At 34.5% G+C, this 62366-nt stretch overlaps 1 protein-coding gene and 1 long non-coding RNA gene across 2 annotated transcripts; one reads left to right on the top strand and one right to left on the bottom strand.

Moving 5' to 3' along the window:
- The first annotated feature begins 1669 nt into the window (after positions 1-1669).
- On the top strand, positions 1670-5499 carry LOC128554964 (uncharacterized). Its single transcript, XR_008369742.1, has 3 exons — positions 1670-1727; positions 2786-2934; positions 5205-5499. It is a non-coding gene; the product is annotated as an uncharacterized LOC128554964 (long non-coding RNA).
- An 18172-nt stretch (positions 5500-23671) lies between these two features.
- Positions 23672-52379, bottom strand: LOC128554965 (serine/arginine repetitive matrix protein 2-like). The gene is made up of 15 exons (XM_053536305.1): positions 52155-52379; positions 50581-50700; positions 50115-50209; positions 49455-49546; positions 48102-48202; positions 47645-47829; positions 47313-47361; positions 42952-43017; positions 41111-41218; positions 40373-40451; positions 38909-39025; positions 32319-34185; positions 32089-32123; positions 30330-30409; positions 23672-27154 (listed from the first exon to the last, which is right to left on the bottom strand). Exons 1-15 carry the CDS (start codon positions 52377-52379, stop codon positions 26921-26923), a joined length of 3453 nt encoding a protein of 1150 aa, XP_053392280.1. The 3' UTR covers positions 23672-26920.
- Positions 52380-62366: the final 9987 nt, after the last annotated feature.

The raw sequence follows: 62366 nt of genomic DNA, 5'->3' as shown, positions 1-62366 counted from the left end.
TATGCAAGAAAAATAATCTGCCGGAATAAAATGCTAACATGTAGACGATACGCAAGAAAAAATATCAGTCATGTGTTTACGAATCGGATGGAAATATCCGTCCCTCGGCCACTTGCGCATGGGCGGTAATTCGGCAAGCCTCATTACCGCCCAATGCGCAGGTGCCCTCGGGACGGATATTTCTATCCGATTCGTAAACACATGACAGATATTATTATTCTAAACCTTATATGAATATATTTTCCACATTTAATTGGTGTCTTTCATGAGGTGAAAAGAAATCAGTCTGGGCGGACATCTACTTGTTTTTGAGATCATAACTTTCTGTCCGATTGTCATAAATAATACCGTGGTAATACCGTGATGGAAAGAACAGGCCCATACCTGAATGAAATATAAGGCTGAAAACCACTAAATCCGGCAGTGTTTTTGTTTCATATAAAATCCGCTTAATTGACAACGTTTTTTTTTTCAACATTTTCTGGCATAATAGATTTTCAGAGACTTATATTTCCATAAAGGACTATATCTTTACTATAGAAAAGGAGAAAGAAAAAGTGGTGTTTATATATGAAAACTACAGTTCATTGAAAAGAACTCGCTGAATTTAATCCTTTTCGCTTCTATCAATGTCTCTTATGGAGACATAAAATTCTTACTCCGCCATGTTTTTCTTAACGTGCGATAGGATAATGCCGATTTCGATAGAATGCTGCATTGATTCTTTCTTTTGAGAAAATGCTGGAGGAAACGAAGAAAGATTAGGACTATTTTTACTTCGACTACTAACAGCGTAGACTTATTTTAATCTGCCTATAAAAAAAGATAGACACTCTGGTATTGCCAGAGAACACAGACTATATACACTCTGTAATAGACAAGAAATAGGGGATGAATCACACTATCTTTTTAAGTGTGACTATTTTGCCAGAAAAAAAAACTGACTATGTACACTCTGTAATAGACAAGAAATAGGGGATAAATTACACTATATTTTTAAGTGTGACTATTTTGTTAAAGACAGACAAACTTATATCCCGCATAATACTTTTCAGAACCCTAATTTGGCGAATTATCAAAAGCTAATGTGTAGCACTGATAAAAACAACTTAATTAAATTAGCCCAATTTGTAAAATTAATTATGCTGAAATTTTAACGGACCATCTTCCTTATATGTGTCTGTTAGCTGTAATTAAAATCTTTTTTCCATAGTTAATATATTGTATTCCATGGTTATCCTGGATTATTATTGTTAGATCTAGATGCAAATTACTGAAATTAGTGAATACAGTACACATGAATGATCCAGGATAGCATGGAATAAAATCAGTTACAAAATCTATATGTAATTTTGTTCTTGACATGTTTTGTCATATTTGTTATTTTATGTTTGTATTCTCTTCTGCCATGAAATCAAATAAATCTTGGAAATCTTTACATTCGATTTGGTAGTGATCAGCCTATATTGAGTACAGCCGCAGATTAGTGAGAGCATTCTAGTTCTATAACGACGTCTATCGTTTTTACAACTACTACTTTATCATTTGTTTATGTATCGTATGTTTTTGTACTTTCTCAGTACATTAAAATCAAGTCCTATTATTTTATTTCTAACGTTAGACAATTAGTACAATCAATATACCATTTCATTTCATTTTCTTTACAGGCATACTTGTTTTTCTTCTCGTCGCAGTTGGACTTCTTGTGTTATTAGCATTTCGCAAAGGTATTTAGCTAATGGTTCTACAAGTACTTCTAAGTAAAAATTCATTTTTAGTGAATATGTTCTGTAGTCTAAATTTGTCTCCGTGGCCAGTATCGTAGCTGCGGCAATATTATTCCAATAAATTGTCAAAATTTAAAGTTGCGTTTGACAAAAATAAAATATACTCAGCGTCACTGAAATGTTACCACCTAATATATACCTCTTTACTATTTTATACAATATCGACGTCACTTTTTCATGGCCTGTGCGCGGTCTATTACTCATAGACCCTCTCTGACTTTCAGGTGAGAATAGCATATACGACGTGCAATTTCGCGACATGAAAGTTCGGCGTCAACCATGCCAATGCCCTGATGGCGTTGATCGTGCCTTAAACGTGGCATTCTTCGCAAGGATATTCTGGGATTTTTAACGTATTCCTTTTATAGTCTGTCGACTAACTTTCAAGTGCGATGAATGATTTGCGATAGAAAATTCGTACATGTCGACATTGCTGGAAAGTCATTTTGCATGTGCAGCCCGTGACTCAAATGGAGTTAATCGAATTTGACAAATCTTTACACCAGTGACGTCTCAGCTGCGTCAAAAATGTAGTCGTGGTTTGCTTTTAACATAGTCCAGTGCGATTTTTAAAATATAAGGGTCATTAGGGTGGTAACTTTTCAGTGACGCTGAGTATAATAATAAAGTCTCGTTCCACCACTGAGACAAACTAACACCTTGATAATAATATGAAATATTACTCAGTGTCTAACATTGCTGCTTTGAATGTTTCACATTATAGAAAGAAAGCAAGATATATTCTTCACTGCCAACGTATAGAGCGATTAAAATATCTTGGGTGTTCACAAGTTAAAGATATATACATATTCATTTTCTTTTTATTTTATATTTTAAGGTATTTTGACCATAATGGATGATATCATATCCAAAGTACATTGTATTTGTAATTTGCAATTGCACATAATCATACTAATGACCTTGGTTAAATATTATGTTATTTTGATATCTTAAAGTATTTGAATACAGCTGAAACTATGTCATTTTCCTGATTTCAGAAACAGTCCGACATATCAGAAATGTTTTCAACATTGATCGATTTGAGGCGAATGTAAATAACGATATAGGTGACTTGAATATTCCTTTAGCGGATGTTGTGCGTACCGCATTGAACAACAACGACGCTGCTGATTTAGAAGATAGTTCGGTAACAAAATTCATTAATATATCTAAGTACCTATCATAAGTCAATACTGTCCTTCATAATCGGATTTTAGAGTTACTTTTGTCATTTTGCTCTTATATTTTATCTCTTTGAAAGCAGGCATACTTTCGTTTGTTTTTTTGTTGTTGTTTTTTTTTGTTTTTTTTCCTTATTAAAGCTTTCTATTTCAGAAACTATTATAGTTAACATAAGTTTAGTTTAGTTTAGTTATAATACTATACATAAAAATCTGTGTTAATATCTGGCTGAGGCATAAAACGCATCCAAGTAACATAATAGCAGACTCGGTTTGACTGACTCTGTTCATGAGAGGTAATGAAACATGCGACACCCCTCACGCCCCCTAGCACCGGCTTAATGAAAGCAGACCATATCACTGAAATACGGAAGATCTTAGGTGACAGAAGTCAATCCAGAGGTCCGGGGTTCGAATCCCGGTCCAGGCACTGGAAATTTCTGAGATACTCTTGAATGTCTCCCACCTAACTAAGAGGCCTGTACTGGTTCTTCCCAGGAATGAAGGCTTCGCGTGTATCGGTGCTATACACCGGGCACGTTAAAGAACCAGACATCGGCATGCGTCGTCCGTCGTCCATCAATATTTGCTTTGTGAACACTCTAGAGGCAACAGTTGTGACCCGGTCTTGAAACTTGGTCAGAATGTTTGTCTTGATGATCTCTAAGTCAAGTTTGAAACTGAGTCATGTGGAGTCAAAAACTAGGTCAGTAGGTCAGATCAAAGGAAAAGCTTGTGAACACTCTAACGGCCACTGTTGTGATCCAGTCTTTATAAAACTTAGTCAGAATGTTGGTATTGGTGATCTTAGGTCAAGTTTGATTCTGGGTCATGTGAGCTTAAAAACAAGGCCACAGGGCCAGATCAAAGGAAAATCTTGTTAACACTATAGAAACCACAATTTAAGTTTGAAACTCATGAGAATTAGTCAGAATGTTTATCTTGATGCCGTCGAGGTCAAGTTTAAATCTGGGTCATGTGGGGTCAAAAACTAGATCATCCGGTGAAATCAAAGGAAAAGCTTGTGAACACTCTAGAGGCCATAGTTGTGACTCAATCTTTATGAAACTTGTTCAGAATTATTGCCTTGATGGTCTCTAGGTCAAATTTGAAATGGGTTATGTGGCGGTAAAAACTAGGCCACTAGGTCAGATCAAAGGAATATATTGTTATCACTCTAGAGTTCACAGAGTAAGTTTGAAACTAAGAAAAATTGGACAGAATGTTTGTCTTCATGACCCAATCTTTATGAAACTTAGCCAGAATGTTTGTCTTGAAGATCTCTAGGTCATTTTTGAAACTGGGTCATGTGGGATCAAAAACTAGGTCATCCGGTCAAATCAAAGGAAAAGCTTTATAACACTGCAGAGGCCACATTTATGACCCTATCTTCTTGAAGCTTGGCTAAAATGTTTATCTTGATGACCTTTAGCCAAAGTTTGAATCTTGATCATCTGAGGTCAAAAAGTAGGTCACCTGTTAAAATCAAAGAAAAACCTTGTGTATGCAATAGGGGTGCATTTTTCATTTGATATGCATGAAACTTGGTCAGATTATCTGTCTGCATGAAATCTTGTATGAATTTTCACCAAAAACTAGACCATCAAGTAAAATTAAAGAACAAGCTATTTTTTTACACTCAATGGGCCACTTTTTTGCTCCAATCTTTCCGAAACATTGTCAAAATGTTTGTTTTCATGAAGTCTTGGATTAATTTAAATCTGAATCACGTGGGGCCAAAAAGAAGGTTACTAGGTTAAATCAAATAAAAAGCTTGTATACACTCTAGAGGTCACTTTTTCTTCAAATCTTCCTGAAACATTGTCAGAATGTTTGTTTTCATGAAATCTTGGACAAGTACGAAACTGGGTCACATGGGGTTAAAAACTAGGTCACTAGGTAAAATCAAAGAAAATGCTTGTTTACACTCAAGAGGTCACATTTTTGGACCAATCTTAATGAAAATTGGTCAGAATATTTGTCTCTATGAATCACTAGGTCAAACATGTTTACACTGTTATGGTGTGTTACTCAGGTTAGCGACCAAGGGCCATCTTGGCCCTCTTGTTTATTTCGTGCCACGAGATATTAAATTGTGGCCATGATAAAACTAATAGATAAAAAATCACACTTGTCACCTCGGTGTTTACGCGCTTTAAAATTATTTGTTCACCTTTTATTTAGCGCACTTAGTGTCTGCTTTAAGTTTAAGACGAATGTTTTTATTCTGTTGCAGGAATCTGGAGACAGTTAACGGAAGTCCAAGGCTTCGATCTTTAAACTGACCACATTATGATATTATAGCCTTTTGCCTAAATAAGCAATAAGTGACGTTTTGTTAACTGTTGACAAGCGCTATATGTCTTTCAATAGTTAGGATGGCGAGAATCTGCTTACCTCTTCCAAGTCATATTTGTCGATTCTGGTCACTTGTAATGGCAGTTAAAGTGTGATCAGAATTAGAGATTCCGTGAGATACAAATAATATGTCATAAGGCACTACCTCAATCGGAATCGATCAGACTTCAACTCTTCCCATAGCATTTGAAAAGAACTGTCTGTGGCAACGTTAAATGTCGCAACGCCGCTAAATGTCGCAACCACCGTTAAATGTCGCAAGGTTGACGTTAAATGTCGCAACCACCGCTAAATGTCGCAAAATCGTCTGCCGCTAAATGTCGCACCTTTACGTTAAATGTCGCAAAAATTTGCCCACCGTTATATGTCGCAACACCAACGCTAAATGTCGCACAGCAAAATAAGGTAAGTTAAACAGTCTTTATAACTTAGAGATAAGACTGGGTAATGCATGCTTGATTTGGGAAGGGCTGAATTGACCTTTCACTCTAATTTGCACGTTTGCTTTTCAGTGGTCCCGCACCATACATACGTTATATATTTAATATCTATAGGTTTGAACACTAACGTGGTACTCGCCACAGTACTAGATTTACTTCAGTTCTGAACTAAGTAATTCTATGGAGTCCTGTTTAGAGTCCTGTTTAGCTGATGAGACATTAAGCTCGCTCGCGCTCCTTATTGTCGCGCGTTGTATCGCATGTCTTTAGTCGACCTGAATTTCGTTCCACAACAAGCCGGGGGCCAGACTTTTTGAATGAGGATGGGTGGGCGGGGGGGGGGAGCACAAGTTTAAAACTAAAGCGTCACCGGCGACGTGCGGTGGGTACGGGGTTCCTCTGTCCGTATCTGTGGGAAAGTTTTTTATATGCAGGTATGAAATTTTGGCCTGTGGTTCATGCATTTTTGTCTATTTTTTAGGTACGTACTAGTGGGGCACTCCCCTTATTTTAGGTAGTTAGGGTATTTTCCCATTGGCAATTTTGAAATACAGGTATGGAATGCTGGACTTTTATTGCATTTTTGTTCAAAATTTCGGTGTATGGGAGGGGTTATCCCTGTCATTTTAGAGGGCTCAGGGTCTCTCCCCGGGAAAGTTTGAAAAACAGGTATAAACTGATTGCCTCTGGTGCATTTTTTCTTAATTTTAAGGTACTGGAGGGGTACTCCTCCCATTTTAAGGGGTCAAGGATTCTTCCCCTGGGGAATTTTGAAATATAAGTATAAAATGCTCGCCTCTGGGGCGTTTTGGGTCTACATTTTGAGAAGATATTATTTCCAAAATAGTTGGGTGCAACTTTGATGAGTATAAGTCACTAGTAAGTCAACAAAGGTGGGCTTTGGGGTGGAGGAATCGGCTCGGGCAACAATCCAGGCCTGTTACACAATAGGATGTTCAACTACGCGACACGAAGACTGTGTTTTTGTACCAGCTGTAGAAAACGAAGATTTTCTATTAATCTGCCATATGGGTTCTATTTCTTTGTTTGGAGGTTTACATTTAAAGCCATAAGGTGACTATCAAGCTTCAATGGCGGAGAAAGATCCTATGTGGCCCTCTGTACATTCTTTCAGATAAAGCGGGAATTTTGATATATTTTACTTTTAATCTCCTTAGTCTCATTCCCCTCATTATCCTACTTTTCCGCCTACCCACACATAACCCCCTCACCCTCCGCCCCCACTCCTTCAACCATGTAAATATTTATATGTTCCATTAATTGTCTTGGTGCTGTGTGTTTGCATCTTAGATTTCTGTGTCGTTATTCACCCAGTTCCCCACCCATACCGAACCCCAACAAACATACAACACTATTACCAGATCGTATTTAGTTAGAAGAAACTTCAGAATATTTCTGTCCTAAAATACTGGCCCTATAACAAAATATTTTCACAAATATTTTTCTTGCGTGACTGTTCAAGCAAGGTGTGGAACTCAGGTGAGCGATCTAGGGCCAACAAGACCCTCTTGTTGCTATACGTAACAGCACTTATCATTAAGATAATTATTTGTATTACATAAACCTGCTAATTCTTTTTCCCTCAAAAAAGTAAATATACACAAGGAAATGATAGTTTTAGTGTCAAATAGGAATTGCGACATTTAGCGTTGGTGTTGCTACATATAACGGTGGGCAAATTTTTGCGACATTTAACGTTAAAGGTGCGACATTTAGCGGCAGACGATTTTGCGACATTTAGCGGTGGTTGCGACATTTAACGTCAACCTTGCGACATTTAACGGTGGTTGCGACATTTAGCGGGGTTGCGACATTTAACGTTGCCACACTGTCTAGTGACAGCGCGGAGATAGTAAATATCTCTTTCGGCATATCGAATGTTACCGTAGAGGGACCGATCCCGAATTTCGTCGCTACGTGTAGGATTCCCTATCAATTTAAGGACGCTTCACGGCTGAGATAGTTTAGCATTAATGCAGTACACAATCGGTATTAAATTTGTATTCCAATGCATGTGCTTATTAGATAAATCCTCAATATCTGTGGGAAAATAAGGGATGTGTTTTGTATGATTTCATCACTATGAGTTGCTCTAATTAGTGACTCCGTCTGAATCATGCATTCAATATTTTTCACGATAAATGCCCAAACTATTTGAAACAAAACTTTACTAAAGTATCTGAGATACATACAAAGACAAGATTTAGTAAAAACAATTTTGTAGTTCATAAAATTTCATCCTTTGAGTCAAGGACATTCTTTTGTCAGGCAATTTCAGATTGGAATGCTCTGCCAAGCAGCATAAAAGATATAAATCAAAGCATTGTAAATACTGGAGGACGGATTGTCTTGAAATGAATTGACTCTGTCAGGTCCGAGAACAATCATGTCCCTTTTCTGTTGGGACTGTTAAACTAGTAAATGTCTTTTTCGTTTTTATACCATTTCCTTGCCAAATTTCTGTTCATTGTGAATTTATTGACTGATTATGAACAATTCAGACTATCATGATCAGACTGCACAGATGTGCATGTAGACACATACACATTATTACAAAACGATCATACATTTTGTAATAACTATTGGGCAAATACATGTATACATCAAACTATAATAACATAAGGAAAAATTCTGAAACACATCTTAAGGTCACTAATTATGGGAGGGACAATCAGACTTTGGAATACACATATAATGATTACCGTATTGCAAATTTATAATAAATTCCTTTCTTGAAAAGTTAAAGTCTTTTACTTATTTTGATTATCAAAAGCATCTATCTAAGTTCTATTATTCTATTTCACTTTTTTGTGGTGAATAAAAATAACAAATTTCCCAACCTTTACTTCCCCCTAAATTCTGATTTTTTAGTACAGCTACATGTAATTTATTTGTGAATTCCATCGATGTAAAATCTTCAATGAAATGTCCGTCTTCCAGCGATAAGAACACTGCCTCGTATATAAAGCGTGCTTAGTTTATTCGTCTGCTACACTAATCGTCTGCATCACTGAAAGCGCGCAGTGAAGCGTAGTAATTTCAATTGTTCTATATGTTGCCATTTGAGAACTATTTTCTCTTGGCGGAGTGTGAAATATATGGTGGTTATCAAAAAATCGATTAAGCCGAAATTCGTATATGTATTACTGTGGTTCCACTGGACGGTTAATCCCGTCCAAAAATAAGTCAAGTTTTAAATCGGCTTTAAAAGCACATCTGTTTAAAGAAGGTAAATTACTTGAGGAAAGCCAAGCTATAAGATATTAATATTTAGTTTTTCAGTTCAGTTGTTATTTAAACTTTAGTTGTTATTACTGAGGTACTCACTAAAATAATTGTCTTTAGTACTTCCTTTTTATTTTATTCTTTCGCGTATTAGTTTTTCACTGATGGTTTTGTTTTTTTTTTACTTAACATATAACTAATCCTTGGTATAAGATCAGCGGAGAATAATTTAGGAAGCATGACTAAACTCGAAATAACTTTTTATGATTTTTATTATTATTAAATCATTGTCTTTTTTATAACTTTTATAAAACTATCTATTCGTATTTTTTTATCTATGTTTAAGCAATATTATGTGAATGTAAGTCACATGTTAGTTTTAGAATTTGTTCGCTTAGTTTTAAATATTTCACAAAACTTATCTTACTTAATGCGATATTTGTAATTTTAAATTGTATATATGATCTTATACCTGAATAAATCTATCTATCTATCTAAATGACTGAAACAATAGGAATTCGTACGTGACCTGGATAAACAAAACGACAGTAAGGTAACAATATATGCTTATATTGTTTTTATTCACGAGTTATAAGCTACAGTATAGAATACCCATTTTTAAGAAAATCAAACTAGAAGTTAGAAATAACAGAAAAAAAATAATTAGGTCATAATCATCATATACCTGTCAAAATTTGTCATTGGTTTTCACGAGCTGTCAAAATTATTTTTATCTCTCTATTCTGCAAAAGCATTGTTTTTGCAAGAATCTTGGTTGGATATTGTGGTGTGCAATTTACTTTACATTCCACATTAATATTTGTGCTTGAAATTGCTTCGTTGAGCTCACCGAAGTCACGTATGAATTTCTATTGTTTTAGTTTATTGTCTGTTATAAAGGTACCAAACCTCAGTATTAAGATATAAGAATTGTTCCTTTCTGGTAGACAAAGGAAACTATTTGGTTGAATCATAACATAACGGTTTTTGGAAAGAACTGAATATTCTTTCTTCTTTTTTTTTGTTATTCACCGGAAATTAAAACGTGACAACACCTTAAAGGTAAATTTTGGAATAGAAACGGGACTGTCCGTATAGTATTTTATTTTATACTAACTGATGAAATACTGTTTAATTAGTGAGATATAATCCATATCACTCACTGCATATCACTCACTGTAGGCCTAAATGCCGATCTACTTGTAGATATAAATCTACATTGTGCATGAGTTTTAAAATATTTGCGTAAAACAGGATGAAAATTATAGTCGCACTTAGTTCTTTATAGTTTATTGCTCGATTCAAATTATTTTACTTAATGAGAATTTCATAACGTTATGCAGCAAAAAAAAATAATAAAAAAATAAAATGGAACTTTATGTCGTGTGCGTCTTTCTAACGTCACACCACGTCTGACGTTATGTCTGTTTACGCGCGTCTGTTTCCCGCGCTGAGATTAATTTTTTTTTTTTTGCAAAATGCACATCTCAACGTATTTAAGCATCAAATAAAAAAAGAAAATTTGTTTGTTTCTCGTGAATATGGAATATATCTCACCTCGAAGTGAGAAAATTTTCACATTTTCTCACTTCTCAGTGAGATATATTCCATATTCACTCAAAACAAACAAATATCCTATGTAATACAGGTAATTTCCGCCTCTTGGATAGGCACACCCTCCGGAGATGTATATTTATTTATATGAACTGTGCTCACTAGACCTGTGCTTTATTTACAAGTGCACACTACGTGTATATATACCATATATCCATAGTTACACTGATGTGCAAGACGTTGCGGTTCGAACAAGTTATGTGGACGCCTGTTACGCGCAAGGAAAACGCGTATTCTTCCAAAACATCCGAAAGTCAAACGCTCTGTGCACCTGCCGGAAGTACATATTTTTAATTTGATAGTAGAGCAAGTTTTAATCTTCATTTAGTTACTGCCGGTCTGATGGAATCTGGTATAAAATGTGACCGACAGATTCACGCGTACCCTAAAAGTTTTTTTTTTTTAATTAGACTTTACATTCGTTCAGGAGAATAAAAATCAAATGGCATGTGTGGTTTGTTTATAACTATTATGAGGATAAGTACAAGTGGAATGATGACTTTAAGCAACAATTTCGTTCAGGGATTATTGCTAATCTGCCTTTATTGAATAATATTGTTAATACATTAGATTGTAGAAGTAGACAGTCTGTCAATAATGGACTCAATAGTTTTGCAGATGTAATACGCAGTGTCGCTGATCCCTTATTTTCAAAAAAATGTAAATTTAAGAATGGTCATTATTTTGAAGCAGAAACATTGATAAATCATGCCGATTGGTTTGATAAGGATTGTGTTGAAGCAAGAAATGTATATTTAGAGTCACTGAGATTGTTTAATTGCAGTAAAACTGATGAAAATAGAATACAATTGTGTGATCATAAATCTTATTATAAAAATGTCTTACGTAAAAAGAAAAATATTCATTATAGAAAGAAAATGTCTGAAATAGAAAATTTAAAGAAAAGTAAACCAAGAGATTTTTGGAAATTGTTTAAAAAGGGTTCGGTCAAGCTCGGAAATAAAATACCATTAGAACAATTCAGAGAATATTTTTCTAACATAAGCAATGAACTGTTTGATTGTTACAATGATGAGACTGAAGATTTTTGTGAGAATAATGATTTTAGTAATCCAAATGTATCATTCCCTGAATTAGACCAGCCAATTACTGTTGGCGAGATTTTATCAGCTGCGAAGTTATTGAAGCGTAGTAAAGCTTAAGGTAGTGACTGTCTTTTAAATGAATATTTCATTGAAAGTGTAGATATTTTACTCTCACATTTAAGTGATTTATTTAATTGTATTTTGAATTCGGGATATTTTCCCGATAAGTGGACTGAAGGCATTATAATTCCTCTGCATAAGAAAGGTAGTCAGTCAGATGTTAATAATTATAGAGTAGAGATGGTACCTAAAAAATTCAAATTCATCTTTCAAGTTTTTTTCAGAGTAAAATGATAGCTAAGTGCACCAATTTTCTAAATATATTTATGGTTTTCCTCTTCTCCATTTCAAAAATAGAAATATTTGATATCTAAAAAAATGACTTTCTCAAAATACCTGAAGCAAAATGGACAACTCTTGCATTGACCGTTTTTTTAATGATTTTAGGATTTCCCCAATTATAGTCTATATCAAAAGTTCCCACAGCTAAATAAATTCAATAGATTATAATGTAAGTTTACTCTACTTTCAACATTTTGAAAGAGCCTATACTGAACTTCCTTTTGTCTTTTAATAAAGTCAAATTCCAAGGCTAGCCAAGAGTCTAAAACGCTTGAAAAAATTTTGAGTGAAAGAGAATGACATGCTCTTTATTATAAGCTTACCAAAACCATACCAAAAATGTACCTTAAAGAAGTTATTAAAGATTTTATATTGTAAACAAACCCCTACATTATTTTACCATCAATATTTTCCACTCATGAATGCACTCAATTCAGGTGATAATTGTTGATATATTTGTAAATGAGAGGCCCCAACAAAAACTTTTTCAAGTTGTGTAAACAGTTTAAGTTGTAAATTTATGTTGATATCTGAAGTTACCCAATTACTTTGTTTTCAACAATAAATAAAACAACTTATAGTTTGTTTAGGGTAGTTGACCTGTAATGAAAATCATCAAATAAAGTAATCTCTATATGCTTTTTCAGCATTAAATTGTTGTTCAAGGAAAGCAAATGATTGTGCTAGTTCCCTTCAGAGAAATTTAAATTGAGAATTGCTTCAAAATAAAATACATTACATAGAGTCATTACCTATCAGCTACCTTAAAATGTTGTAATTACAACCACTACCTTAAAACACTGTAATTGTATTTGATGACAATGAATTTTAATGTTGCCAATTTAACTTTTTTGTTATTTCTTATCGTTGGATTTATACATTTTACATTTTGATATGTAAATGTTGTGTAAACCAATGTATCACCATTGAGAACAATAGATAACTTTGGCTAAAAGATCAAAACTTAATAACATTTCTTAATGTCGTAAATTTTCTTCGAAGGAATTTATGCATTATTCTGTATCATCTTCATGCATTACTAAACTTTCTATCAGGGCCTCACTACAACTTACAAAATAACTGTCAGTGAAAGTCATGAGAAAAGCGTGCATATTGTATATTGAATACAAAGGGATTTAAACAAATGTAGGTCATATTTTGTCTGCCTGATAAGTTGTTTGAAAAAGGACCTATCTGATTTTCTTTCACTTTTGACCAATGTTTAATGTTGGCTTCAGTTTAATGGTCAATTCAGAGTTGTCCCTCTTCGATTTTCTTGGGTAGGTACCATCTCTATATAGAGGTATAACACTTGTTAGCTGTTTGTCAAACTTGTTTACTACTATTATCAATACACGGATTGAGAAATTTTGTAATGAACATAGCACAATTTCGGATGCCCAGTTCGGATTTCGTAAAGGAAGGTCTACTGTAGACGCTATATTTATACTTACATCACTAGTTCAAAATATTTAAATGAAAATAAAAGACTATATGTTATATTTGTTGATGTGATCAAATGTTTTGATACTATCTATAGAAATGGATTATGGTTGAAAATGTATAAATGTGGAATACAAGGTAGATTACTGTGAATAATATGTGATATGTACGAAAAAGTTAAGTCTTGTGTTAAATCATGTTCTAACTATTCTGATTATTTTCAATATGCTGTCGGCTTACGTCAAGGGGAGGTAATGTCTCCTCTATTATTTTCTCTTTTTGTACAGGATCTTGAGTTATATCTACAAAATAATGCTGAGTCCGGTCTGCTTTTAGATGATATAGTCCTAATACTTCTTTTGTTTGCAGATGATATGGCCATTATTGGTAAAACACCAGAAGAAACACAAGAACTTTTAGATCGTCTTTATTTATAGCGAGCTCGAAGAGCAGGCCCGAAGGGCCTGCTCGAGAATCGAGCTTTACGGTAACGCAAGTATACTTCGACACTTGGTGATGGATTTGAAAAGTTTCGTCGGAAGTTCTTAAAAAGCGCACCCTAACGGATAGGTGCTCACAGGAAGTACTTCTTTCCGGAGTGAATACAGAACTTCATTCAGTTGCTAAAAAAATATTCATCACTCAATAATAATGAAAGAATGCTTTCCAGTTGTTTGAAAAAAAAATATTATTTTCATTTAAAAGATAAAGCATCGGCCAGAAAATGGAAAAAATGTCATTAATAAGCAGAAAGAAAACGGGAACGCGGTAATGACGTCACCGTGACACCGGCTTCCCATAATTTTTGCAACGTATGATATTCACTGTTACAGGTATGGTGACACTAAATGTAGACTTGTTCAAGTGAATGGGTTCTCCTGAATTCTTGCGAGTAGGGGACAGTTTCTTTGTGACAAATAAATGATGCATATTATTTTTAGCTAAATCCGATTTCTTTGAGCTCGCTTTGAGGCTTTGCCTTATTTCATATTACTGTAATAACTGGGGTCTTAAAGTAAACACGTCGAAAACGAAAATTATGGTATTTCGTAAAAGAGGTGGGCTATTAAGCTACAGTCACACATACGGATATGTCCGTGCGTTGAGGTACGGTGCGGATGGGATTGATTTGTATGGGAGTGGACATGGTTAAGTACGGAGCAGTACGTCTTAGTACGGAAAAAATGGTGAGAAACGGGGAACAAAAAGATACAGGACGCGGATAAGTACGGATAGGTACGGCGTACTATGTTAAACTACGTTTTACTGCGCCTGACAACTTGCCCAGCGCGTGGACGGATCTGTGGTTACTGCGTTGAACTACGCTTAAGTACGGACAACCTCGGATAACTACGTTAAGCTACGGATCAATACGCATGACTACGTTCGCATTAAGGTTTATAGTTACGGGTCGGTAAGTTTCATATAAATAGGCCACGTGTAGCAAGCGTTTTCTTTACGATTATCTTTGACATCATGTCAAACTACGACAAGGTACGTTTCAGTACGGATAACTACGTTTAGTACGTTTAACTACGGATGAATAAGTTTCAACCAAGTTGGACTAAGTCACGCTCAAATGGCTACGGATCACTCAAACTTTTGTGCATGTTCAAAAGTTGGAGAAACTTGCAAGTTTGGAGTACGTCTTGAATACGTTTTGACCAAGTGTTAATACGGATTGATACGGATTACTACTTTGAGGTACGGCTCAGGTACGGATCGATACGGATTACTAAGTTTCTATCCGTGGCTAAACATAGCTATCCGTGCCGTATGTGTGACTTGGGTATTAGCCACTGAGCGTTGGACCTATAATGGCCAAGTAATCGAAGTAGTTAATGACTTTAATTATCTTGGTACTATATTCAATTACACGGGTAAATTTATATTAAATCAAGAACATTTGATCGGTAAAGCTTTAAAGGTCATGAATGTGCTTTTGTATAAATGTAAGGAATTTGATCTCAGTCCCAAAACATTATGTCAGCTATTTGATGCTTCTGTATCATCTATATTGAATTATTCATGTGAAATTTGGGGCTATTCTAAGTCCAAAGAAATTGAAAGAATACATCTAAAATTTTGCAAAAAGTTATTGAAAGTGAGGCCAAATACATGTAATGCCAATGTCTATGGTGAACTGGGAAGATATCCTTTATATGTACATAGATATGTAAGAATAATAAAGTATTGGTTGAAAATTGTTGATACTGATAATATAATATTAAAAACAGTGTATAATTTAGCATTGGATGATAGCAATAATGGTCTTAAAAACTGGGTTTCAAATGTCAAAAAGCTTTTGAACGATTATGGTTTTTCATATATGTTTGGTAATTCTAGCGGTATAAATAAGAATATGTTTTTGCGCGAATTTAAATGTCGCATTATTGACTCTGTTAAATAAGTATGCTAATTTGGAAAGCAGCTCTGTTTTGTATATGTATAAAAATGTTAAATGTTCTTTTGAATATGAACGTTATTTAGATATTCTTCCAAGATGTTTTAGATTTTATGCCACTATTAACAATATTTTGTGATTATGAGATAGAAATATGTTTACTGATTTATTTTAGTACGTATTATATATTTTGGTACATCTACAAAAAATGTTTTATGAAAATATATTATGCTATGTGCATTGATGTAGCCAACAATATTATTTTGATACTAGTTTTGTTCATCCTCAATACAATACTTTATAACACTATACCTTCAGAACGTTATATGATATTATGTATATATGTTTTTTTGACCTTGTATTAGATTGTAATAGATTTATGAACGGGGAACGATAATGGCTCAAGTCCTTAATTAGTGAAATAAACTATTCTTCTTCTTCTTCTTCTTTTACTTCTGTAGACTTAGGATGAATGGTCTGCCCCTCAGAATACAGACTGGCAGATATAATAGAAATCGAATTCCCCGTGAGGAAAGACACTGCTTATGTTGTAATACTTTGGATATTGAGGATGAATACCACTTTGTTTGTATATGTAGATGTTACGCTGATATTAGAAAGAAATATTTAAAAGCTTTTTATTATAGACATCCATCAGTATATAAATTTATACAACTTTTAAATACAACTAATAAAGCAGAACTTATTCACCTATCCAGATATGTTAAAGAAGCTCTTACTATTAGAAATGCACTTTTAAATGTTGAAGTCTAAATTTTCATGTTCATTCTCCATCAGATTATCATTATATTTGTTTAATTATATTTATTTTGTATCTATTGTTTGTAACTTGTCCTTTATTTCATGTTTATTTTCACGTTGACAGTATATATGTGAACTATGTGAATTAGACGATGTACTACGTACAAGTCTGAATAAAATATCTGTTCTGTTCTGTTCTGTTTGTTTATAACTTAGACATGTATAATATAATTTGTTAAGTTCATCAGCGTGCAATCACAACGTGCTTTGTATGTTTGCTTTGTTTGTTTCGGGTTTAGGCCTAACGCCTTTTTTTCAACAGTATTTCAGATATGTAACGGCGGGCAGTTAACCTAAGCAGGAATGTATGTATAATATAATCTATAATTTTTGTAACTGAATAGCGAAAAATGCAGACCATGATCAGCAAGCACGGACCGCAAAGACAGAATCACTTGCCTCCAAGCTAAAGGTTAACCATTTTCTTGTGTAAAATTAAAGAAATTCTATAAATCACTTTTGTTAGGCCAGTAATATTACTAGAAATAATGCCAGAGCCTTAAACTAATTCCAGCAAAAGGTTTTATTGATGATTTAAAATCTTTGGTTATAAAATACAGGAAAAATTCTCAAATGAAATCTAAGACAAACTCTGAAAATTAGTTAATATTTAAGGGCAGCTTCCTTTAAATACATGTGTCTTAAGTAAAATCAATAGAACAAAATGTTAGTATCATTTCTTTATTAACATGCATGCAATACATATTAAAGCAGTTCAGGAAGCATTTTATAAATAATTGTTTAAGAATTTCGAGCAAATATCGATGATAGTAAGCACCCCACCTCATGAATACATTTTTGTTTTACGAATCCTCTTTCAACATTTTTTATTGTTTCTGACTTTGGATACCGCCGACAAGTTTATTTTACACACTGGCCATACCTTTCGCAGAAGCGGTGGTTCCAACACTGCGGCGGTGGAGGATTCGTCGCAGAAGCGGTGGAAATATGGCTGAGTGACTACATTTATGCTGTCATCGGTACGTTTTCTAATGACCTTTTCACGTTTGACTGAAAACAGCTAGTGAGACAGGAGCCCACATGTGTACTCTTCCAACCAGAAACACCTGTTCAGTGCCATTCTTTGTCATTAATGTAAACACTTCTGTACAGTTTGACAAGGGACTGACGTTTTTGTAGAAGTCCCATTAAAATGGTAAAATCTTGAACCTTTCATCACAATCAAGCTTAACAAACAAGCAAATTCAATGAATTGGTATCCCCGGCCGAAAGGGTTTGTGGTGAGGAATGGCAAAAATATACCCGGCAAAAAGTTAAGGATGTTACTAAGAAGCAAATAATTTGATTATAAATATTGATGGAAAATTAAAAATGAAAAAAAAAAATGGGGTGGGGGATGCATGATCGGGGTGGTGGGCATGAGAGTGCAGAGTGAGGTGGGGAACGGTACAACTTTGCATGTTGATAAAATATTCATGGAAGGTTTAAAAAAAAATTTTTTTTAGGGGGTGGGGGGAGGGTGTGTGACCAAGGCAAGGTGGTGATCAGGTGTGGGTACACAACTTCACATGTTTATAATAAATGTTCATGGAAAAGGATGAAAGATGTTTAATGAAATTCTACCAGTTGGTTGGTTTTATGTACAAATCTGTGGATTTTTAAACAATTAAGACAGTATGCTGGTTCACGTTTATTTCAAGTTTTATGAAATTCTACCTGATAGTTACTGAGAAATGGCTGCAGACATTTTTGGGCATTTCTCAGTAAATAAAGGGCAATATCTCTTAGGGAAATTGACCAATCAAAAAAAAAACTTGATGGGCATCATCGCATTATGTTGGTTCATGTTTACTTTAAGTTTCATGAAATTCTACCTGCTAGTTGCTGAGAAATGGCTGCGGACGGACGGACACACGCACGGACACAGAGTCAGATGCACTGACAACGCCATTTCAATACCCCCATCCCGATTTCATCGGTGGGGGGATAATTAGTATAAACTAAACAACTATTCTGGAGACTACACTAGCCTGACCTGAAACGGACTGTCTGTAGTAAATCAAAACAAATACAAAAGTTTGATTCAACCTTTTATTTCTTTCACTTGAAAGACTGGAGTAGGTTTCATATATTAACAATTCTGTATACCCAGTTTATACAAGCAATGTACTTAATTAATATAAATATGTGTTGTGTATGTGAAATAGGGAACAAAGTGGACACTAAAGAACAAAGTGGGTTCTTAAATGTCTATCGGAACAAAAGCTGCAAACAATCAAAAGACTTTGCACCTATATCTTCAGACCTTATATCCCCAAAAACTTTTCTAACCCTATACTTTGTTGCAACATTATAGTCAACGTAACATAACCAGGATAAAAATGGAAGTAATTCGTCAAGGCTAGCAGACACCTTATTCTGACAATGCATACTATTCTGCAAGTGTGCATTAATACATTATTAGTTATATCCAGAAATATGCAGGAATTATGCAGGACAACTATACTGCACAACTTTAGCAGCACACATAAAAACCAAAACATAAAGTGTGGAGTTAGAAAAGTCTTCAAGTGTACATAGAAAATTAAGCAAATTATAGAAAAACTTGCTGGTTTTATCTAAAATCATTTTAAAAAGATTGCTTACTGAAAAAGTACTGAAAGGTTCATTACAAATTGATACAATTAATTGAAAAAGGATATATTCTGAAAACTATCTCTCAATACTCAGATAATACTGTAACAGTTTGAAAAGAATGGAACAGAGACCAAATTATCTAAATATGATCACTGATCAGCTCTATTTGGAAAGATGCCTTGATAGAAGACCAGCAGTACAAAACTATACAGGCAGCTCTTTCTAGGAGAACCATAAAGTTCTAAGGAAAACATATAACAACAAAAAACAAGAGGGTCATGATGACCCTGGATCGCTCACCTGAGTAATGTCAGCTACATGTTTCAAATGTCAAACTGATGACAAAATAAAGTCAGTAGGTTACATTCATGGTCAATGAAATTCAGTTTTATGATTTGTGTGCAAAACTGTGTATGTCATCAAAATTTCACGGCTGTATCTTAAAAAAACAAGAAAGTAGGTCAGTAGGGCAAGGTCAAAGTCAAGCGACATCATATTACTTGGGGTCATCAGGTAATTATAATTTAACAGTTTTAGAAATAGGATCAAATGACTTTTCCTATATAACTCACACAATAACTGAGTGACCCCAGGGCTGGGCCTCTTTTAAGCCCAGGGGCATAATTTGAACAATTTTCGTAGAGGACTACTAGTTTAAACATATTTATTTCGAAAATACATCAATTTAAATTTTTACAGGTATACATATTTAACACAAATACGAAAGGGATAAGAACAAAAGAAAACTTATATAGTTCCTCTCCCTTAGTAGAGGACTACTAGACAATGCATCATACCAAATATCAAAAGCCTAGGTCGTATGGTTTCAGACAAGAAGATTTTTAAAGTTTTTTCCTATATAAGTCTATATAAAACTTGGGACCCCCAGGGCAGGGCCTCTTTTCACCCCAGGGGTACAATTTGAACAATTTTGGTTGAGGACCATAAGACAACACTACTAACAAAATATCAAAGGTCTAAGTGTTGTGGTTTCAGACAAGAAGATTTTTAAAAAAAATTTTCCTATATAAGTCTATGTAAAACTTGGGACCCCGGGGAGGGGCCATATTTGACCCTAGGGGGATAATTTAAACGATCTTGGTAGAGGACCACTAGATGATGCTACATACCAAATATCAAAGCCCTAGGCCATGTGGTTTTGTACAAGAAGTTTTTCAAAGTTTTCCCTATGTAAGTCTATATAAACCATATGACCCCCGGGGCGGGGCCGTATTTGACCCTAGGGGGATAATTTGAACAATTTTGGTAGAGGACCACTAGATGATGCTAACCACCAGATATCAAAGCCCTAGGCCCTGTGGTTTTGGACAAGAAGGTTTTTTAAGTTTTTCCTTTTGAACAATTTTGAAAGGGGGCCACCCAAGGCTCATTCCTGTGAAGTTTGGTGTAATTCTGCCAAGTGGTTTTCAAGATGAAGATTTTTTTAGAAAATGTTGATGGACACACGACGCACGACGCACGACGGATATTGAGCGGTCACAAAAGCTCACCATGAACCTTTGGCTCAGGTGAGCTAAAAATTATATCAGTTTGCTTAAACAAGAAAATTTTAACCCTTACCAGCAAGGGTACAACTGATTTGCTACCAGTGTAGATCATGATCAGCCAGCATATCCTTGCAGTCTGATCAAGATCTGTACTGTTCGCCATTCAGTCAGTATCTTTTTAGTAAGCACCCCTATTAAAAGTCAATGGTACCTTCCAAATTGAAAGATGGGCAAGTGCATTACAGAAATTTAGCATGGTAAGGGATAATTATGTTTTGTTCAAATCATATCATATTATGATCCACCAGATTATTAACTAACTTTTCCAGGACTATTCTGTACACACCTATGACCAAATGAAGTCTTTTTACTTCACAATCTTACTAGTAAATGTGGGTGAATGCATACTGTTTTTACTTAAAGTTCAATGCTTTATCACTTCACAACACTACTGAAAATATTAAATGAGCTGTGCCATGAGAAAACCTACATAGTGGCTTTGCGACCAGCATGGATCCAGACTAGCCTGCGCATCTGCGCAGTCTTGTCAGGATCCATGCTGTTCGCTAACAGTTCATCTAATTGCAATAGACTTTGAAAGCGAACAACATGGATCATGACCAGACTGCGAACAGCATGGATCCTGACCAGACTTCGCAGATGCGCAGGCTGGTCTGGATCCATGCTGGTCGCAAAGCCACTATGTTGGTTTTCTCATGGTGTGGCTCAAATTATAAACTTTGAGCTATTTTATAAGTCCATAAGCTCACTGACCTCATCTATTGTTTTGCATGACATACAAAAATTATATACACTAGTTTTTACATGACACATGCAAAATATTGACAGACATTTGAAACTGTTTTAAAATATAGATTTCTACACACTGGGTATTGTTCTTAATTCTTTAAATCCCTGGTCCACCAGAAAGAATGATTTACAATTTGCCATCTTAGAGGCAGTTACAATGTACATTCTATAGAGCATAAAACTTAACAATGAATATTAAAAAAAAAACACTGAATTTATGCATAGCACTAAAGCTCAATGTTTGCATGAAGTGAACACTGTCATAAATGGTTTACAGAGCAGAAAACAGGAATACTGATATACATAATGTGCATTAAATAGCATGAGCATTTATACATACAAGATCCTTTATACATATATTTCCTTTATACATATACATACTTTATACATATATCTTAAACAGAACTGTGACTATATATTTACAATCCGTACAAAAATATAACAGAAAACAGATGAAATTATTTACATTTTTGGACATCTTTTGAAATGGAAGCCCTAAAACAACTATTTTGATTAATATATGAAATGAAGAAAAAAGAATACACTGCAACTATACTATCTGAAAAGAACAATTTAATATACATGACGTAATAGGAAAACGAGCTGGCCATCTATGAAATTAAGAAAGTAATGTTGTTGCTATATCATCCTAAAAGGATGATTTAATACGAAATGTAAAAAAAGTCGGGGGAAAAAAGAAAAAAGAAATCCAAAAAGTTCAAATCTGTACAAAAAAATCTGTTTTCATGATTATATTCTTCATAATACTTAGCGTTCACAATTTTAAAATATGGAAAGTGAAGTGTTTCTCTGTGGGAGCCGTAATTTCCCCTGTTTAATGCATTGCCCTACTACAAGTTTAAAACAACAAAAATATTTAACATAACAACACTGTATACCAAAACAACAGGTATATCCATACCACAACGTTTATCTACAAGTACATAATTATGTACAGAAAGAATACCTGGTGTCCCTTTTCATTTAATGTGTCAAACTCACTTCCTGAAAACTTTCGAACAAAACAAACATTAAAATTTTTGCATATTTCCCAATAATGGTACATCAGCCAGAACAGAAATAAACTTTGATACCACTAACTATTGTTCTGCTTTCTCTACATTGAGCATTTATAAACATGAACTGCTTATACAAAGTTTAATGCTACCATGAGATTCAGGATCATTTATGACTACTTTGGCACTTCTCTTGAACAGAATAGAACAAAAATCACTATCAATTAAAAACTACACAACCTATTATGAAAACTGTAACAATGAAACAAAAATGATCAATTCTGAATGCTGCAACTTAAGAATTTTTTAATGTTGCACCAACACAATTATAGGTCAAACTGCAACTTTCAAGCTTTGAGTGGAGGAAGACCAAGATTATTTCATCACAGATGGGAACCTGGGTAGGACCACCGACCTTCAGTAAGCCAGCTGGATGGCTTCCTCAGACTCGGTATTATACATCTGGACTCTGAGAAGGTAGTTTTATGTCTGATATTCAACTCGATGTTTAGCCTTTTGTTGGTTGTGGCGTTTTTTGTTTGACTCAATACTGCCAATCACATTTTACAATAGATTAAGCTTGGACATAAGTTATGCACTTAAATCAAATCCATAAAACTATTACTAATGAAATCTGAAATTTACTTGACAAAAATATAAGTAAGCACTAATAAGGTGAATTAAATGTAACATACATAGCTGCTAACAACTGTACAATACTATATATACACACAGGCACAGTATGGCACATAAAATGATACAACACTATTCAACCTGATTTGAGCCGCACCATGAGAAAATCAACATAGTGCATTTGTGACCAGCATGGATCCAGACCAGCCTGCGCATCCACGCAGTCTTGTCAGGATCCATGCTGTTCACTACAAGTTTCTCTAATTGAAATAGTCTTTGAAAGTGAACAGCATGGATCCTGACAGGCTGCATGGATGCACAGGCTGGGCTGGATCCATACTGGTCGCAAATGCACTTTGTTGGTTTTCTCATGGTGCGGCTCATTTGTTTTACCTCTAGAATTTTCACTGGTTAAAAGGTGGTCACACTGTGACAATTATTCATAGTTAAATATCCCCTTAACAGAAACCTAGGAAATATCTGCATCAACAGCTATTAGTGTAAATGACTAGTAAGGGAAACAATTAAACCAACAACAACCTGATATTTAGCTTTAAGCCAAAATCCCCCCCCCCCCACCCCAATTTATAGTTCCAATATAATAGTTCCAACATGGAACAAAAGGAATAATCTGTATGTCTTGACCCGACATGGTAGAGTTGTCTGGAGCTAAGACCTTGACCTGACATGGTAAAGTTGTCTGGAGCTGACCATCTCACAAGAGAAACATTTGTAATTTGGAAATCCTCCAAGCAGAAGAAAAGAAAGATATGAAGCAGTCAGGAAATACTGGCTTCTTCTCTTCGATCTCATTGTACGACCTTTACCTCAGCCTGCTTCTGCAGGTCATGTCATTCTGGAAATGGTTGATCAAAGATTTTTGAAAATCCTCTTTGAAAAAGAGTTAAAGGACATACTGAAGACATAAAACACTGTCTTTTCAATTTTAATTGTTTGTTTGTTTTGGGTTTAACGCCATTTTTCAACAGTATTTCAGTCATGTAACGGCGGGCAGTTAACCTAACCAGTGTTCCTGGATTCTGTACCAGTACAAACCTGTTCCCCGCAAGTAACTGCCAACTTCCCCATATGAATCAGAGGTGGAGGACTAATGATTGCAGACACAATGTCGTTTATCAAATAGTCACGGAGAACATACGCCCCGCCCGAGGATCGAACTCACGACCTCATGATCCGTAGACCAACACTCTTACCTACTGAGCTAAGCGGGCGGGTATTTTTCAATTTTAATTTCAACACACAACCTTGACCTTCAACTGAAATGACTGGAAGTTGCTTCTTGCATTTTTTCTCATAATAATAATCATTCATTTTGTTGTGTAAAGTTTTGTAACAATTGTTCAAGCAAGTCAAAACATACACAGCTGACACTCTTTAACCAAGCACTTTTCCAGATGTATCAGTCAGATACAAGTTAATTAAACAAGTGAATGAAGTATTGCCATGCAATACAAAGTCCCCTACTGGAAGGCACCTAACTTTCTCTGCTGCATTATAACATAATGAACTGATATCTGTCAATGATGTATAAACAATATTGCACTATATAATTATGCAATCACTTGGATTAAAATTTGCATATATAAAAACCTACACTTGTTTTCATATTGATTATTTTATTGGCCGATTATAAAAAAAGTTATCATATAAGTTATTTATAGTTACAACAAAGGGAAATTAATCCTAAAAAAAAATCTATATAACGTAAATCCACAAGAAACTCTTTACCAGGTAGAGATAGGTCAAAATACACCTAAAAATTGGATATAACATGCATGTTTACCACAGAAAAGTGCTTTCGCTATTCCCTACGGCCAGTAATAAAAAAGTTACAATATAATCAATTTATAGTAAAACACATTGACATAACTCTAAAAACAAGGGTGCCTCATGGTGGTAAACATTTTGTGCCAAGTTGCATCAAATTCCCTCCATGCATGAAGAAGAAATGCTCCGAACAAAGTCATTCTTGAGTTTGACCTTTGACCTTAGACCAAGGGACCTGGTTCTTGCGCATGACGTCGTCTCATCATGGGAAACATTTGTGCCAAGTAATATCAAAATCCCTTCATGGACGGCAGAGTTATGGACCTAACAGGAAGAAAGCCCTGTTGACCTTTGACCCCCAATTGTGACCTTGACCCTTGAGAAAGGAGCCCGAAATTCACAAACAACACGCCGTCTCATCATGGGGAACATTTGTGCCAAGTGATATTAAAATCCCTTTATGAATGACAGAATTATGGACCAAACACAAAACAGACCCAGTTCATGCCATGTTAACATTTGACTGCTAAGTGTGACCTTGACCTTTGAGCTAGTGGTCTCAAAGTTAAGCACAACATATCATCTTATTACGAGGTACATTTGTGCCAAGTGATACTAAAATCCCTTCACGGATGGGAGAGTTATGGACCGGACAGGAAAAAAAGCCCTGTTGATCTTTGACCTCCAATTGTGACCTTGACCTTTGAGCTAGGGGTCCAAGTTTTGTGCATGACACATAGTCTCACCATGGGGAACATTTGTGCCAAGTAATATTAAAATCCCTTCATGGATGACAGAGTTATGGACTGGACACGAAATTGCGGACAATGGAATGACGGAATGACAGAACAACGGAAAAGCGCATTCATATAGTCCCCGAAACTGGTTTTCAACCAGTAGGGGACTAAAATCATCTGAAAAACTTCACACTTTCTTTGGAATGTTAAGTTAAATAAGCGGAAGACATCAAATATTACCTAATTTTGCATGATGAAATACATGGTTGACATATCTAAGAAGTCATATATTGTGTTTTCAAAAAAAGGGACGAAAATCAAACCAAAGAGAATATCATGGTTACATTTTTTTTCATTTTGAAAATGAAAAAACAAATGCGTTAATGTTTATGTAAAGACATGACCATAATGAAATGTAAATCATGGCTACAGATTGAGACAACCAACATAGATAATATGTGTATTACACAAAGAGAATACTTATAGTTGATATGTTTTAAATCTTGATATGCTAGCTATTTCATATATCTATGAGACAATGACAAAACAAGGCAAGAAATTAACATTAAAAACTGCCACTTTATAGCAAGGTATCCATGACATGCAATACATCAATACTTCTTTCTTCAAATTTGGAAAACATCTTGTTTTTAAGGAACAAAAGACCATTTTTTAAAGTTCAATTTGGGTATGAATGTAGCATAAGCTAATTTTTAATTTGTCCATATACTTCTATAAAGGCACTAAACATGCTGCATTAGTCTTAACATCAATGCTTAGTTTTTGTGTCCTATACCATGTTAACATATCACAGAAATGTATCTGCCACAATCTCAATTTCATATCCTTTGCTTTATATTTTCTTCTTCCCATTATTACAAGTACCATGGAAATTAAAATAACATGTATGGAGGTACGATTCCATGGTCCTTGAACAATGTTTGCGGCACTTCTCTACTAAATGAGGTCAAAATTGGTTTGAGCAGCATATACTATCAATTATTTTATCCCGGCAATTTTTTAGCAAGACTACATTATAATTTTCCTAAAGTATTTAAAGCTTATCATATTTGTAAAAATTAACTGTTCAAGAAGGATTGACATATTTGTGTATATCAGTTATCTGCTGGTAAAGGTTATTCAGAGCTTCTCTTTGCTCGTAAAGGCTATCTATAGCTTGTCTAGAGACAGACACTTCATTGTCATGGTTGCCAGGTGGAGACAGACCAATGGTATTACAGAGAGTTTCTATCATGGCTGGCAATCTCTCTCGACATTGTTTTCTTACTTCAGCAGCTCTGACATCCTCTCGGTCTTGTAGCTGAAATATAAATAAATAAATTTCCTTCCTATGTTTTGGGATGAAGGTTGGAAGTGCATTTAAAAACAAGATTTCTGAGTAGAATAGATGGCATGTCACCAAACACAACTGTGTTTCTCTTACTTAGATACTACAAAAGATCAAGTAGTTTCAGAGATGTTTCATAAAAAAGTTGATTGCATGGCTCAATTACAGAAACTTGCAAGAGCGTAAGTGCACCGGTGAGCTAAAAACATTACCATTTAAAATATATAATACCGGGTGTCCCAAAAAACATGATACATCTTTGAGCTTGTATAACTTTATTGTTAAACAATATATTAAACTAATATTTACTTACAAAGAAGAGAACTTATCACAGAATTTATCACAATACTTTGGATGTATATATCTCAGTACAACGTTTTTCACATAAGATGTTCTATATGTCCCCCTTTCTGCGATTTTACCATAGAAATTCTGGTTCTGAAATTAGCGATTACCGCCTTGTAGGTGTCAACACTGATTTTACTGATCTCTCGTCTAATGACCCTCTTCAGACTACTCAGACTTGTCGGTTTGGGAGAGTATACCTTGCTTTTAAGATGTCCCCAAAGATAAAAATCTAGGGGGTTCAAGTCTGGAGAGTGAGGCGGCCAGATTGTGTCTGTTTTCCATGAAATGACTCTATCACCAAATGCTTCAGACAGCCAGTCTAACGCAACAGTTAAAGTATGCGGAGTTGCTCCATCTTGTTGATAGAATATATCATCAGCACGGAGTCCATATTTACTCGTTAAGTTAGGGATAAACTTATCAGTCAGTATTTCCAAATATCTATCAGAGTTTACAGTAGCTGTTACTCCACCCACTCATAAAATAATGGACCGATGATTCCCCTATAACTTAATGCAATCCATGCTGTGACCTTGTCACTATGTAAGGCATTTTCCCTGTAAAACTCGGGCTTCGAGGTTGACCAATATCTCATATTTTGTGTGTTAACCTGTCCATCAAGCATAAAATGTGCTTCGTCTGTGAACCATATGTCATCAATGATGATGTAATTATCCGTCATCCAGGTAGCGAATGTTAGCCTGGCAGTGACATCACCTGATTTCAAATGTTGCATCTTTTGAACCTTGTAAGGATTCTTTTTTAAATCATATCGTAGAATTCTATGAATACTGGACTTACTAAAGTTAAGATTATTCTCACTTTTTAATCTGCATATTGATTTTGTAGGTGTTTCTTCAATCAATGCATTCACCGAATCAATATTTTCTGACAATCTGACTGATGATGGTCTCCCGGAAAATCCCTTTCGTCTGTCACTAACAGATCCATGCTTCTCAAATTTCCTGACCAATCTGTTGATCTGTATTCTGGTTAATGGCTTCATGCCAGGGTACTGTTTAATTAATGTTTTGTTAACTAATGTAGGCGATTTCAACTCATAATATAATTTTATGACTTCTGCCTCAGCAGCCATCTTGGATTTTGATGGAATTTGATTACATCATCAATGATGTCATATGTGACGTAATGACGACACATGGAACACATCAATGATTATTAATTGAAATTTAGTTAATTATGCTAATTATTGGAATAATAATCATTGATATACCATGTCATTTGAATATGTGATGTCGTCTGAAAGATGTATCATGTTTTTTGGGACACCCTGTACAATGCAAATAAGTTTAAGTCAAATTTAACTAGAGCTATCACTAAAGGTGATGAATGTACCCCCCGCATGCACTGACACAGTACATTGCAATTTGACGCACACAAGATTGTATAATTATGTGGACTTATGTATATAGACTGTATGTATGCAGTATAGTAACAAAAAACAAAGTCCCATAACTATGCAGAATATTTATCTAAAAGAATGTAACATGCATTATGCACAAGTAGGGTTGGTACTGATCACTTGTGTAAAGTTTCATTAAATTGTGTGCAAGGGTTTGGTAGATTAGGCACGCACAAGACTGCATATGCAGACTGTATGTACATAGTATGTTAACAAGAAACAAAGTCCCATAACTCTGCAATTTTTGTCGCTGAAAGAACCTAACATGCCCCATGCACAACTACTGTTGGTACTGATCACTTGTGTGAAGTTTCATTATAGAATTGTGTCAAGGGGATGAGGAGAGATGGTGCGCACAAGATTGTGTCTATGTATATAGTATAGTAACAAAAAAACAAAGTCCCATAACTCTGCAATTTTTTTTTCTGAAAGAACCTAACATGCCCCATGCACAACTACTGTTGTTACTGATCACTTGTGTGAAGTTTCATTAAATTGTGTCAAGGGGATGAGGAGAGATGGTGTGCACAAGATTGTGTCTATGTATAAAGTATAGTAACAAAAAAACAAAGTCCCATAACTCTGCAATTTTTTTTTCTAAAAGAACCTAACATGCCCCATGCACAACTACTGTTGGTACTGATCACTTGTGTGAAGTTTCATTAAATTGTGTCAAGGGGATGAGGAGAGATGGTGTGCACAAGATTGTGTCTATGTATATAGTATAGTAACAAAAAAACAAAGTCCCATAACTCTGCAAATTTTTTTTCTAAAAGAACCTTACATGCCCCATGCACAACTACTGTTGGTACTGATCATTTGTGTGAAGTTTCATTAAATTCTGTCAAGGGGATAAGGAGAGATGGTGCGCACAAGATTGCGTCTACGGACAGACAGACGGACAGACCGACAGACAACCTGAAACCAGTATACCCCGCTTTACAACTTTGTTGTCGGGGGGTACAACAAGGTGTTATGGAATAACAGTGAACCTATAGACAAGTGGTTACAAGTTCAATATTCCAAGCTTACTTTTACTATAGTTTCTTTATGGTTATTTTTTTGAGTTTTAAGTCCCACTGACATAGTTAACTTGGCAACTTTCTAGCATTTTACAGCAGGAAAACCCAATTTACACTTCCATGCATAATTTTAGACACAGGTCCAAGCACCTCTGTAGAACCATCTACCTTTCAGCTGGATGGCTTCATAACTTGACAATCCAAGCATGACCCAAACCAAGCGTGATGAGAGTCAAGTGTTATAAAACTGCAACCTTAACCGCTTGATCATGGAAATTATTTAATCTAATCCTTAGCTCAATTTAACTATGGTACATCTTACAGCCTTGTCAGAATTAACCTGCAGCCTAATTACCTTCGGGAAAGTCTGTGTCATCTTATATACTGCCGACTGTATTTGGTCCAAAGATTCTAATACTATGGAATGTGGGTCAGCTGGAATTGAAATATTATCTCTTGAGCAAAAAAGCAATAACTACAACTGAACAAGAGCTGTCGGATGACAGCGCGCTCGACTATTCGAAGAATTGACTGAGGAATGGGGTCAAAATATTACCACAGATATTCTGACAAAAGAAAAAACAAGATTAGACAAACAATGTTCCTGTATCTGTGGATTTCGATAAGTCTTGCAGTAAATAGCAATGTGTGAACCAATTTCAAAGTCCAAAAAGGGCCATAATTCAGCCAAACTAGTTGTCAGAGTTATGTACTCTTGCCTACAGATTGAAATCATGATGATAAACAAGTGTTCAAAGTTTAAAAGCAATATGTCAAATAGTTTTGACAAAACGTGGATTTGTATTTAAACAGAACAAATTTCCAAGTCCCAAAAGGGCCATAATTTAGCCAAAATAGATGACAGAGTTATGTACTCTTTTTCCTACAGAAAGAGACTATTATACTGAACAAGTGATAAAAGTTTCAAAGCCATATGTCAAACACTTTACACAAAATATTAACTGGTACGAAAAACTTAACCCAGATTTCTAAGTCAAAAGGGGCCATAATTCAGCCAAAATCCTTGATGGAGTTATGTACTCTTGCCTATAACTGGACATGGTGATGGTAAACAGGTGTTGAAAGTTTCAAAGCTTTATCTCAAAAGACTTTGTCAAAATATGAACTGGTACGAAAAAACTTAACCAAGATTTCTAAGTCAAAAAGGGCCATAATTCAGCCAAAATCCTTGATGGAGTTATGTTCTCTTGCCTATAACTGGACATGGTGATGGTAAACAAGTGTTTCAAAGCTTTATCTAAAAAGACTTTGTCAAAATATGAACTGGTACGAAAAATAATAGAGATTTTTAAGTCGAAAGGGGCCATAATTCAGCCAAAATCCTTGATGGAGTTATGTGCTCTTGCCTATAACTGGACATGGTGATGGTAAACAAGTGTTGAAAGTTTCAAAGCTTTATCTCAAAAGACTGTGTCAAAATATGAACTGGTACGAAAAACTTAACCATGATTTCTAAGTCAAAAGGGGCCATTATTCTGCCAAAATCCTTGAAGGAGTTATGTGCTCTTGCCTATAACTGGTCATGGTGATGGTAAACAAGTGTTGAAAGTTTCAAAGCTTTATCTCAAAAGACTTTGTCAAAATGTGGACTGGTACGAAAAACTTAACCAAGGTGTGACGCCGACGCCATGGTGAGTAGGATAGCTCTACTTATTCTTCAAATAGTCGAGCTAAAAATGTAGGTTCTTTATTGCACTGGCATCAATCCTTTCCTCCAATATATATATGTAAGAAATACAGGAGGCTCCTAGAAATACAGAAAATCTGTTGTTTCATGGCCTCAAGTTACTATTACCAGTGACTTAATACTTTTAAACTATTAATATGGTTGTGAGGCAAATCAAAGATGAACATATTGGAAGGAAGCAACAAAACATTCCTAAGACTAAAGTTCCTGTCGTGTCCTATAGAAACCATAAAGACATGTGAAGAAACTAATAAAATGTATCTCTTTAAACAAAACTTAAGTTTTCTTTTGAAATGAAGACTGCAATAAGCAAATAGATCATTTTCAAATATTACAGTTGAATGTCATTTATAAATTGAGAATTATCATTTCTCTATAAAAGTCACATATTGAGCAAAATACAAACCTTGTGCCAGGAGTTGATCTCTTCTAAATGTATGACTGAAAAGCAGAAACAAAATTAATCAATGCCTTACATTAATAATAGTTTCATATTTATTTCTCAACTTTCAGTGAAAAATAAATCTATAAAATCAAGTTTTTCTTAAAAGTCATTAAATTACTGCTATCTTATGTTAGACTTGCTTATTAAAACTCTGAAATTTTTAAAGCAAACCATATAAATAATATGCATACCTATTTTCAAGGTCAGTGTCGGATCCAAGTCCAGTGTCAGCAACACTATGAGGACTTGTGTTGCTATGGTTACCAGGAGACAGATGGTGAGACAGACCCTCCGAGTCAAGGCTAGATGTCAATCCGGAGGGTGGACTGAGACTTTGGGCTGAGGTGGACATCATGGACCCTCCTGACAAATGACTGGTCCCTTCCAGTTGATGATGTTGAAGCATATGGTCCCTGAGGGGCTGGGAAACTGAATGGAATGATTCAGTATGGTCAGAGGATGAGAGCCGTTGGGGAGTTACATGACTTGATGCAGTCATGGTATCTGAACTGGCAGTTTCAGAAGCATCTAGTGCAGGACCTGACCAGGAAGAACTACTGGACACTGTTGATGGACTTGAAAAATTTATCTGAATTGACGATGTTTGACGTGAACCTTCCATATCTGGGCTTTCAGAGCGATGCTGACCCCTGTAGGGGCTGTGAGTTTGTTTCCTAACAGGTTCATCCACATGTTTATTCAGTCTCGCAATTCTTTCTTTCACACTTGGTGACGGACATTCCTCGTCCTCCTCGGTAAACAACCCAGAATCTCTCGGTGAGTTTTTACTTCCACCACTAATATCCATGTCTGTAACTTTCAGAGGATGAGGTTTCACACTTATAATTTTAGCACTACTCGATGTCTTAGCCTGGGCTCTAGAGGTATCACGTTCTGGTGGAATGTCTCGCTCAGGCAGATCCTGAGGACTTGCCTCAAGACCAGAATGCATGCTTGAAGATGGAGTAGATTTCCGGCGAATTTCTGCCGCAGTCATTTCAATCTCTGTAGCAGCATTAAATAATGCTGGATCAGTTATTTCACCTATATCACTACTTGTTAACCCTGATTCTACAGATGAAAGACTGGATCTGTTTCTAGATGGTGATGTAGATGAAGAGCGTTTTTCTTTTTCTTTTTTACCATTTAAAATTCCTGAATTACCTTTGAGAATATTTTTTGCTTCTTCAAAAGTAAGTTCAGCAGTTCCTGTTGTTTTCCTCCTTTGTTGCTGTGCACGTTTCATAAATCTCGTCTCCTGTTTAGTTTTTGCAACATTTGGAACAGCAGGGGGTGGCATTAAATCACGATCTTTACTTTTTTGGTTACCTACAGTCTTGAGATTTGTCACACTGGATGCCACTCTCTTATTCAATCCCTTCTTTTCATCTGTATTACTTTTTAGTTCACCAGACAGCCTTCCAGTGGAGGCTGCTCGCTTCGTACTTTTTAACGTTGTATCACCTACTTGTGGACTTTTTGCTCCAACACGTTTGCCGCCTTTTCTTTCATTTATGACATTATCATTTATGTCTTGTTTACTTCTATCAGAAAGATCCGAGTCCTGTGAACTACTTAAAGATATTTTACCATCATCATCAGGATTTAATAAATTTGGCACTGATGCAAAAGATGTCATTTTCGAAGTTGACCACTTTGAACGAGGTCTTCTGTTTGTTCCGCGAGGGGTCAACTCTTGCTCTTCGTCATCAGCTAATAAATTATTCATGGAATTTGATTTTGATTTTGAGAGATTACTGCCTGCAGACATTCGTCTGGGCTCAGGGGAAACAACTTGTACTTTACTCAGGTTAGGAGTTGAAAGCCTTGAATTCTTCTTGTACTCGGACAGTTTACCAGATGGTTGTGGTGCAGTAGGCGTGTCCTTTCTGACTCTACCCTGAGTCTTACTAGCTGATTTATCAGTGGGTGTTACCCTTCCACCTGATTTGTCAAGTGGCAATGTTCGTGGGCGGGCTGTAGAGGAGAGAGATTTCCTTGAGGTAGGAGTCTGCTGATGGCCACTTGACTTTGATGATGAAAAGTTTGAAGAGCTCACTGAAATGGATTAAAGGAAAACAATGAGCAGGTGTACAACCACCACAATAAATCTAAGCAAGCATAAGCTTATTGTACACAAGAGTATTCTATAATTACTTGGTAGAGAAACATTATCATACTTATATTACTGTGAAATCATTAATTTCTTGGGCAAAAATTTTCTGGTTTCATCCAAAAATACAGTTTCAAGGGGACGTAAATGCATAGGTTTGAAACTGTAAAGAAAAAATAAAATGGAATTTTTATGTGCATGCTGATAACAACAATGAAGTCCACAAAAATTAGTCCTCAACAACTATCAATGATTTCATGGTATTCTTAACTACCTGTTCAAGAAACCCTACTGTACTTGTATTTTTCCTAGAAACCTAAAACTCACTGAACATCTCATATTATTACATAATAACTTGTTCGAGACACCTTACTATACCTATATTATTCCAGAATAACTTGTTTGTGAAACTGGATTAAGCAACAGCCTATCTAACATCCTATTCAAAGTATGATGATATATTTGAAGTTACCTCAGATAGTTTAGGAACACAACCATTCAACTCTAATTCCGGGATTAAATTATTTCACTACTGATTACATTATCAAACAAGAGCGCCGCCAAGCGGGGCAATATATGCCCGAAGGCTTACATCATAGGATGGGAGCAAAATTTTAAGAACTTGACTGTTGTAGCCCCAAAGGACTGGAACAACAAAAGGAAAACTTCAAAAAACAAATCTAAGTCCACAAAAAAAATATTCAAAGTCTACAAAAAAATCCTTATCAGGTACAGGTATGTAAAAATACACCTTAAAATTGGAGGTACCATCCATGTTGTACCACAGAAAAGTGGTGTCGGTTTTTTCCCAACAGCCAATAATAAAAAAGTTTCAAAATATGCTATTTATAGTAACATAAAAGGGAAGTACCGGTAATTAAAAAAAAAATTTATTGTAAGTACAAACAAGAGCACTGCCTTGCGGGTGCTGACGCTCATCTGATTTTTTTTGTGTAATTGAAATATTGTCCTACCCATGATTTTCTAAGTCTAAAAAGGGCCATCATTCTTGCAAAAAGCAGGATAGAGTTATGTTTCTTGATGTACAGTGTCCACTTATGATGGTGAAAAACTGTTGCAAGTTTTAAAGCAATAGCTTTGATAGTTTATGAGAAAAGTTGACTTAAACATAATACTCAACCAAGAAAATGATTTTCTAAGTCCAAAAGGGGCAATAATTATTGCAAAAAGCAGGATGGAGTTATGTTGCTTGCTTTACAGGGTCAGCTTATGATGGTGAACAAGTGTTGCAAGTTCCAAAGCAATAGCTTTGATAGTTTAAGAGAAAAAGTTGACCTAAACATAAAACTTAACCAAGAAATCTGATATTTTCTAAGTCCAAAAGGGGCCATAAATCTTGCAAAAAGCAGGACGGAGTTATGTTTCTTGCTGTACAGGGTCAACTTATGATGGTGAACAAGTGTTGCAAGTTTTAAAAGCAATAGCTTTGATAGTTAGGATAAAAGCTGACCTAAACATAAAACTTAACCACGAAAACATGATTTTCTAAGTCCAAAAGGGCAATAAATCTTGCAAAAAGCAAGATGGAGTTATGTTTCTTGATGTACAGGTCTGCTTATGATGGTGAACAAGTATTCCAAGTTTCAAAGCAATAGCTTTGATAGTTTAGAGAAAAGTTGACCTAAACATAAAACTTAACCAAGAAATCTGATATTTCTAAGTACAAAAGGGCCATAAATCTTGCAAAAAGCAAGATGGAGTTATGTTTCTTGCTATACAGGGTCAGCTTATGATGGTGAACAAGTATTCCAAGTTTCAAAGCAATAGCTTTGATAGTTTAGGAGAAAAGCTGACCTAAACATAAAACTTAACCAGGCAACGCCGACGCCGACGCCGACAACCGCTCAAGTGATGACAATAACTCATCATTTTTTTTCAAAAAATCAGATGAGCTAAAAAGAGATCTGCCAAATAAAAACAAGAGCACTGCAATGCAGAGCAATATACACAAAGCAAAGTCATATATGACCTTTGACCCTTAAGTGTGACCTTGACCTTGAAGCGAGTCATCCGGAACATGCGCTCTGCACAGCATTACAATGTGGTGAACATTTCTGCCAAGTTTCTTTGAAATCCTTCCAGCAGTTCAAGAGTTACAGAGCGAACACGAAACAAACTGATATGACATTTGACCCCTAAGTGTGACCTTGACCTTGAAGCAAGTCATCCGGAACATGCGCTCTGCACGTCGTCTTGGTGTGGTGAACATTTGTGTCAAGTTTCTTTGAAATCCTTCAAGGGGTTCAAGAGTTACAGAGCGGACACGAAACAAACTGATATGACCTTTGACTCCTAAGTGTGACCTTGACCTTGAAGCGACATCCAAAACATGCGCTCTGCACATCGTCTCGGTGTGGTGAACATTTGTGTAAAGTTTCCTTGAAATCCTTCAAGGGGTTCAAGAGTTACAGAGCGGACACGAAATTGCTAACGGACAGACGGAGGGACGGACAGACAGACAGACAGATGGACACCAGCGTCATAACATAATACGTCCCTTCGGGCGTATAAAAAAATTTAAAATGCAAATATCCAAGTAGCTGATTGTTTACTTTTTCCGACATCTACAAAAATAATCATTCATAGATTTAAAACACTGATCAACACTTTGTCAAAATCTGAAATATTTCATTCTTACTTTGTTTCTGTTTGTTTATAAACTATTTAAACTTCATTTCATTAATCACCTGACGAAGCTGGAATCAAATGGAACACATTAGTATAACTAAAACAGTTTCAGATGAGCATTCAATACAAGCAAAGTGATCTTGACCTTATTAAAATACATAAGGAAACTTCAAACACACAGAAGACAATCCTTTTTCTACAACAACAGCTGATCCTAAAACATGGTTAACACAATGAACAAACATTCTCATCACATTTAAAGATAAAAACTATGTCAAAAAATACATTTCTTTTTTAAACAAAATGTATTAATTACATTAAAAACAACAACCTAGGACAACAAAAAGTTAACCTAAGTAGAATGTTAACATCAAATGCATGGTGAACTTCTGAGTTGGTAATGGCAGAAAAAAAACAACAAGCATGTATTTTAAGCATGGCTAAACTCAAAACACTGAACCTATAACCTGATCTGAGAACTTCTCAAAAAGAAATATGACCAATACTGGTAAATACATTCAAAATTTAACATTTTTGAGGCAATAAACAGTGCCCCACAAAAGTATGAGGACAAAAAAGAAATAAATATTTTTTTCATAAAAATATGTATGCCTGAAATTTGCAAACTTTTGAAACAAGAGTAAGACTTTTATAGCAGAAACAGATAATTTATAAAGAAACAACATGACTCTTAAAGAGTTTCACTTAATGAGTTGCAAAGAAGGAACAAATTTCATATATTTTTGTGGTTATTTTCTACTTGCAAAAACATGTCCTAAGCCTTTTGGAGGGCATTATATATTCCAACAAGACACACTTTATTAAAATCAACCTCTGCAACTTTAAAAAACAAAACTTTAAACATATCCCTAAGCATTACATACATGTCAATATATAGTTCCAAACAGCCTGGTTCTAATTTTGTTATGAAAATGGTATGTTAAGAAGCTTTTTTCTTAACCCACTAGTATCCAAACACTTACAATGACTAACTGATTTTCCTGCTCCCATATATTAATGTGATATAATTATGGATAATGATTCTTGATAACGTGTAGATATTGGATCCAATAATATCAGAAGCCATTCAAATATAGCCAACGTCCAAACACATATGTTAGTACTGACATGTCAAACAATTATTCACACATTGACATTTTATTTCCAACACCCAATAGTATATACAGAACATACACAGATAATAATACTTAATTTATTATCATGATATGGGAGACTGTTTAAAATTTCATGTTTTATTTAATGGCATATAACACCACTATATTTTAAAAACTGAAACTGTAAGCTATAGAAAAATAAAAATAGATTTAGAAAAATCCTTGAAATGTCATAGGGTTAATGTAGGACCAAATATGAAGATTTTTGTCTTTATAAAAGTTTAACATAAATTGGTAAGTGCTCCCAATTTCCACAAACAGTGAAACACCGATAGCTCTAGGTCGCATTGGCATGAGCTAAATATTAGATTTAGTTATCGAGCAATCCAAAATTAATATAGAAAATATAAGACAAATTGCTGAGGATAACGTGGATACTTGAGCCATTGATGCCCGAGCTAACAGTGTTCCACTGCAAATAATACAAATTTTGTTTCTAAGTAATAAGCATTATAGAGAATTCTGCACCTATAGTTCACAATTACATATAATAGGGTAGAGTCACTGTATCCGGCTTTCTTCATAAATACTGTTTTGGTTATTTTTAGATGTTTGCCAAATTCAAAAGTTGTTTTTCTACACTGTTCATCAATTTTAGAGAAAAAAACACATCATGCTTAAATAAAAGTCATACTGCTGTCAAGTTTTAACAAGCATGCTGTCGACAGCTGAACATTCATGCTGTCAAGGACCAAACAGCAAGCTAACTTTGTAACTTTACCCTGTATTGTAACTTTCCGCTGATTATGTTTAGGCGTGTAGGACCTGGGAGCTGGTATTTTACTCCCAGTACACATCTTGTTATTGGTTATTCGCTCTACTATTATGACAGTGGTCTGTTTACCGGATCGTTCCAGAGTTTTCGGAGTTGACAATTTAATCGGTTTTCCTTCAGGAATTGGACTCTTTGGCAAGTCAAAGTTAGACCAGCAGCGGCGCAGAGTTTTAGGTGTTCTAGGGCCTACAGTTAGCAATATGATCATAATAAAGCAAACTATAAAGTGAACTAAAACTGAAGTAGAAACCGATTATACTTTAAACAAATAGAAAAAAATTGCCAAGCCAAAGCACCTCCTGTCAAGCTGTTCCGTCTAAATCAGTGTAAAGATTTTTGCTATGTTCAATATCAGCTATACAGCTACTCCAAACTCTATTTCCTTAGACACACATGAGTAATATTAGGGCCATTGTTGACTGTAAAGTTTGTTTCAATACAAAGTGGTCAAAAATTGTTTTATCTCTTTTATATTTTCCCAGAAAAGTTATTTTCCAAAAACAGTTTCAAGCTTTAATCTTCGAAAACTTCTCTCCTGCACACTTCATACACTCTTCTTACCTCTATACTCAATATTTATAACATGTTTTGAAAAGCTTGTAATAGTACTTTTTGTATGCATCTGAGCATTACCAATGGCAGATCATCCATGTCAACATATCTCAATCCATACAAACCTTTTCAACCCCACCCAGCACCACTACAACTCTACTCAACATCTGGCTGTGGTTGCCACGGCAACATTTACATAGCTTGGATCCTGCGCAATACATTTTCTGGCTCTACTCTCCATTAGAGTTACATCTTGTGACACTGACTAGCTGCTTGTGGTAGTGTGCAAATGCATACGAAAGCACACTGGTTTGTAATAAAATCTTGCAGGGAAATGCTTGCAAGTAGTATTTTGGCTACCTCTATTATTTCAGTATGTCATAAATAATGTATTATTTATATATAAAAAACTTAAGGCATGCTTCCTAATCCCAGTCTATGTCACTACATAAATAAATCTGAAATACTTCAATTTAATGCAGGATTATAGCTTTTATCTACAAATTAAAAATAAATATATAATGTATATTCGTTAAAAACTCTATTTGGCCACACCCCATGCCAATTAAATCCATGCTTTGAAATAAGTGGTTTTATTCCAAGGTGCAATACCTCAGAAATATCAAGGAAATATCTACCTATTATCTATGCAAACATGATCCATGTCCGTCCAATCTTTTACTGTGAACATCACTTTTGATCATTTTTTTCCAACAAATTTTAGTTCTAACAGAGCAGCAACATATTGAGTCAACCTTTCAGTTGAATATGGTTGAATGCATTACTGCTCACCTTTCGGTCAGGAAACTACCTCAGTGACAAGTTTCAGGTTTAATATTAAACTTAAATTACTGATCAAAGGAAGAACTGTCAATCAATTTATCAGTGAACAAATGAACAAACAATTATTCTCATCTCACCGACAAGCAGAGATACTGACAAAAAAAAGAGAATAATCAGATACTGTAATAAGGTACATACTCGGTGGGGGGTCTGGCTGCTCTCTCAGATGTAACGCCAGGTTTGTTGGTGAATTATCATCACTCCCTGAATGTTCACCCTGAAAACATACCACGTTTTTTTTTTTATAAAAAGATGCTCCTAATCTAAGAAGTTAATATTTCTGTGATTTTCATATCATATTGAAAAAAAAAGCATGCACTAAGAAAGACTATAGTACTTAAAAACTCTCTTCTAAGTTTCACTTATTATTTGCTTTTAAATAAGACCATAAAATTCATTTAGTGTGACATTTTGATATTTTAAATCCTCTCATTTTTTTTTTTTTTTTAATAAAATTTATGAAAAATTCAGTGTCAATATTTCACATTCACGGGAAAATGTCACATTACATATACAAGCAATGTTTATCAAGAATGAAATATAAGAAATAGAACATTTTTTTTTTGTTTGGTTTTAAATCACAGCAACATAATCCAGATCTTCCAGGTGACTTTCCATCTTTAATGGAGGAGGGAGATGTGCCCTTCCATGCATTATTTCAAGCACAGGTGCCAGCAAATGACTTTCCTAATGGATAACGTAAGGTTCCAACCAACACAGGTGAAGGATGGAACAGAAACATTTTCATTTAAAGAAACTCTTTCCTAAATTGTTCAAAAGCCTTGAATTTATTAACTCTTTTCCACATTAATTATTACTTTGAGGCTGAAACAACAGATACTACAAAATAAATATTCCTATGTCTTTAGTGACTACCTGAATGAGAGTAGGAGTGCTGTCAAGCTGTGGGGAAGTGGGAGAGGTGTGGGGTTCAGAGAATGGGTCATCTCCATCTGTCTCTGGGCTCTCCTGCTTCCAACCCATCTGAAAAAGGAGGGAAGATATAAGGAAATGTGCAGCATAGACATTGTGGGTTATATAAAAGCTTGTACAATATCTGAAATAATTTTCATCACCTGATTCCCATGAATTCTGAGCAACTAAATTTAAATTTTGATATGTAAATGAAACCATTCTACAAACTTTATGAGAAAATGATTTTTTTTTTTTTTTGACAAACACAAAAATGAAAAACCTGCTATTCACTCTATATGTATATGATAATGACATGATATACTAAACAGAATAATCTTTTATATGAAATACTGGAATATATCAGTGAAATGTTTCGCTTGTTTGGAATAACAGTTTAAAGGTGGTCAATCACATTTGAGGAACATTTTCTGACATTTTTCAGTATTTATATATTCTGTTAGAGATTTATTTAAGGAACAAAAAGACCCATTACATAAAGTTAGATCCCTATTGGAAATGTATGATTTATTACTTCATAAGAAATTTTGTAATTATCTCCCTTTAATACAAAAGTGTTTAAAAAGTGGATTATTTCTTTTAATTTCAATATAATTTCTAGTTTTACATTTGCATTTGATATATATTGGAATATTACAACTACCTGAAACAAATAGCAAGTTTTGAAACAAAGTGTAGCTTTGGAATTGATTTATTTTAAATCTATCTGGGTTGCGCAACCAAGACAGACAAAGGGAGGTAATAATAATTTTATAAACTTGCACTTTTAATAAATTTGGTAAAATATGTTCTTGTCAATGCAAATCTTTTACAACTCTAATACAGTAGTGCTTATATTCATAACATTCCTTAGGCAATTTATGTTTATTAAATTTATACTTATGCTAAAATAATTTTATCTTGGTTGGGCAACCAGGATAGGAAAATCATAGTTTAAAAAATCTTCCAGTGAAAATCTGATGTGTATTAAGAACTTGATAAACACAAATAAGTGTAACTTATCAGTTGGTAAAGTTTTTTAAAAATCTGAAAGTTGACCAAAATCTGATTAACCACCTTTAATATGACATGAATTAATAATCTGAAATTCTTTGCCAGGTCTACTGCCAAACCTGCATTAAGCCTCCTGCCAAGGGAACAACACAATCTGGCTGCTCAAGGCAGGTTGCTGTACGAGACAAAATTAATTTCAAACTAAAGGTAAAATTTGGGAAGTTAGCTGTCATAGCATAATTATTCACATTACAATGCACAGGTGAAAACAAGTGTACTTTGATTAAAAGCACTGAAAACAAAGATACTTCCCTAGAACAGCAAATATGATTATTCGACAGCAGTCAAGGAAGAGCCATAATTTGTCAAGACTTACATAACCAAGTTATTTCATTACAATTTATTTCAAACTTAAATTTTATTATGGCAATATGAATCATTACAAGAAAACATGACCGAGTTTTCTGTCAAACAAGGACAATAACCTGAATTAATTTCAAACAAAATTTCTCTTTTTACTCTGATATGTAAGTACATTTGATGAGCAGCAACAGTGAAAGATATTTCGATCTTACACAAAAACAAAGAGTCACCCCCTAAATATTCACAGATGAAACACAGCAAAACTGCTCAGTATATAGAAATAGTTTCAATGACTCAGTTTACCACTTCAGCAAAAATGAGACCAAAGCCATAAAGAATGACCACTAATAAAGGACCGTATTTCTGCATGATTAATCATGGACATTTTAATACAAGGGATTCTTTTCAGCACAGCATAATATACTTACAGCCATGAGCATTTTCCTGCTCTCATCCAGGTTTCTTGCCATATCATCCTTCCTTCTCTGTACAGACTGTATAAACACACAAAATATCATAAATTAACTTTTATATTATTTGGATATATCTTAAATGGCATTAACGCCAGTCCTGTCAAATAAAGAAATATTGTCAAAACAGAAACTGACTTTCAGAAATATTCCAGTCAATAAGTGGATAAAAAATTAATTTTTTTCCCATCTTCATTGGAGCTATTTTTAACAACAGATTATTTCTTATTGTGACAATCTGTATGCAATACTAACTTGACCCATCCTCAAATTTGTTACCCCATATTCCATTTTCCTTTCTTGAACTTTACTATTCTTTCTGAAGTAAGATGATAAGATCTTGATGCTTAAGTTCTTGATTGAACAAAAAGCCTCATTTTTTTGCAATTTCAAACATTGTGAAACATCAGTTACTACAGTCTGTGATTCTAACAACCTGTCTGCTTCATTTAATTAACTGTGCTCTGTTATAGTATAAATTTACCATTTATCTATTTTGTGAAAAAAAAAATGTATGAATATCACTTCAATAGTTAAACCTATCCTTAAACATAAATCTGAAAAGAGACAGCCTCATTCAGAAACATATCACAGCAACAACTTTCTCTCATTTTGAATTTGAAAGCTTTTATACGATCTCATTACTGATGCTGTTTCTTTTCCTTTGACCATAAACAGAGAATATACATAATCCAAATAATCTGTAGGTTTTCATCATATCCCAAACAAAGTTCTACACCAAAGCAGATGGTAAGGTAAATATTACATACAAGCATAAATATGGGGTAAAAAATCTTGTCATTACTGAAAGACCACAATGAAAATAGAATTCTTTACAAAATTCTGGGTAAGTAAAAAGCAGTTAGAAGTTAGTAAGAACTGAAAACAAAAGGGTCATGGTGACCCTATATCGCTCACCTTGGAAGCATCAAGATAAATATTCTGACCAAGTTTCATGAAGATAGGGTCGTTAATGTGGCCTCTACAGTGTTAACAAGTTTTTCCTTTGATTTCAGTGGTGACCTGATTTCAGTGGTGACCTAGTTTTTGACCCCACATGACCCAGTTTCCAACTTGGCCTAGGAATTATCAAGATAAACACTCTGACCAAGTTTCATGAAGATAGGTTCATAAATGTGGCCTCAAGAGTGTTAACAAGCTTTTCCTTTGATCTGACCTGGTGACCTAGTTTTTGACCCCACATGACCCAGTTTCTAACCTGACCTAGAGATCATCAAGATAAACATTCTAAGCAAGTTTTATCAAAGCATAAAGGAAACCTGTACGTGGCTGGAAGGGCCAAAATAGAAAATTTTGCCCCTTTCAGGAGCAGTAACTCTAGAACCCATGAAGGAATCTATCCGGTTTTCGAAAGGAACCGAGATCTTATTTTGGCCCTTTCAGGGATCAATCAGAGGCTGTAACTGCGGAACCTATGACTGGATTTGACAGATTCAACATGGAATCCAAGATCTATTGATTTTAAAGATATTTTGGAAGTTCAGATCGAACCATAAATGAAGTCTCTATATGGCTCCAAAAGCCAATGGCCCTTTAAGGGGCCATAACTCTGGAACCCATGATGGGATCTGGCCAGTTTTTGAAAGGACAATATAAGTTGTGTGCAAGTTTGATTAAAATCAATTGCAAAATGTGGTCTCTATCGTGTTCACAAGACAAAATAGCAAATTTTGGCCCTTTAAGGGGCCATAACTCTGGAATACATGATGGGATCTGGCCAGTTTTCAAAAGCAACTGAGATATTATGCCAATACAAGTTGTGTGCAAGTTTCATGAAAATTGATTGCAAAATGTAGTCTCTATACTGTTCGCTAGAAATTGTGGACAAACAGACGACGGATAATCACAAGAGCTCACCTTGTCACTACGTGACAGGTGAGCTAAAAACAACAATTTTGAAAGTTGTAACATTGTTACTTAAATATTTCTTCCCATTTTACTGAAATGTGTATTGGTGAAAACAGATGAAAGAGTAAAAGTGAAACAGTGAAACTTTCAAACAGGATAAAAATACAAATGTACATACACTTTGCTCTTTTGGCTAATGAATAAAATTAAATAAATTAAGCTTAGTGATGGGTAAACAAATACAGACATGTATAATTGCCTTAAGAATGGACAGTCATCTGTAAACAAGTAAAGCTTTCAAGAAAAATGTGACAGGCAAACAGTTACTATCTTATTTCCATTTTATTCAACACAGACACTCCAGTCAAAGAGCAGAGCAAATTCTGTCAGAAATATTTGAGCAATGAATTGTCTTATGTGAAATTTCTATGTTTTTGTGACAAAAGCTTTGTATGACTGAGGTTTAATGTAACAGAGCAATAAATGTGTATGATGGGAACAACACCTGGATGTCCAAGTACATGTACTGTATGATTAAGTCTAACAAAACTTCAATAATTATTTGATCCTCTACTAAAATTATCTATTCCAAATATACATAAAAGCAGGGATTTCAACAAAACTAGGCTCATAATAAATGTTAGCATATCTTAACTAAAAAGATGCATATGCCTGCAAAGCCTAATAAACAGCCATTATATGTTTTCTTTCTTATAAATTTCTACACTGCCAGGGCATTGCACCAACTTAAATAACTAGTAAAACCTATCATAACATTTGAAAATAACAAAAACTGTAAAATTATTGTTGGGCATTCAAAAAGTATGTACCAGTTGCCATTTGCGGAGAAGACCTCTTAGCTGCAATGAACAACATGTTGACTATGAAATACCAAATATCTGAGAGTCATTTAAATAATGCAAATTGTTTCTACCCTTCATAACTATTGCATGTTCCTTACAATGGACATCAGGGTGTTACTTTATTTAAAAGTGTGAGCTTATACATGTCATGTTCCTTAAATTAGACATTAACCTTTACCCTGCTAAATTTCTAAAATAGACTAGTCCATCATTCAATTTGGATAATACCATTTATTTTTTGAAGGGGTGTTCACTGAAAATTTACTGACTGAACAGCGAACAGTGCAGAATCACTTGCCCCCAGCAGGCTAAAGGTTAAAAACATACTAAGACCCATTTGTAAAACACATACGCTCCCCAAACCCATGATAGCCTTAAGAGGCAACTGAGTATGTTATTCTGTATGCCGTGATCCTGACCTTTGACCAAATGACTAAAATACAGAAGTCTTCTACTGACTACATGCAACCATCCCATAAAGATTGACATTCATATGCCCAATCTTTCTCTCAATCACGAAATTGATAAATGTAGGCTATATCATTTTTTAAATATTCAACAGAAACCATTTTCAGTCTAAAGTTCACTGTAACATTGACCTTTTACTTAAAGATACCCAATACAACTGGGGTCATCTTCTGACCACAGGCAATCATCCTATGAAGTTTGATGATAGTTGGCAAAAACATTCTTGTAACTTAGCAGAAACCGATACCAGTCTGAGTTGACCTTTGATCTACTCGTCCCCAAAACAATAGGGTCATCCTGTTTGACGACTGCAAGCCAAAGCATCCTTTAATTACCAAGTTGAAAGGATGTATTGTACTTTTCAGGTCAGTTACTTAGACCTTTGACTTTCTGACCTCCATAACATGACCACAGGCAACCATCCGGTGAACTTTGTGCATTGTGACACCAAGCATTCTCTACTTATTGATCGGAAAGCTAATGGTCTTCAAGGCAACAGACCAACTGACCAACAGACAATGAGCAAAGCAATATACTCCTTCTAATTTCAAGGGGGCATAAAAAGTCTATTGAACACATAGTATGTACCTAACAACATATATTGATCGCGCTCAAATATATGTTCAATACGTGGCATATTATTGTTTATCTAAAATTTCCCTGACTTTTTTTACATCCTTTTATATACTTAGTGTATTCTAATCTTGAAGCAAGAGCACCGCAATGCGGGAAGGTATGACCTTTGACCCCTAAGTTTGACCTCGACATTGAAGCCAGCCATCCGATACAAACACTTTGCATGTCACCTCGATGTGGTGAACATTTGTGTCAATAGTTACAGAGCAGACATGAAACTGCTGACGGACGGACAGACACTAGCGTCATAACATAATAGGCTCTGTTCAGTAATAACATGGCCTTGCCAAACCAGTAACAAAGTAAATACAGACTTTTAAACACAATGATAGGAAGCAGTGCAGTACAATATCAAAGCATGCATAAACAGCACTTCTTGCTTCTGCTTATTTTCACAGTGATTTTTAATTACTACAAATATAAATACATAAAATCCACCAAGAACATGATATAGAGATAAAATCAAAACCCTTGTCTACTTACATCGAACCAGTTATCCTGTCTCTGTATGTTGCCATATGGTCCCATATTCCTGAAACAGTGAATGCAATGTTTTAACAGTCTTAAACTAACTTTGTGTTTTTTGTAAGATTTACAGTTTTTCAATTATATAAATAATATAAAATAAGGCTTTCTCATTAAAGCACACAAAAAAAAGAACACCTGAGTCACAGTGAATATTCCCTAGAATGTAATGCTATATATAACTCTGACTTGATGCAGAGAAGACAACTCTGTATTTCTTAAGTACCATTTATGGAAGAGTTAAGAATCAGACACAAAGTATCATGTCTGGTACTAAACAGTGCATCTACCTTAAATTGGCTGCCTGTGATTTAGACAGGAATCTTGCTGACAGACTCTGACGAGAATTAATGGCCCCTGTTGCCTGGTTAGTTGCCATCTCTTCTTCTAATGTATCCAGTCCCTTCACAAACTTATCTGTCGGTAATCCAGGTGTGAAACTCAGGTTCTCAAAAGTGTCTTTCAAGAATTTCTCCTGTGAGTGTTGATCAATATTGTATTTCATGTGAACATATTGGTGACAGAAGTATAGTTATCATTCAAAGGTTACTCCAGAAATGAACTATATACTTTCATAATTACAAATTCTGAGAGCTTTGATTTTCTTCCTTTCAAAATCATTAAAACAGCTAACATTTAAAACTAACTTCAAAGAAATCCTTTAAAAAGCTGACAATTTAACTGACAGTGTATAAATAAAATTAAACGAAGGAAAACTGAGAGACTGATATAAAACTGAATGCATACTCTGTTCTGTGATTTCGGGACGTCATCCATTGGTGTACCTGGCATGGAATCATCCTCATCTTCAACGTCCTCCAGAGATACCGGATCAGTTGACTCAGAATCTATAAATAGCAATATGTTTCATCTACTGTTCACAACACTTATATAAAATGTACCAGAAAATTTCCAATAATATTTCACACCATGATAAAGAATTACTTTATGATTCTGTCACAATCTTCAACCAGGAATTTCGATCATTTAAATATTAAAAACTAATTTACATCATATTCTAATCAATTAATTATCACTACCACACAAAAACTTCTATAGGGAGTTAGATATCATCAATTAAATGTGTTGCGAGAGGTTAAAATCAATACTCAGTTGTTTAACGCTGTATGACAATGTTACCTTAGGCCACAACAAACTCATTAATAGTTCTTCAGAAAATTTCATAAGAAAAAAAAATGCAATTTCATTTAAATTTTTCTCTATCTAAATTTTTGAGAGGCGGTTACATTTTTCATGAAGTGAGCAGGTTATTTTTCTATAGTTATTTCACAATGATAATATTTATTCATTCATCTTGATCAGACTGTAGTATGCTTAAAGAAACGACTATGGAATGCAAATTCCACAGAGTACACTTTTCGCTTCTGCTGAAATATGGAGATTATTCCTTTACAACAAATATTTTCTAACCAAAAGTGTCATTTTGTCATATGTAAGAGCATTGATTCTGCTCTTTCTGACTGAACCTCTTGTCAAACCTTCCAGTGCAGAACTTCAACAATGCAAAGCTTCAAGTGCTCAAAATGCATACTCTCTTGGACATATACAACAGAATCTAAACATGGCACTTCAACAAGTCAATGCATGTAATGTTACTCTTACTGGTGAAATCTTTAATATTCAGGTGCTTTTATTCTTTCCTAATAAATATTTTCGCTATGTTTCATTGTTACTTCAACTGAGCTCTAAACACAGCTCCAGGTATGTCAGCATACTGACAAAATTTGAAAGTTTTTTGTTGTTTTTTTTCTACTTTTAAATCCATGTTAATCATTTTTGCCATAAGAAGTTTTGACATTCTGCAGTGTACTTATTTTTCCAGATCTCTGTATTTTGTACCTCTTAAGTAACATGTTTATCTACAGTGTTCACTTCAGAATCTGTAACATGGAAACATTTCACTTCTGAGTACTGTGTTCATGATTAGAAAGAAGTCTAAATTAGTGTGTCCTGATATTCGTCTATTTTATCAGAAATAGCTTCAACCCTAGTAGGCATCACATTTTCAACATTTGGTTTCAGCTATCAGTGTCTAAAACACATATACTGAAAATTTTACAGTTTTTGACATGGCCTTACCAGCATCTGGGTTACTGTTCATTGATATTGAATGTTTCAGCTGTCTTGGGGGACGGTCTACACTCAATCCTGCATCAAACACCTGGTAAGAACTGAAATATCAGAAAATGTGAAGATATCTGGTATTTAGATTTGTTGATTAATATTACAGTACAGCTTTAAATTGATCCTACACATTAAAGTTTATTGTGTAAAATATTATTCTGTGTTAAATGTACCATAAACTAGAGTCCATGAAACAGTCAAATGGAGACAAAAGTTATGTGACTATCTCTCAATTTCTATAACTTTCTCACCATGTCAGGGAGTGTATCTAAGTTCTAGTTAGCCTTCAATCATCCACAAGAAAAAAATGCTTCAGCCTGCTGGCAACAAGTGATTTTGCCTTTGCGACCAGTGCAGACCAAGATCAGCTTGCACATTTGTGCAGGCTGATCATGGTCTGCACTGTTCGCTATTCAGTCAGTAAAGGTTTCAGTCAACACCCCTTTGAACAGTAAATGGTACTGCCAAAACTGAATGATGGACCAGTCCATTTTAGAAATTTAGCAGGGTAAAGGTTAATATCTACCAGAAGCACTGTAGAAATTTTCCAATCAGAAATTTGCAAAATTTATTTTCAATATTATAGTTAAATGATAAGAAACTTGCAACATTTACCTTGGTAGTGTGTCTGAGCCGTCACTCTCCGACGGCGGGTAGTAAATGATCTGAGTCTTATCCTGCTCATTGTCGTCTGCATCAAAATTGTACAACTGAAATTTACAGTCATTCAATATCACAAAATATAAACTTTAACCCAATAAATTATCAACATCGATTTGTGTAGTTGTTGATGCATATCATATTCACTGTAATGGTATAATTATATAGTACTTAATTCACCTTGAATATACACTGGGGAAATTATAAAACAAAGTCACATATAATTTTGAATTCACAGAAATTGTTAAAGTATTTTCATATCCAATAATACTATTAGAAAAGTATATATACAGAAAAGTGAAAAAAAGACACTGAACATCTTGTGAAAATACAAATTCATCCAATTTGACCTTTACAGGTATTTGTTATAGTGCAGTTTTTATATTTCCCCTACAATTTTGCGCTGTAAAATGTAACTTACATCATCCCATGTTACATCTGATTTCTCCTGAGTGTCCTGTTTCACAAATGTTTTTGACGACACAGGCAGAAAATCATCATCATCATCGTCATTCATGTCGTCATATATCACAGGCATATTCTGTAAAATAAAATAAATGTTTGTGAACTTATATCAAGATAAATATTGGTTAATGTAATTAATTAACTGCTTTGAAAGTATCCCTAAAGGCAATATACATATTTTAGGCTGTGTATAGATACCAGAAGTACACTGTGAAATCAGATAATTTTGCGAGTATAAAATTTTGTGCTTTTAGCCAATAAAAACTATCTTGTTGGACTCTGAATTGTGGATTTTTAATTTTACAGAGAAAATAAATGTGAGGACTGCTAGCCATGATATTTTTATCTGTAAGTTTGTTTTTTTTAAATGATGATATAAATCTTGAATACTGACATACTTCTGACTTTTATCACGGATGTTTTCAACAACTTCAATATCTGAACCAACCCATTATTAAAGGACCAAATAACTTGTGCTTCAAAGCGTCCTTTCATTAAAGGATACAAGTTATTATAATCAAACAATGTAGGAACTGCGTCTCTGAGGATTTCTATAGATTGTCAATATTTAACTATGAAATTTCAGCATTATTCTTCCAATCTACCTTACATCACACAGACTTATCGCTTATCCTTGTGGATAATTCTTGGTTAAACAGAAGCTTGAATAACACAGTGTACATGAGATTAAAGGATGATTCCTGCCTGTCACTTACGGGGGTCATAAAATGTGAAATATGGCTTTTTAATATACATATCATTTGAAAGTGATCAATATTTCAATATCAAAACCAGATAATACTGGTCATCCAAATATCTTAGATAAATTTCATTTTCAAAAGTTTAAGCTGCAATAAACAGGAGAAAGCTTAAAGTTTCTTATAAATGACAACCATGTTTGCTTTTATCTGACTGATGTTAAAATACATACTTAACATAACAAAATGCTTTGATCACCTGCCACGAATTTAAACCTTCTAGGAAAATAAGTCTGCACTTTTTATTCAAACAGGATGAGTTCAGTAGCTATTTAGCTGTAGTAAACATTTAAGACAAAGAGTACCTTGTTGTAACAGTATGTAAGTACGTAAAATAGGCTAAGGTAATGGAAATCAATCCGAACTTCCATCTCTTTTACTGACCTTGTATTTTTTGCTCAAACATTGAGAAAAAATTACATATTTCATACAATACATTTGAGACAATATTCAAATACTTTTCATGGACATTAAAGTACTTTCTTCAATTTTTCAAGGAATTCTTTTTCTTCAAAACATGTCTTGAAATAATAGTAAAATGCACACAAGATTCAAAATGTTAACCAGGCAATGGTGCAAAGAACAACATTATCAACTCTTTACATTTGTGTTGCTGTGACTTTTCTGATCACTTTCCCCATTTATAATATTTTGTGAAATTAAGAACACAACTACTTGCTTTCACCAACTTTAAATGCCTTTTGCCTTTCTACTGTTTAATACAGTAGAACCTCCGATACAGCAAAATGTTGCAACTGTATTAAGTACTTACCGTTGGTGTTGTGGAAGGTCTATTCAGCACCATTGTCTCTCTTCTCATATCTGCCACCTGACTGGTCGAGAACTCTCCCTGGTACGAGATTCGTCGCCGATCTAAAAAATCCAAGAAATCATCACTATAAAATCCACTGTCATAATACATGTCACAATAGTAACCACTTGTACCGTAGTACGGTCTGTAATTATAGTGACTGGTGTATGGTCTGTAGAATGACATGATTCAAGAAATATCAACTTCAGCAGCACTAAATCGAAATGAAAATCTCACTTCACAATACTGTCACATTTCTATAGAGATGCATGCTCTAACTGATATAACATTTCTCCAAGTGTTCTGTTCAGTAAGATCTAAAGTTTTCTTCCATCTAACAACCATACACTCCTGAGTAATCAAACTAACTAATCAGTTTTCCCAATGACAACTTCAGAACAGCAATAATTGTCACTGTATTCAGCATTCAAATAAAATGCTATACTTGGGAAAGATTTTATTGTCCATGTTTTACTACACTGTCCATGTTTTATTACATTGTCCATGTTTTATACATTATATTCCTTAACTCAACTGTGATCACAGATCTACATCAACAGTTTCTATTATTGCCTGTCAGGCCTTCATTTTCATTACAAAATCAATACCAAACAAAAGTTTCACTGGAAGTAAGATGTCACATTTGTTTGAGATTCTCCACATACTTTCAATAGGATACATATCTTGCAAGGACAGTTTAACTATCTTTTTTTTGTCTTGTGAACTACAGTATGTTTTTTAATCTCATTACAAAAATGCCTTAAAAGCGTATTGTATTTCTCTCATTTACAAAGTTAATATCAGATAGCCATAAAATGAGCATGCTACAATATTTTTTTTATCTTTGCTTTAGGATTATACATTCCACAAATTCTCAGTTTTATCACACAAAATTTATGTTACAAAATTGATAAAATTTAGATATTTTAGTAATTCAACCATTCTGATATGAAGTTACATGTAGTAAAAATATCTACTCTTAAAAGTATTTTTCATATTTCCCTCTGCTTTCTGTTTCCAGACAGATCAAAAATCTCCTTTGAATTTCAGAATGGAATATCTATAATTTCCTTTCATCCTATACATGTAAAATAGTAAGTCTATGGCACAATCATTCAGCAACTTTCCTATATTTTCCCATCTTCAAATAAAATATTAATTTGATGGCAAAATCCAAAATGTGTTCTTTTTTTCAATGAATGTAGGACTAGGACATATCCAATATCATTAGCATTTTATAGCTAACTTTTCACAAATCAAGTCAATATAGTGCAATTCATCATTTTATTGGTGGTTACTCGAGATCTAAAAGGAGTGAATATACGACTGAATGTACACTGGCAAACAAAAAGTACATAAAATAAATGGAGAAAAAGTGAAAATCAAATAAACTCAGTATTGACTTTTTAAAATGTTTCAAGTGTTAAAATCATATATATAATATGTCATCTTCATAAATCTAAAAAAAGCAAAATAAAGAATGCTTAATTCAAAAACATAAACCATTTCTGTCAATAAAAACTTAAATTAAAAATAAAAATTACTAAGGATCTAATCAATTTGTGTTAGATGTGCTAGTTGTTGCTAAATCTCTGTATTTATTCTACAATATTCTTATTTATTATGTATTTTGTTCCGAAAGAAACATAATGTCTATTTTCGTATAAACCATTAGGTGCAATGATATCTGATTATAGGGAAACACAATCATGCAGTTTGGTATCTTTCACAAAAAACATGAACACAATGGCATTGGCCAAAAACATGTTTGAAAATCAGCACTCTTCGAAAAGCTGAGCTAAAAATGATCTTTTTAAAGTCGTGTAAAGATTAAACCTCATATTTTTGTAGTAAGCTATTGTAAAATGTATTCATAAGGACTGAATGTTCTTATTCCTGTGCATTTATATGGGTACACACCATACTGGGACTTCTGGAAAATCTAAAAACAAAAACAACAAGAGGGCCATGATGGCCCTATATCGCTCACCTGTTATCATTGCACTTAAGGACAAGTCTTCAAGGTCAAAAGATCATAATAGAAATCAATCAAAAGAATTATGAGAAAATATAGTTGAAATTTTCTTTAAGTAACTTTAAAAACAAGATTTGAAAACTTTTTGTAGAGGTCCACTAGGCAATGCTACATGTCAAATATCTAAGCTCTTCTGGTTTATTTTTAGAAAATTTTGAAGATTTTTCTATGTACAATCAAGTAACCCCATGGGGCATGGTCAATTTGACCCCAGGGGTCATGATTTGAATAAACTTTGTAAAAGTCTAATAGGCAATGCTACATGTCAAATATCTAAGATCTAGGCCTTCTGGTTTATTTTTAGAATTTTTTTTTAAGATTTTCCTGTGTAAAATCAAGTGACCCCTAGGGCGGAGTCAATTTTGACCCCGGGGGACAAGGTTTGAACAAATTTTGTAGAGGTCCACTAGGCAATGCTACATGTCAAATATCTAGTCTCTAGGCCTTCTAGTTTATTTTTAGAAAATTTTTGAAGATTTTCCTATGTAAAATCAAGTGACCCCTGGGGCGGGGTCAATTTTGACCCAGGGGGTCATGATATGAACAAATTTTGTAGAGGTCCACTAGGTAATGCTACATGTGAAATATCTAAGCTCTAGGCCTTCTGGTTTATTTTTAGAAAACTTTTGAAGATTTTCCTATGTAAAGTCAAGTGACCCCTAGGGCGGGGTCAATTTTGACCCCCGGGTCATAATTTGAACAACTTTAGTAGAGGTCCAATAGGCAATGCTACATGTCAAATATCTAAGCTCTAGGGCTTCTGGTTTTTGAGAAGATTTTTTAAATATTTTCCTATGTAAAATCAAGTGACCCCTGGGGCGGGGTCAATTTTGAACCCGGGGGCCATGATTTGAACAAATTTTGTAGAGGTCCACTAGGCAATGCTACATGTGAAATATCTAAGCTCTAGGCCTTCTGGTTTATTTTTAGAAATTTTTGGAAGATTTTCCTATGTAAAATCAAGTGACCCCTGGGGCGGGGTCAATTTTGACCCCGGGGTCATGATTTGAACAATTTTAGTAGAGGTCCACTAGGCAATGCTACATGTCAAATATCTAAGCTCTAAGGCTTCTGGTTTTTGAGAAGAAGATTTTTTAAGATTTTCTTATGTAAAATCAAGTGACCCCTGGGGCGGGGTCAATTTTGACCCTGGGGTCATGATTTGAACAAACTTGGTAGAGGTCCACTAGGCAATGCTTCACACCAAATATCTAAGCTCTAGGGCTTCTGGTTTTTGAGAAGAAGATTTTTAAAGTTTTTCCTTTCGGTTGCCATGGCAACCAGTGTTCTGCATGGAATTCAATTCTTTGAACAATTTTGAAAGGGGGCCATCCAAGGAACATCCCTGTGAAGTTTCATCAAAATTGGCTTGTTGGTTTAGGAGGAGATGTTGTTTAAAGGGAAGTGTGGACGGACGTACAACGGACGGACGTACAACGGACGGACGGACGGACGCCGGACGGTGAGCGATCACAATACCTCACCCTGAGCACTTTGTGCTCAGGTGAGCTAAAAACAAAACAAAACAAAAAAAAACATGGAACATTTTATCTTTTGCTGACATTTCTTAACCTATCAATTAATTACCCAAGATTTCTATAATATATTTTTAAGCTGCAAATTTACCATAATGACAACCTTAAATGTTCAATGACCTTTAAAACTACTTAAAATACAATCTATATCTCTCAGGAGTCATTCAAGAAACTACTGAAGAGTTCACATATCAGAGACACCACGAAAGTTCCTTGAACAACGTGACTTTATCGTGCATTCAAGCATCTAAAGCACTATAAACATTCCTGGAGACCGGTCACTTTGTCCCGGAGTCGTGCCACTCCTTTTTATCAAATTGAAATGCAACTTGTGTCGCTGTCACAGTTTTACCCTGACACAAGCACCCATGCCACAACACACGACAGATGATCAATATTAATCTTTAAATAATTAATCCTGTCATTATCAGTTAGATAAAAAAGATCTTCAAGTGTTGTCCTTAAAGTTGTTAGTCATGTAAAACAGTGAACCCTACTAAGGTACATTAATTTTATGTCTTAGCAAAGTTCTTACTGTAAGGAAGTCTTTCTTTAAAGACTGTGTGAAACAACTATCTAATACTGTAAAATCATTTAATTTCGTGGGCATGAAATTTTGTGGTTTTGGTCAAAACAGCAATTTCGTGAGAATATGAATTCGTGGATTTCAACTTTTGAACATAAAATGAATGGGAAGTTTACTTCTTCATTGGGATTAAATTTTGTGGATTGACTCAACTACGAAATCCATGAAAATTAGTCCCTGACAAAAATTAATGCTTTCAGGGTAGCTCTAGTAGGGAAGTTAATTTTATGTCTTAGCAAAGTTCTTACTGTTAGGAAGACTTCTGAACATAAAATGAATGGGAACTTTACTTGTTCATTGGGATTAAATTTCATGGATTGACTCAACCACGAAATCCACGAAAATTAGTCGCCCACGAAAATTAATGATTTCAAAGTAGCTCTAGTAGCAAGACAGATAAAACTTAAGATGTCAAAAAATATTTGACCAAATTATAAGCAAGCAGAAACCCATCAGGAAAAATCAGTCTGCATTTAAACGAAGACAACTGAACAGGAAGGACAGGAACAAAATCAAAAGTCATTAAATGACAATGCAAGAGAGACAATGACTATGTTTAGAACTGCAAAACCAAAACCTGCTGACAAATTTCAGCTAAGTTAACTCTGAAATGTATTGTTTGTTGTTTTTTTTTGTTTGGTTTTGGGTTCAACATCACACTGACACAATTATAGGACATATGGCAACTTTCCAGCATTATTTCATCACAGGAGGGCACCAGGGTAAAACTGCCCACCTTCCTTAAGCTAGATGGATGGGTGGCCTCCTCTCATAAAGAATTCACTACCCCCATTTAGAGAGGCAAAAACCCACATCAGTGAAGGGCTAGTGATTTGGAGTCAGCAAGCTTAAAGGTCCAATACTAAGGAAAGTGAACATTTTAGTTTCTTTTAAAAAGCACAGAAACTATTTCATTTTATTGGAAAATGAAAGTTGGTATGTAGAAATTCGAAATAAATCGCAGTATATGTACAATTATTTTTCTATGAAGTATGAAGAAAGTTAAAAAGACCTGGGGGGTCATTCTGTCGATTCATTGAAATTTCAACATAATACACATACATTTCTCCGAACATACAGTTCCAAAGACCTTCTGTAAATTTTGACCTGCCAATCTTCATTATTTAGTGTCTTGCAGAAGTCTATGCACTGGCTATGAAAAAAATTGCCAACTCACTTTCCCTTAGTAATGGACCTTTAACCTATCGGCCAGTCTCAGGTCCCAAGCTATATTAATTAGAAAAAATTAACAATAAACATGGTATGTAACATCACTATTGTATAGCAATTTTTTTTTTAATTACCAGGTAATGTTTTAAGAGCCAAAACATCAAATAATATCTAATTGGCAAATTGTAAATTATTCATCTATAGTATAAAGATTTAAGTAACTTTTATTTTAGGCAGTAATGTCTACCACTGAGAGCAAAACTAGACAGTTTCTTGCTTAAGTAGGCAGGTTTTAACTTACATGAAATATGACATACAATTACAATGTAGGTTAAAGGTCCATTACTAAAACCCAAAGGAGTATTATAATTACGAAAACCAGAGTTTGTAGCTGAGACTTCCTATTTACTGAAAATATGGCCCACTGCATCGGATCTGACCAAATAGTCATGAATATGTTCAAGAATAACTAACAAATAAACAAAAGATGTTGCCTATGTCAAACCGAAAATATGTTTTCCAACTGCTTACGAACGCGTCGAGCATCTTCGGACTTTTTCGGAAGAATCCTCCGAAACGAGGCTATAATTTATAAATAGATGCAAAATATATTGAATGCCCAAACGATAACGTGATTTTTACAAACTTAGCACATGGAATTCAACAATTCTTTAACTCACAAAAACTTCATGAAAATCATTCTTATAATACAGGTAATAAACAGCTATACTACAAGTTTGGGGGAGGACAATTCAGGCCCTTCCCGAATAAAAGTGTTTTTACAACTTCGTCTGGAAACTTTTTCAGTTAATCTCTTTTCAGTATAGTTTCAAGAATATAAATGAATAACTGTCTTACACTGCAGAAACAAAATGTGATTGAAATTTACCTAAATACACTGATTTATGTACATATGGCTACATTAATTTAATAAGATTTTAGACATTAAACACATTGTCTTGGCCTAATATTATGTCACTGTCAATTTTAAACATAAATTTTGTACATTTCATATTTTTCGTGCAAGTCGTGTATAATTACCATCATGGAAATACAGTTATTTTGTCGCGTGTCTTTAAACGGATATTCGTTTGAAACAATTTTAAAATCACCTGATCCCGAAGAATTTCCGACCGATTACGGAAAAACGATAAACACGAAAGTAGGACAAAATGACCCCCCAGTCTAAGAAAATACAGAAACAATCATTTGTTTCTCTGTTCTTGTGTTGATTTCAAGGGAATATTGCATGGCTATCATAATGTTTAGTACTATATTTCAAAATGTGTAGTCTTTTTTTAAGATTTATGTCTATTCATTTGTCTTTATTTTGCACCTTTAAATAACTTACATAAACTATGAGATAAAATACCATGCAGGTTATAAAACTTAAATGAGATCAAATACAGATCAAGTTATAAAACATGAATTATGAGATAAAGTATCCTGTAGGTTATAAAACTTACATGAGTTATGAGATCAAGTACAGAGCAAGTTACAAAACTTACATGTGTTATGAGATCAAGTACAGAGCAAGTTATAAAACTCACATGAGTTATGAGATTAAGTACAGAGCAAGTCATAAATATTACATGAGTTAGGAGATAAAGAATACTGCATGTAGGTTATAAAACTAATATGACTTATGAGATAAAGTAAAGCAAGTCATAAAACTCACATGGGTTATGAGATCAAGTACAGAACAAGTCATAAATTTTACATGAATTATGAGATAAAGTACCAAGTAAGTTATAAAATTTACATGAATTAGGAGATCATGTTTAAGGCAAGTTATAAAACTTACATGAACTGTGAGTATCGACAAAGTATAAAACCTGAATTATGAGCTATGAGCACTGAATACAAAACTTACATGTTTTTCTACACCTCCATCTCCAATTATCTATGACATTCTGAATGTCCATATCATCTACAGTTATATTGGCCCAGTCTAATATTGTCCACATTTCTGGACCCATCTTTCCTCTGTTTCTATCAAATTAGGTATATTTATCAAAATTCCCTTTCAACAAATCCAGTTATTTTAGAATCCCGGTCAAGTTTTATCAAACGTCACCTCTATTAGGTTCTTTCATAAAAATAGTTAAACTGAGCAGTGACATTCATAGTGTATATCTTTTAAGCAAAAAAAAAAAAATTAAAATAAAACAAAACTTTTCATATGCACATTCTTAGTAAGTTGTAGTCACTTGTTTTAATTAACATAAATCTCTTCTCTTCTGCAAAATATCCATGTAAATTTGAAATTCCACAAAAAAGCCTCAAAACTGAAACGATTTACAAAACTTCTTTCTTTAAGAACAAATAGTGTTGACATACAAACTGCATCCTTTTTGTCAAAATATTTTTATTTAATATTCTTCAATAATAGCCATTTATTACATTTCGATGAACATGTTAAAAGTCATTTATGAAATGATTAGTTACTTTATCAACACACTTCATTTATCTGATACCGCTAATACTATTGTAGTTATTGTTGGGAGCTGATCAAATGAAATAACAAGTTGTGAAGTTAAGTCTATCAAATGATTTGTTAGTTTTGGATTATAGCGCCTTCAACTGCCAAAAACAGAACAACCCAATCAAAGACTCGGATTTATCAGAAAGGATTATGGGTAAGACGTGTCATAAGCTACCGAGTGCACACATTTTATTAGACATTTTGTAATCATTATATTTTGTACAATAACCATTTTTATACAAATTTTGTACTTTGATCCCATCACTGTTTTAATTTTGATCAAAGGCTGAAATTATAAAATACGAAGATAATTCTTGCATTTTTTTACCTGCATGATGATAAAAATGTTCTTTTTTGCATTTTTCTTGCTGCAAGCTGTATAGCTAGCCACAAGGAGTGATACGAGTCTTATGATCACTGTTCGTGAAATGTTTGTTACTTTCTATCAATATAGTTTAAACTAAAGGTTGCTTTTGAAAACAGCACATTTTTCTCCAAAAGGCTTAATCTAAAAGGAAGGCTTAATTTGTAAACAAAACTTTGCCAAAGCACAATGTGTTGTGAAGGAAAATGGACTAAGTTATTTTATTTAATCTTTCAAATTGATTTCACCATGCAACCTTGACCTCGAAACCATGACCAAAAAAGATACAGCAGGTGCAAGATAATTCCTATTTGACCTTTGATCTCTTCATGCAAGAGTTGCACTTGGGGCAAGTAATTTGGAAGTAACAGAAATAAGAGTGCAATGGACAAGATTTTGTGAATGACACACAGACAGACACACAATTGGACAGAAGGCAACATGTCTCCCTAACCCACAAAGAGACAGATGGAAATCCATGCAGCTTGAAACGGACCGGGAATAACAAAAGGTCCACTTGTAAATGAGTGAAAATACTGCAACGAGTGTTCAGTTATATGTCGACAAAAAGTTTAACCTTACTGAAACAATCAAACTTTCTCCAAGTATCAGCTTTGGGTCTCTATAAGGCTATCAATTATCTAAGTTAAAAGAAGAACAAGGAGGTGCGTTCAATAAACGTCCAAAATGAGGTCAAGGTCAAGGTCAAACTGAGTTCAGGTGATGTTTGAAGATGAAGAATGGTCACAGGTTACATCTGTATTAGTATCAAGTCATTCTAGTAAGCGGTATTGATGCTAGACGAAACGGTCCCATTTGGTTAACCAAGAGATGGCCCATATAAAGCAACCTAAGTCCAAAATGAGGTCAAGATCAAACTGAGGTCAGGTGAAGATGAGAAATGGTCACAGGTTACATCTGCATTAGTATCAAGTCATTCTAGTAAGGGGTATTGATGCTAGACGAAACGGTCCCATTTGGTTAACCTCGTACGGATGGACGGACTGGACAATCACTATAATATTATGCCTCCCGCATCAATAGATGCTGGAGGCATAAAAGTAGATAAGACAAACAATGTATCTGTATTTGCGGAACTTGATAAGTATATTGCACTATATGGCAATGTGTGACCATGATGGTAAGCAAGTATTCAAAGTTTCAAAGCCACCTATCAAGCTGTTTAGACAAAATATGGAATGATATGCAAAACTTAACTAATTTCTATGTCAAAAAAGGGCCATAATTCAGCCAAAATACTTGACAGATTTATGTACTCTTGCCTACAAGTGTTCCAAGTTTGAAGTAAATACCTTTGATGGTATAGAAGATACTACCATTTCATAAAAACTTTAACAAACGCCCATGCCGGGGTGACTAGTGTAGCTCTCCATATTCTTCGAACAGTCAAGCTAAATAAACTGATTGTCACCCTACCATTAGGGTACATTTTAAATCCTGAGCAACAAGGTATGGTATAATTTCTTGTTGATCTTATGAATCAAGAGGCTCTTCCACAAAGTATTACCGAAATAAGTAGTCTCAATGCCAACTGAAAACCCTTTAGGACTTTCATATCAAAAGTCCAGTCAGATTTAATGTGTGTGAAACGAGCGTTATTGTGTAACAAGTGGCACATTAGAGGATCATAGAAATTAATCTGTCCACCACAAGAGCAGATTAAACTTTTAACACCTTCACTTAATTCCTTAACGAGTGATTCCACTAGAGTACAGGATTATCTTAATTAAATATAAATATAATACAAATTTAATGTAAAATAAACAACTTTAAAAAAATGTTACAATATAAGTGTTTTGTATAAATACTCGCAAAGTAAGCTGGAAATAAATTATTTGTTTCTAGTGAGGAAACATGCATGCAAACAAACTTTTTTTTTTTACTTTAACTTCACCCATTTTAACTTCAGTTTTAATGTTTAAGCTTTCCTTCTGAACATTATAATTATACATTTAATAATAACAAAATGTATCTGCT

The sequence above is a fragment of the Mercenaria mercenaria genome, unplaced genomic scaffold, assembly GCF_021730395.1.
Source record: "Mercenaria mercenaria strain notata unplaced genomic scaffold, MADL_Memer_1 contig_904, whole genome shotgun sequence".
Lineage (NCBI taxonomy): Eukaryota > Metazoa > Mollusca > Bivalvia > Venerida > Veneridae > Mercenaria > Mercenaria mercenaria.
The sequence above is the reverse complement of the archived record's forward strand: the minus strand, read 5'-3'. Positions and strand labels throughout refer to the sequence as shown.

Coding starts and splice junctions, on each gene's coding strand:
- LOC128554965 (XM_053536305.1), bottom strand. CDS start 52,379: ATGTCATTCTACAGACCATACACCAGTCACTATAATTACAGACCGTAC. Junction 40,452..41,110: donor GCACTCCTACTCTCATTCAG/GTAGTCACTAAA, acceptor GTATGTTTTCAG/GGTGAACATTCAGGGAGTGA. Junction 30,410..32,088: donor AGATCAACTCCTGGCACAAG/GTTTGTATTTTG, acceptor TTTCAATTCCAG/CTGACCCACATTCCATAGTA.